Source organism: Manis pentadactyla, chromosome 15 (genome assembly GCF_030020395.1).
Source record: "Manis pentadactyla isolate mManPen7 chromosome 15, mManPen7.hap1, whole genome shotgun sequence".
Lineage (NCBI taxonomy): Eukaryota > Metazoa > Chordata > Mammalia > Pholidota > Manidae > Manis > Manis pentadactyla.
This window is the reverse complement of record NC_080033.1, coordinates 18,944,159-19,011,192: the sequence shown is the minus strand read 5'-3', so window position 1 is coordinate 19,011,192 and position 67,034 is coordinate 18,944,159. Positions and strand designations below refer to the sequence as shown.

Sequence of the window (67,034 nt, the reverse complement as noted above, 5' to 3'; positions counted from 1 at the left end):
CGCTGTCCTCCTAGTGCCCAGCATAGACCTTGACACAGAGTAGTTGCATAGATCCAGCAGCTCAGAGCCCCTCAGCACCAGGGAACTTACCCCAGCTGTGCCCCCTGTCTGTTCCTCCCTGTGATAGTGACCTCTCTGGGCCTCCATTCCCTCCTCTGTAATATGGGCACAACATAGACCATCTCAGAAGACTACCTCTCCAAGGCACACAGGGCGCAGGGAGCTTGGCCCACAGTAATAATAGTGGGTGCCCCACAAGGGTCAGCCAGTATTATTATCAATAGCACCCTGGGGCTTTGTGAAGTCTTTGGAAGAGAGCTGGACACAGTGGTTACCTATGACTCAAGGATCTAGATTTTAGCCATGGCTTCCTGGCTATGTGACCCTGTTCAAGTGACCGCCCTATTCTGGGGCTGTTTCTCTCTATAAAACAGGGCTCACTGCAGCACCACCACACTCCTCCACTCCCCATCACACACACACACACACGGAGCCATGGTATAGGTTTAATGTGCTCATGCAAATGAAAGTATCTGGTGCAGAACTCCAGACAGCAAATGGAAGGTGATTTATGATGTAATTTGTTCAGCCAGCTACAATCTAGAGAGGGGGTTCTTGGCAGGATGTGAGACTTATGGCGTGGGTCTGGCTTCACCTCCAGCCTTACCCCATGCTTACCTCAGCTCTGATGGGACAACTAGGGGCTTCCCTCTGATGTAGGGAGGATGGGGGTAGTGAGCATCAGCCCCAAGGAGCTCCCTGCCCCACCCAAGCTGTCACCAGGTGGGTGCAGCTGGTTTGAAAGGGCTCCCACAACTCTGGGATGGGCCTTATGGCCAGGAGCATTGTGGGGGAGGTGGGGGAGCCCAGAACAGGAAGTTCCCTGGCCACCAAGCCAGACCTCTGTCTCTCTGTCTCTGTCTCTCTCAATCTCTCAGAGTTCAGTGATCTTAACTCTTTAGGTTCCTGAGGGATGAGAGACAGGGACTTGGAAATGCAAGAGGTTTTTTTTAGACATTGGTATTTTTTTTTCACAAATTGCTAAGGTCTGCAACAAAAATGTGAAGCCTGATACCATGTTCTTGCCTTTGTAAATATTTGCTGGTAAGGATGTGGAAAAATACCAAATGAAAAAGCATTGCTATCCAATTAAAAAATTGGGCAAAAAACCTGCACAGACACCTCACCAGAGAAGACATACAAATGACAAATAAGCATTTGAAAAGATGCTCAAATGCAAATTAAAACCATAATGATATACCACTACACACCTATTAGAATGGTCAAAATCTAAAACACTGACAACACCAAATACTGGTCAGGATGTGAAACAACAGGAACTCTCATTCATTGCTGGTGGGAATGAAAAATGGTACTTTCCGTACAACCAGGCAATTGTGCTGCCTGGTATTTACCAAGAGGGGTTGAAAGCTTATATCCACACAAAAAACTGATGTGTAAAACACCTTTATTCAGAATTGCCAAAACTTGGAAATAACCCAAATGTTCTCCAGTACATGAATGGATAAAATAAATGGTGGTACATCCAGACAGTGGAATATTATTCAGCACTAAAATGAAATGAGCTACAGAGAATATGAACAGGCACTTCTCCAAAGAAGAAATTCAGATGGCCAACAGACACAGGAAAAGATGCTCCTCATTGCTAATCATCAGAGAAATGCAAATTAAAACCACAGTGAGATATCACCTCACACCAGTTAGGATGGCCAACGTAGAAAAGACAACAACAAATGCTGGTGAGGATGTGGAGAAAGGGGAACCCTCCTACACTGCTGGTGGGAATGTAAACTAGTTCAACCATTGTGGAAAGCAGTATGGAGGTTCCTCAAAAAACTAAATATAGAAATACCATTTGACCCGGGAATCCCACTCCTAGGAATTTACTCTAAGAATGCAGGATCCCAGTTTCAAAAAGACATATGCACCCCTATGTTTATCGCAGCACTATTTACAATAACCAAGATATGGAAGAAACCTAAGTGTCCATCAGTAGATGAATGGATAAAGAAGATGTGGTACACATACACAGTGGAATATTATTCAGCCATAAGAAGAAAACAAATCCTGCCATTTGCAACAACATGGATGGAGCTGGAGGGTATTATGCTCAGTGAAATAAGCCAGGTAAAGACAACTACCAAATGATTTCACCCATCTGTGGAGCATAAAAACAAAGCAAAAACTAAAGGAACAAAACAGCAGCAGACTCACAGAACACAAGAATGGACTAACAGTTACCAGAGGGAAAGGAACTGGGTACAGTGGGTGGGAAGAGAGGGAGAAGGGGAATAAGGGCATTACGATTAGCACACATAATGTAGGGGGGACACGGGGAAGGCAGTACAGCACAGAGAAGACAAGTAGTGACTCTATAGCATCTTACTACACTGATGGACAGTGACTGTAATGGGTATGTGGTGGGGACTTGGTAGTGGGGGGATTCTAGTAACCACACTGTTGCTCATGTGATTTTATATTAATGAGACCAAAAGAAAAAAAGAAAAAAAGAAATGAGCTATCAAACCATGAAACACGGAGAAACCTGAAATGCATCTGGCTAAGTGAAAGAAGCCAGTGTGAAAAGATGACATGCTGTATGATTCCAACTACACGACATTCTGGAATGGGCAAACTATGGAGACAATAAAAAGATTAGTAGTTGCCAGGGGTTACCAGGGAAAAGGGGATGAATGGCACAGCACAGAGCATTTTTAGGGCACTGATTCTACTCTGTACAGCACTACAAAGATGAATGCCATCATTATTTTTGTCCAAATATGTCACCTATTTTTCTAAACCCATAAAATATACAACACCAAGGATGAACTGTAAAGTAAACCGTGGGCCTTGGGTGAGGATGTGTTAATGTGGGCAAACGGACCACTCTGCTGGGGGATGTCAATAATGGGGAGGCTGTGCCTGCGTGGGGACAGAGGGCATATGAGGACTCCCTGTACTTTCCACTCAATTTTGCTTTGAACCTAAAATCGCCTTAAAAAATAAAGATTTTTTTTTAATGCACTGCTTTCAACCACAGTGGGTTTCAAACTTTCTTGACACTAAGAAAGTCACTCTACATCACAACTCAGGATGATTACATGCAAGAAAGGATGTTTCAATAGCAGGAAAAAGTGGGAGGGCAGTTTACCTTTAGACAATTCCTTCACACAGAATACATTTGACTTGATGGAAACATCAGAGTTTTGCTTTTTAAAAATTCTGCAGCAGACAGATGGAGATTCAGGCATGGATAACAGGCACAGGTAGGGGAAGCTAGTTCTGTGGGATTCATTTCATTCATTCACTCACTCATTTAACAAAGCTACATGGGATGCTGGGGAGCCAATTGTTAGATTTTTCAGGAATTTTAGTTGAAATCACATTGGTGGCTTGAAGTCGGCCATCATGGAAATCAGCAAATGCTATCAATCAAAACCCCCCACTTCATCTTACCCCGTAGCTGGTTGTTAAGCATTCGTGAGCATACTACTCACCAGCAGGACTAAGATCTGGTCCCTGCTCTGACAGAGCTCATGTTCTTAAGGGTAGGCAGGGCATAGTTTGCTGAAATAACCACAAAAGTAAATGTAAACGTGATAACTGCTATGAAGGAAGAGTATAGGAATCCGTGAGGGCACATAGCACTGGGGCTCCAAGAAGGCCTCCCTGGGGATGTGACTTCTGAGCAGAGACTTGAAGGATGTGAGGATTGAACAGGGTAAAGAATGCAGGGAAGAGTATTTCAAGAAGGAATAGCATGTGCCAAGAAGGAGAATGGTGAGTGTGGTCAGTGTAGCTGGAGTAGAGGGTGGAGTGATAGATGGGGATCTGTGGCTGGACAGGCAGGCACCCCGGCCAAGCGTGGCCTTTGGCAGGGTGGGCACTGGGTTTTTGTTCTAAGAGCAAGTCGCACAAGGCTACTCCCATGTTGCATGGGAGACGTTCTTATAAATGCCCTGTTTTACAGTTTCCCCCATCAGATTCTGTGAACTAGATTTATGATATGGATTGTACCTGTGTACAGGGAGGAGAAGTTGTCTTCCTGACATGCCTTTTGTTAATGATGAAGATTTGCATTTAAAAATCAACCCCTGGAAGATCAGACACAATCATGATAAGCAAAATGCAGACCTGGAGCGCTCAGCATTTCGCTGGCACAATGTGGGACTGGTTAAACAGTTTCCATCACTGTTGTCTTTGAGTCTGATGCTGGAACTTGAAATCCGCAGTGCAGGCAATCAGAAAGAGAAGCCGGATGAAAGGTCAGCGAGAGCGAGAATAGCTGGAACACACAGCACAGGCTGGAGTGCCTGAAGACCAACTGAACCCCGTGTCAGTTCTTGTTGCCTCTGATGACCTGGCCCAGGAGCTAGAGAGGCTGAAGGAGGATCCAGGGGAAGGTGGAGCAGGCGAAGACTGAAGAAGGAAGCCAGCAGATCAGAGACAGCTTCTAAACTGCTGCTGCCGCCTGCCCCCAGGTCTCCCTTAAGAATCTCTCCTGTGGCTTAGCCTAGACTTGAAGCACACCAAAGAGGGTATCCGGGGATGTCGTTCAACCTAAGCACGTCAGTACATCACAAAGCCACCGCAGTCCTTTCCTTGTTAACTGGCACATTTACATCTCCAGAAACTATACATCATCTCCAAATAAAGAGAAAAGCAAGCCATTCTTTTATCTACAGTATATATCTACACCAGGTAAAACTCAAAACTTGTTAACCGTGTCCTAAGAAGAGGATACAGTATCTCTTTTTTGTCTTTTATGTTTGGTCTTCTCTTAGCGATTCTACACCTTTGCTATCTTGTTTAAATATGAGAAATGAAGTTGACTAATATTAACACACCTTACATTAGCTAATGAAGGGAAGGAGGGAAAGAAAGTAAAACTATGTGGTTTGTATATATATACGTACACACGCCTTCATATCAAAAAAAAGAAGAAATACTTGTAACTACTACAGTTCTTATTCCTGCACCTGGTCATGTGGTCATGACTAGCATTTATAATGGTATTTATAACTACTTTTCCGGTGACCTATTCCCTATGGTCAAATGTCTGTGTCCCACCCCCCACCCATATTCATTGTTGAAACTCTAATGCCCAGTGATTGGGCCTTTCTGGGATGATTAGTTCATGATGGTGGAACCCTCATGATTGGAATTAGTGCGGTTATAAAAGAGACCCCAAAGAGCTCCTTAGCCCCTTTTGCCAGGTGAGGATAAACAAGCAGCCTGTGACGCAGAACCGGGGCTTCACCTGACTGTACTGGCCCCCTGATCTCAGACTTCCAGCCTCTAGTATTGTGAAAAATAAATTTCTGTTGTTTATAAGCTACCCAGCTATTTTGGCATAGCAGCCTGAATAGACTAAGGTATCATTTGGTGTTCACCTTGTCTGGTCATGGATCTTTGCCTGGTGGCGTGAGCCAAACCTTCACTTCTGAAGGCTCTGGGCCATTAGCAGTCCCGTCTTTAATCACAGGACATGAGATTAATGAGAGATACCCTAGATGATCTTCTGCCTTCCAGATATACTGTTCACTCTCATTGTGTAGTGCCAACCGAGTTTCCCCTTGATAGAATAAACCACCCAGCCAGTACAATGACCCCCTTTTGGCCTGATGATTCAGTGGCATGAAGAGCCAAAAAGTGGCCAGGTGGCAATCTCAGCTTCCAGTTCAATGGAATCATTGTTGTGTCTCCTAGTGGAAGCATTATTTCCTTTGGAACTAAGACCTCCAGACCAGCAAAGCTCCAAGTTGGGGGACAGGCAACAAGAGTTTTGATGGTGCAGCACTAGGAGTATTACTGAAAGGAGCAACTCCCATTACACTCCTTGATTCTTGAGCCCATGAATGCTGCCTAGGGAAAGACAATACCATGTATCAGCCACTGGTCTAGAGCCTATACCACATCCTGAAGGACATTGCTCTAGCCTCACAAGTGTGCCACATAGCCAGCACGGTAACCAAATGGTCAAAAGTCCACTCCAACTTCCAGGTCTGGGTCAGAAGCAGTAAACACATGGCACCCTTTCTTTCCCACTGAATGCAACTATAGAGTCAGAACAGAATGCATGGCCCAGCTATCTGAGGATAATGAAATGTCTTTTGCAGTAGTTGGACTGGGGAAGGACACATGAATTCAATGTACACTGTGAAGAAATAAATTTCTGTTGTTTATAAGCCACCTAGTCTTTGGTATTTTATTATAGCAGTTGCATGGACTAAGAATAGACTAAGACACCATTCCATATTCACTTTGCCCTCAGCAGTCACCTCATCCAGTCATGGATCTTTGGTGAGCTTTGAATCAATGGTGAGTTTACCATGTTATTTTTTTCCTGTATCCCCTGACCAGGACTCAACACAGTCCAGATCCAGAAGTAGTACAGAGAGAAACCTTGGATTTGGAAAACTTTAATTAATTTTATTTATTTTTCTTGCCTAATTTTTCTGGTTAGAACTTCCAGTATTATGTTCTACAGAAGTGGTGAAAGTGATCTTTCCAATGATCTTTGCCTTGTTCCTGATCTCAGTCTTTCACCATTGAGGATGACTTTTGCCCTGGGTTTTTTCTTGTATGGCTTTTATTATGCTGAGGCAATGTCCTTCTATTCCTAGTTTATTGAGTGTTTTTTATCTTGATGTTGAATTTTGTCAATGCTTTCACTGTATCAACTGAGATGATCATGGTGTTTTTTTCCCCTTCATTAATTTCTGTGGTTTGTTACATTGATTGATTTTTGTATGTTGAACTATCTTTACATTCCAGTAATAAATCCCACTTGGTTATAGTCTATAATCCTTTTAATATAATGCTGAATTGGGGCTGCCAGCATTTTGTTGAGGAATTCTGTGTCAATGTATGTAAGGGATATTGGTCTCTAGTTTTCTCTTCTTGTAGTGTTACCAGGTATCAGGTATGCTGGCCTCATGGAATGAGATAGGACATGTTCCCCTTTCTTCAACATTTTTGGAAATTTTTGAGGATTGGTATTAGTTCTTTAAATTTTTGGTAGGTTATACCAGCAAAGCCATCAGGTCCAGGACTTTTCTTTGTTGGGAGATTTTTTATTACTGATTCAATCTCCAAATGGGTGATAGGTCTATTCGTATTTTATATTTATTCATGATTTAGTCTTGTTAGGATTTCTGCTTCAAGGAATTTGTCCATTTCATCTAGGTTATCCAATTTGATAGTACATGATTGTTCCCAGTACTCTTATAATCCTTTTTATTTTCATATAATCAGTAGTAATGTCCCCACGTTCATTTCTGATTTTAGTCTTTTGAGTCTTCTCTCTTTTTTTTAGTCCATCTAGCTAAGGACTGGCAATTTTGTTAAACTCTTCAAAGAAGCAACTTTTGGTTTCTCTATTGTTTTTCTGTTCTCTATTTGGCTAATCTCTTTTCTAATCTTTATTTTTCCTTCCTTCTTTGAGCTCTTGATTTAGTTTGTTCTTCTTTTTCTAGTTCCTTAAGTTGCAAAGTTGGGTTGTTGATTTGTAATCTTTCTTGTTTTTTTAAGATAAGCATTTATAGCTATAGATTTCCCTCTAGCATTGCTTTCAACTGTATCCCATAAGTTCTGGTATGTTGTGTTTTCATTTTTATTCATGTGTAAGTATTTTCTAATTGCCTCATGATTTCTTCTCTGATATGTTTTATTAAGAGTGTGTTTAATTTCCACAATTTTGTGAATTTTTCATTTTGTGTGATACCTATCTTTTAATATTTAATGAGACTAAATTTGTGGCTTTACATATGTCATATCCTGGAAAATGTCCCATACACCCTTGAGAAGGATGTGTATGCTGTTGTTCTTGGTTAGTTTTATATATCTGTCAGACCTAGTTGGCTTATCATGTTTAAGTGCTCTATGCCCTTACTTATCTTTTGTCTGGTTGTTCTGTTCATTATTGAGAGGGGGAGACTTTGATAAATTTCCAGTTATTGTAGAGTGATCTATTTCTGCCTTCAATTCTGTCCATTTTTGCTTCATGTATTTTCATGGTCTATAATCAGGTGTGGAAAGGCTTATAATTATTATATCTTCTCACCATATTATACTTTTTATTAATATATAATTTGCTTGTCTTTTGTAACATTTTTAATTTAAAGGCTATTTAATCTGATATTAGTATAGCCACTTCTGTTCTTTTTAATTACCATTTTAATGGAATTATCTTTTTCCATCCCTTCACTATCAATTTATTAGTGTCTTTGGATCTAAAATGTGCCTGTTATAGACAGTATGTTTTTATCCAGTCTGCCAATCTCTCTCTTTTGATTGGAGAGTTTAATTCATTTACATTAAAGCAATTATTTGTTAAAGGAGGGACATATTTCTGTCATTTTCCTACTTGATTTCCATGTCTTCCAGCTTTTTAGTTTCTCACTTCCTGCATTGCTGTCTTCTTTTGTATTTAGTTGATTTTTTTGTAATGAAATGTTTAAGTTTCTTTCTCTTTTCCTTTTGTGTATATTCTATACTATTTTCTTTGTGTCTACAAGGGGGATTATATTTAACATCCTAAAGTTATAACATTCTAATTTGGGTTTATACAAGCTTAAATTCAATAACAAAAAGAAACCTATGCTCCTTTACAGGTCTGATTGTTGATATCACAAAATTGTATTTTTATACACTGTGTACCCAAAAACAAGTAATAATTTTTTAAATGCATTGTATATAAATTATGTAGAAAACAAATGTGGAGTTACAAACCAAAGTTGCAATAATACCAACTTTTAGACTAATAATTTAAAAATATTAGTCTCTTAGATCATATATGAAACAAGAAGTGCAGTTCAAATCACTATTAAAATAATATTAGCTTTTTAATTGTCCATGTGTAACGTTTGATTTATAATAATTATGTATAGTCTCCATACCCATTCCCGGCACTCATCTCTTAAAAATACTTGGGATTTTCTGTGATGAGAGTGATAAAGATGGCTTTTGCTATGCTAATGAGGTAAATTTTGGAAAAGTTGAGGCTGGTTGCTAGTGGAGCCAACCATGTGATTATAGGATTGAAACTTTCAGTCTTACCATTCACCACCTCTAGGGGAGAGGGGCTGGAAATTGAGTCATAACACCAATGGCTGATGATTTAATCAATCGTGGCTATGTAAGAAAGCCTCCATAGAAACCCAAAAGTATGGAGGTTCATAGAGCTTCTGGGTTTGTGAACACATGGAGATTTGGGGAGTGTGCCACACTTGGAGAGGGCACTGAAGCTCCACAACCTTTCCCCATATCTTTCTTATGCATCTCTTCCATCTGGCCGTTCCTAAACTATATCCTTTTAGAACAAACCAGTAATCTAGTTAGCAAAATGTTCTTTTTAGTTCTAGAAAATTAATCAAACCCAAGGAGGGAGTTGATGGAACCTCCAATTCATAGCCAGTCAGTCAGAAACACAGGTGGCAACCTGGATTTGTGGTTGGTGTCTGAAAGGAGTGGGGCAGTCTTGCAAGATTAAGCCCTTAAACTGTGGAATCTGATGCTATCTTTGAGTAGACAGTGTCAGAATTGTTGAATTGTAGGACACCCAGCTGGTGTGGGTAAAACAATATACATCAGAATTGGGTGCAGAATCTCACAATGTACTTACCTTCATTGAGATCTTTATTTCTTCATATGGCTCCCAGTTACTGTCTAGTATCCTTTCACTATGCTCTACAGGTCCCCTTTTAGCATTTCTTGCAGAGTAGGTCTAATGGTAATGAATTCCCTAAGCTGTTTTTTTAAGCTTGGAATGTCTTAATTTCTCTCTCATTTTTGAAAGACAGTTACTGGATATACAGTTCTTGGCTGACAGGATTTTTCTTTTAGCTCTTTGAATGTATCAACCCGCTGTCTTCCAAGGTTTCTGATGAGAAAATACAGTGATAATCTTATTGAGGATCTCTTGTGTGTGCTGAGTCACTTCTCTCTTGCTGCTTTCAAGATTTTCTTTTTTCCCTTTGGCTTTTGAAAGTTTGATTATAATGTGTTCCAGTGTGGTTCTCTTTGAGTTCATCCTACTTGGAGTTTGTTGTTTGTATTATATATTTATACTTTTAGATGTTTATATTCATGTATTTCATCAAACTTAGGAAGTTTTCAGCTGGTATTTCTTGAAACAGTGTCTCTGAGCCATTCTCTCTCCTCCTCTAGCATTCTCTCAGTGTGTATGTGCACCTGCTTGATGGTGTCCCATAGGCCCCTTAGGCTCTGTTCACTTTTCCTCAATATTTTTTCTTTCTGGTCCTGACTCAATAATTTCCATCATCCTATCTTCAAGTTCACTGATTCTTTCTTCTGTCTGCTCAAATTGGTCATTGAATCCTTCTAGTGAATTTTTCACTTCCACTATCATGTTTTTTAGTTCCAGAATTTCTCTTTGGCTTCTTTTCAGATTTGTTGTCTTTATTGATATTTCCATTTTGTTCATACATCATTTTGTTAACTTCCTCCATATACTCTTTTAATTGCTTATGCTTCCTTAAAACAGTTGTTTTAAGGTCTTTCTCTATTAGATTTGCCCCTTGGCATTTTTCAGGGACAGTTTCTATTGCTTTCATTTTTTTCCTCTGAGTGGGTCATGTTTCCCTGTTTCTTTGTATGCCTTGTGATTTTGTTGTTGAAAACTGGACATTTGAATCTAATAATGTAACTCTGGAAATTAGGTTTCCCTACTCCAAGAGTTTGCTTTTTGTTTTTGTTTTTGTTATTTCATTGTTGTAGGCTGTCCCTGAGCAGAAAATTGGCCTGGGGTATAAATGTAGATCGTTTGAGGTCTTTTCTGAGTTTCTGCTTATCCCTGGGTATTCAAAGTAGAATACGTCAAACAAGTTTCTAGTTTTCTCTGTATACGTAGTTGTTTTTGAATGTCTTAGTCTTTATTATCTGGCTCCTAAAAGAGGGGAAAGAGAAAAATCAAGATGGAAAAACAGGCACTAACCCTTTAAATGCCCTGGAAGACACTTCAGCTACAGGAGATAGGCTTGCCACAATGGGGTGGGAGGGAGGGGATAGGTGCAAAAATGCCTTTCTGCGTCTTTGTCTGCATCTCTGCAATCAGAAGCAGCAATTAGTGATCAGAGCACATATCTTCAATAGTTGAAGGACAAGGTGTTTTTCCCCACCCTCCTCCTGCAGAGTATATGCAAGCTGCTGCAGGAACATGTACACAGCTGCCTGCCACAGGGCTGCTACTGTGCCAAGAGCTGAAATTGACCGAAATTAACCACCATTTACCTTCCAAGCCTTCTCCTGGAAGTTATCAGCATTTAAAAACACCAGAGTTACAAAATAGTTACACCAGACAGATTCTATCTGTACAATGGTTGTCAAAGTGGGGAGACAGATTTCTGACGCTTCCTACTCTGCCACCGTCCCAGAATCTTCCCAGGGTTTCTTTTTGAGGTGATGAAATTTTCTAAACTTGATTGTGGAAAGGGTTCTACATATCTGTGAATATACTAAAAAGCATAGACGTGTACACCCTAAAGATGTGAATTGTATGGTATGTGAATTATGGCACAAAAAAAGCTGTTACAAAAACAAACAAGAAAAGAGAAGGAACAAAATGCTGCCCTTTTATGAGCGAAGCAGTTCAGTGTCATCTACCCGCCCTCATCAAGCTGCTGAGACACCTGCGGAATAGTGCTCTATCAGGGATTCGGTGCTGGTCTCTGATGCTGGCCGACTGGGCACTTATCAGTAGCAGTACTCAGATCAGCCTTGGTGAGCTGACGTTCTTGTTGCTGAGCCCATGTAAACTTCAATCGCTGCCACCTTGGCTACACTGTTAATGAACCAGTTGGGCAATGATAGGAGCAGCTGGGGAAAGTGGCCGACTGATATCCACAGAATGGGTTATCCTATCTTCCTAAAATCTTATTTTCTGAAGTCACTTTTTGATGAGCATTCACATGGGACACACTCATCTTCCCACTGTGGAGAAGTCTATCCATTTACCTCTTCACTAGACCTCCTTGTAGCAGTCTCTGACCATCTAGCCAAGCCATTTTCAACCAGTCTCTCTTTAGCCAAACCATTAGTCACAACCCATGAATTGATGTGGATCCATATTTCTGGACATCTTTCCTTCTAGTCAAAAGTGGGCAACCAGATGCATTGCTCATATTTCTGCCCATTAGGACAATCTCCCTTTCTCCCTGTCCTTCAGGAGTGTCCAAGAATGGTTCTGTAGTAATACATCTGTCCACTTTTGGGTAGTCCTGCAGAACTATAAGTAAACCAGGCCTGAGGGTTTTTTCTTCCTTGGTCAGCTGATTATAGGACATTCCTCATGAGCCACTGGGTGAGGATTGAAAGAGAGAAGGCAGTGAAGCAGGAACCAGGACTCTGGGCATCTGGCCACTTCCTTATGCAAATTACTTGTACCCTAAGACTGCTAAAGCCCAGTCTTGTAGAACATCTACAGATGGCTGCTATGTATTCCTCACTTTATGTCTTCTTGCCAGGCAACACACAGGTAATGATGGGTAGCTCAATTCGCACAGTTTCTTAGTGGTCCGTGGTCAAGAACTTAGTCTCTGCTAAAGCCAAGTAGAAAGCCAAAAAGTGTTTCTCAAAAGCAGAGTAATTATTTTCAGAGAATGACATAACTTTGCTCCAAAATCCTAAAGGCCTACATGTGATTCACCCATAGGGGACTGCCAAGGTCTCCAAATAGCATCCCTATCTCCCACTAACACTTCAAGCACCATCATATCAGCCTGAATCTGTTGCAGAGCTTCCTCTTGTTCTGGGTCCCACTCAAAACTGGTAGCTTTTCAGGTTGCTCAGTAAATGAGTTATAGTAATATTCCCAAATGAGGTATACGTTAACTCCAAAATCCAAAGGGCCTTCCCAGGCATTGTGCCTCTCTTCTAGTGTCAGAACACCAAGTAGAGCAAGTTTTCCTTCACCTAGGAAGGAATATCTAAAAATGCCTCAGATCACTGCACCCCAAGAACTTTCACTGAAATGACAGGCTGAATTTTTGTGGGTGGGATTTATTTCCCACCCTCTGGCAGGCAAATATCTTACCAATGCGTCTGAAATGGTTGCCACTCCTTGCTCATCAGATCCAGTCATAATACTGTCAATGCACTGGATCAGCATGATGTTCAGTGGAAAAAGGAGGTGAGTAAAGTCAATCCAGACCATGCTATGACATAGGCTGGATCACCAATACATCCCTGAGGTGGGATAGTGGAGGTGTATTACTGGCTTTACCACCTGCAAACAAACCTCTTCTGATAGTTCTTACTGACCGGAATAAATACAAAAGCATGTCCAGATCAATAACTGCATACTAGGTCCCAGGAGGTATGTTGATTGCTCCAGCAAAAAACCCGATTTGGAACATCAGGTGCAGTTGGATCACTGCCTGATTAAGTGCATGATGATCCAGTGTCATTCTTCAAGCTCGCTCTGTCGTCTTCACAGGTTAAATAGGCAGGTTGAATGTGGAGGTGGTACGAATCACTGCTCTGGAATCTTTCAAATCTTAATGGGGGCACCAATCACTGCAGTCCCTCCAGGACTGTGGTATTGCTTTCGGTTTAGTATTTTCATAGGTAGACAGTTCTAGTGGCTCCCTCTTGGCTTTTCCTACTATAATATTCCTCACTCCATGGGTCAGGGAACCAGTGTTGGGATTCTTCTAGCTGCTCAAGATGTCTATATGCATTCAGGGTTGAGGAAATGTCCACAGGGTGGATTCAGGGACCCATCAGGCCTTTTATGAAACAGACCTTTCCCAAAACTCCCTTGATCATCTAACCTCCATAATCCTACTCTGACTAGTGAGCCACAATGCTGTTTTGGAATTTGAAGAATTAGAATCAGTTCAGACCCAGGGTCCGGTAAATCTTGGAAAGTCTGATTGTTTCCCTTTACTCGGTGAACAGTGGCCTGGTAAATGGCCACAGATCAGTTTGGAGAAGTCTAGGAGGAAGATTAATAACATACGTTTTTGTAAGTGTTACAGGGTCCTTCCTCCAAGGGACCTGGCCTCTCCGTTAATCAAGGGCTCAGTGTGGGAAGTGACCAAGAAGCCAGGTCCCCTGTTCTGGTCATTCAGGTCAGACTTCCATTCACTAGACCTAGAACTCATCCATTTATTCAGATCAAACAAGGCTTAGTCTGCTCCCCACCTATTTCATTTCTAGGGGTACCATGATAAACCAGTGAATGCCAAAGGCAGACTCTTCTCAGTACTGTTTTGCCTTCACTACCCACTATGGTAACCATGCTGAGCTCTTCTTTGGCATATAAATCCCACCAGCATCCCTGCCACCTCTAGGTCCCATCATGCCTATTGCATTTAGAGATCCCAGTTCAGTGGCAGCATTTTGACTAGAATTTTTGACCTACAAAGAACAGCCACCATCAAACTCTTCAAGAATTTTAGGACTCTCCTCATGAATTTATTTCTGATAGTTACATGATAGCTAATGATAGTGTATCACTGTGTCCCCTTGACCCAGTGTGTGTATAAACAAGTCTTATATAACAAAGCCACTCAGCATCCCCATCTCCCTAAGCCTGTGTGGTCTTTTTTCCAGCTTCATTGAGGTATCATTGACTTCAGGTGTATAATGTGATGTTTCGATACACATGTACATGGTGAATACATGGTGATTACCACATTCAAGCTAATTAATGTTGCCATCACTTCACCTAGAGTTACTATTTTTTTGTGTGTGGTGAGAGCACTTAAGATCTACTTTTTTAGCAAAATTCAGTATTACTGTAATAAATATGGTATTATTAACTATAGTCACCATGCTGTAGAGAGATCTCCAAAACTTAATCATCTTGTATAACTGAAACTGTGTGTCCTTTGACCACCTCCCCATGTTTTACTTAGCATAGTGTCCTCCAGGTCCTAACCCTTTGGTTTCCTTCCTCTGTACCAGTGGTCAGAAAACTACAGCCAGGGGCCAAATCTAGCCCAGAGGCTGTTTTTATATGGCTCATGGGCTAAAAATGGTTTTTACTTTTTTTTTTGATTAAGGTGTTATTGATATACACTCTTATGAAGGTTTCACAAGAAAAACAATGTGGCTATTACATTCACCCTTATTACCAAGTCCCCACCCATACCCCATTGCAGTCACTGTCCATCAGTGTAGTAACATGCCACAGAGTCCCTATTTGTCTTCTCTGAGCTACACTGTCTTCCCCATGACTCCCCACACACCATGTGCACCAATCATGATACCCCACAATCCCCTTCGCCCTCCCTCCCCACCGTCCTCCCCCACCCCTCCCCTTTGGTAACCACTAGTCCCTTCTTGGAGTCTGAGTCTGCTGCTGTTTTGTTCCTTCAGTTTTGCTTTGTTCTTACACTCCACAAATGAGGGAAATCATTTGGTATTTGTCCTTCTCTGTCTGACTTATTTCACTGAGCATAATACCCTCTAGCTCCATCCATGTTGTTGCAAATGGTAGGATTCGTTTCTTTCTTCTGGCTGAATAGTATTCCATTGTGTATATGTACCACCTCTTCTTCATTCATCTACTGATGGACGCTGAGTTTGCTTGCATATCTTGGCTATTGTAAATAGTGCTGCAGTAAACATAGGCGTGCATATGTCTTTTTGAATCTGAGAAGTTGTTTTCTTAGGGTAAATTTCTAGGAGTGGAATTCCTGGGTGAAATGGTATTTCTATTTTTAGTTTTTTGAGAAACCTCCATATTGCTTTTCACAATGATTGAACTAGTTTACATTCCCACCAGCAGCGTAGGAGGGTTCCCCTTCCTCCGCCTCCTCACCAGCATTTGTTGTTCCTAGTCTTTTCTGTGTTGGCCATCCTAACTGGTGTGAGGTGATATCTCATTGTGGTTTGCATTTCCCTAATAATTAGCAGTGTGGAGCATCTTTTCATGTGCCTGTTGGCCATCTGAATTTATTCTTTGGAGAAGTGTCTGTTCATATCCTCTGCCCATTTTTTAATAGGGTTATTTGCTTTTTGGTTGTTGAAGCGTGTGAGTTCTTTATATCTTTTGGATGTTAACCATCCAAAAAAACCTTTACAAATATATTCTCCCATACTGTAGGATGCCTTTTTGTTCTGCTGATGGTGTCCTCACGAATTTGGATATCATCCTTGAGCAGGGGTCATGCTAATCTTCTCTGTATTGTTCCAATTTGAGTATATGTGCTGCTGAAGCGAGCATGGTTTTTACATTTTTAACTGAAATAAGATCAAAATAATAGTACTTGACAATGTATTCAAATTTCAATGTTCATAAATAAACTTTTATTGGAACACAGCCATGCTCATCCATTTAGGAACTGTCTTTGGCAGCTTTTCCACTATAATGGGAGCATTGAATAGTGGCCACTGACACTGCCTTGTAAAACCCAAAGCATAAAAAAAAAAAAAAAAAACCCAAAGCATATACTATCTGGCTTTTTACAGAAAATGTTTTCTGACTCAAGCTCTACAGTACACCAAGGAACTTCTGGTATTTCAACCCAGTATAGGCTACCTTTGGGCACATAAATCAGTCAAACAACCAAGCAAACTGTCAGAACCATTGTCAGCCCTTCAAACTCAAACATGGATTCCACAATCTCTGCTTAGTGGGCCAGTATCAATCGATTTGGCCTGGCCCAACTTCATATTCTTCCACTTTGATTCAATACTGTTAAAACTCATTTCCATCTATATTCCCTAGTTTTCTGTTGATATAAATTTGCAAGCTGAAAGTGGCTATTGTTTTGGTATTATACTGCACCTCCTCATGGGTCATATTTTGTACCTTGCCCTTTGCATTCTGTTGAGACTTGCATCTAGTTATAGATTTTAGAAGTAAGAAGAAGATGAGCTGTAAGGCCATGACTGCGTCCAAGGTCAGGAAAAGCAAGAACAACCTAAGAACAACCTGGAAACACATAGCATAAGCTGGAGTCCATGAGGATGGACTGACCCCTTGTCATTCTTACTGCCTCCGACCTCAGTGGGGTTGGGTGTCCAGCTGAAGCTGGGGCCTCTCACCGTGGGGCTAAGCACGTACTGACCAGGGTTTGGAGAAGCTGAAGGAGGCACCGGCGGAGGTGGTGTGGCTACAGGCCTAGTTGCTGCCTTCCACTAAGGAGGTGAGTCATCAGACAAGTGACAACAGGTGTGAGCCACAGGATGGCTACAGTTCTAACCTCTACCCACAAATCTCCCACGCGACCTGATTCAGATCTTGTGGCCCACCCTAACCAGAAGTACACAGGGAGGAGAATTCTGGGAAATGTAGTTTAACTTAGCCAAGTGGACACATTACAAAACTACCTCCAGCAGGAGCTGGCACTCACTGACTCACCAACCTCCTTAGAAGCAAGCACACCTCACTGAAGCCAGCATTGGAAGTTTCTCCCAACACCCCAAGAAAAGCACAATTTAGCTTTTATGAAGAAAGCAAATTTCTTACAGTTAATGTAATTTGGCCTTAATTCTTCCAGAACAAGAACCTTGTCAGTATTGTACTCAGGAGACTGGCCGCATTACAAGAGCCACTCCATTAGCTCTTGGCAAGAAATCTCTTTCTTGATGTAAGGGGTGGAGGAGCAGGAGATTTCAGTTCGGATAATACACAACAGAGAAAGGTGTCTTACGCCAGAAGGGGTTTGGGTAGCAGATGAGCAGCCTTTGAAAAACAGTGAAGGCACCATTGGAGAGATTTCTAGATGTCTTTTGCAAGTATGATATTTGGTGTTCTGTCCCCTGGAGGTCTCAACAGGCTCCAGTCTTAAGAATTACCTTTTCCTTTCATATTTGAATAAAATAGCTTGAGCCCCATTCCTTGACTTGGGAGAAGCTTAGCATTCTCCTCACCATATCTACAAATTCCTTAAGGCTGTTGCTTTCCCAGATGGTGTTCAGAGTGTCATGGATTCAGCTAAAAGGCTACATTTCTCAGTTTCTTTTTGAAGACAGAAATGGCCAATCAGAAGGAAGTAGAAGTCTCTGAAAGAGTTCTGGAAATTGTTTCTTTTTTTTAATCCTTTTTAAGAGGAGCCAATTCACCAAATGGTACCTTCCCCCCACCCCACCTTTTTTACCCCCCTTTTCTTTTTCTTACAATGTGACAAGATAGCTGAGATTCCTGCAACCATTTTGTGATTTTGAGGATTACAGCTACATGCTAAGGATGGCAGAGCAGTAAGTCAGTAGAACCCCGGTTTTTTATGAACTAAGGAGCCCCTTCCCCTGCCTTGGGCAACACACTTCAGAGTTCTGTTATAGGAGAAATGCATCACCTTGGTCAAGCCACTGTTTTTCTGGCTCATGTCTTTTACAGTTACAGTTTCTGCTTTCAAAATTCTTGCTATGTGAGATGATACACTTCTTGGTGGCGAGCTATACTACTGTTCACCAATATCCAGGTCCTTCCCTATAAGAAGACTAGTTTCCTGCCCTCTTGAACTCAAATGTGGCCATGTGATTTGCTTTGGCCAATGAAATTTGAGCAGAAAGTATATGTGTCCCTCCCTGGCAGAGGCTACAACAACCACCGTGTGTCTCACCTTATTCTCTTTTCTTTCTGTCAGTGATAACCAGAAATGTTTCTGATAATGGCTTCTCCATCAGCTCAGGTCATGTTGTAGCTCCCAACTGACCCATGATGAACACGCAGTGTGATGAGAAACAAACCTTTATTGTAAGCTATGGAGATTTTTAGATTATTACTGTCAATTTTAAGCAAAAATGCGCTGGCTTGATATAGGGAATTAGGGGCTGACAAGCTCTTTGGAAAGGCTAGTATTGTGGGCTCCAGGCTAAGACTTTGCAAATGATTCTCAAAATGTGACCATAAGGAACAACTCACTCCTCCTCCTGCATTTCTACTTTGCACTCAAACATTTCTGATACCAGATGCATGTTTTTTTTTCCCCACCAAACAAGTCCCTGTGACACCAGCTGGGTGTCCTACAGTACAGTTCAACTCTGACACCGACCGGAGTTGGTGCAGACCCCACAGGTTAAGGGCTCAGTCCCACAAGGCTGCCCCCACTTCGGATGCCAGTTGCTAGGAGGTCTCCATGTTCCCCATTACTTCTGTCTGACTTGCTACAATGGAGGTTCCCATGACTGCTCCCCCACCTTGGATTCCGTGATGTGCTGAAATAGCTCATAGAACTCAAATAAACACATTTACCAGTTTATTATACAACAAAGGATATCATAAAGGACACAAATGAACAGGACCATGAAGATATATTCCAGGGTCTGGAAGGGTCCCGAGCTCAGGAGCTTCAGCCCCCGTGGAGCTGGGGTGTGCCGTCCTTCTGGTGTGTGGATGTGGTCACCAACCTGGAAGCTCTCTGAACCCTGTACTTTTTGGGATTTTTATGGAGGCTTCATCATGTAGGCATGATTAACCATTAACTCAATTTCCAGCCCCTCTCTTCTTCCTGAAGAAGGAGGAGTGGGGCTAAGATTTCCGAGCTCCTAATCATAACTGGGTCTTCCCGGTGACCAGCCCCCATCCAGGAGCCTGCCAAGTGGGCCTCATTAGAAGGAAAGACAATCCTATCACCCAGGAAAGTCCAAGGGATTTAGGCTCCGTGTACCAGCAACTGAGGTCAAGGACTAAATATCAGAACAAAAGATGCTCCTAGCAACACTTCCACTCAGGGGAGTACAAGAGTTTTAGGAGCTGTGAGTCAGAAACTGGAAGCAAAACCCAATATACATATTTTCTGTTATTTCACAATGACTGAACCACCTCCCCTGGGAGCTTCTCCCTCCATCCCAATCAGGAGGCCCACTGTACGCAACACCTTCAGAATCCTATAGCTCTCTCTCTGATCCAGGATGTGGGAGTCATCTCCCCCCAAGACATAACTGCTTTTTTTTTGTTTTCAGTTTTGTTGTGCTTTGTGTTTAGGTATAACGTTCATGTAGTAAAGTGCGCAAGGCTTAAGTATCCAGTTCAATCTGTTCTGACCAACATATACATCCATGTAATCTGCACCACCATCGGGGTATAGAATATTTTGATCCTCCATGAAAATTCCCTCAGGCCCGTTCTCAGTCACCCCATCCATTGTAGAGGCAACATAATAGCGGTAGAGGCAACTCCTATGCTGACGTCCTTCACCACCAATTCATTTTGCTCATTCTGCAACTTCACAGAAGTGGAATGGTGCCATCTGCACTCTTTTGTATCTGGCTTCTTTCAGCCAGGACGATGTTTTTGAGTTTTGTCAAAGTGCTGTGTGGACCTGTAGTCCTCCTTGTTATGGCTGAGTAGTATTTCTTTAAACACATATGCCGCAGTTTGTATCCACTCACCTATGCTGCAGGACATTTAGGATGTTTCCAGTTTTTTGCTGTTACGTTCACATACAAGTCTTTGTGGGGACATCTGGGTTCCTTCCTTTTGGAGAGAGATTTAAGAACTGAAGTGCTGGGCCATACCTTAAGTGCACCTTTACCGTTTAAAGAAACTGACAAGTTTTCTAAAATGATTGTATCAATTTACAACCCAATTTACAGCAATGTATGGCGATTCCACTTGCTCCACATCCTCTCCAGCTCTTGGTATTGTTAGTCTTTTTAATTTTAGCCATTCTGTGTGTGGTTGTTTCTGAGTCTGGTTTTCACTTACTGTCCACTCTTAGCTAATGATATTGAGCGTCTTTTCATGCGCTTATTGGCCTTTTAGATATCCTCTTGTGTGTGAGCATAACTGCCTCTGAATGCCCACAGGGCCAGCAGCCGGACACTGGAATGGCATGGACAAAAACTCATCACCTTCACAACCATGCTGGTCAGCAGAAAACAGCTAATTAGGCAGAAAGAAGGTCTCTCGGCCCTCCAAATCTGTTAGGGATCACTAATTAGCAGAGCTGACTCCACATCCAGAAACCCATTTTCAGGGGCATCTGAGAAACATAGCATTAACTTTTTCTCTTCTACCCAACAGGGAGAGTGAATGGGGTCGGGGGATGGACACTGAGTGCCAATCTCCTAATCAGCCCTGCGGTGGGTCAGCACTGCCCTTATTCTGCCCTGGAGGCAGCTGGGTATTCCACTGAGCTGGTGATTCCTCAAGTCCAGGCTGTGCTCCAGCGGTGATCCATGAGATGTTCTTAGGCCCCAAACAGTATTAATCACATGGAGTCACATTACAAGAAAGTAAATCACTTTTTGAATTTTTTTAATCCATCAAATGATACGAGGGAAGAAGGATCTATGTCGTAAAGAATTAACCTTTACTAAACAGAAGTCTAGTTGTGGCCTCACCTCCCAGAAGGTGATCTCTGAGCCCCTGGAGTGTCCTGCCTGAAGAGTGCCTTGTTTACCTGGCGGCCTGGGCCACCCAGATAGTTTCTAACAATGGGACTGATGGTAGGGGCTTTGCACCACAGGTATAGGCTCAACCTCCAGAGGAGACGGTCACCAGGGTGACCACATGGGTGGTGAGTTGTGTCTTTGTGATGAGCTCCAATAAAAGCCCTGGATACCAAAGCTTGTAGGCGCTTCCCTGGTTGGCAGTACTCTGTGTATTATCACACAGTTTTGCTGGAACTCAGCACTGCCCACTCCTTCCCCGGGAGAGAACAACTGGAAGCTTCATGCTTGAAACTCTCTTAGACTCTGCCCCACGGGTCTCTTTCCTTAGCTAATTCCAATCTGCTTCCTTTCATTGTAATAAACCATAACGATGAGTACAACAACTTTCCATGAGTTTCATGAGTTTTTCCAGTGAATTATTATTGAACCCAGAGGTGGTCTTGGTGGTCTGTTCGAACTTGCAGTTGGTGTCAGAAGTGAGGGTGGTCCTGGGCCTCCCCAACTCTGCAGTCTATGGACAATAAGGTCACAATCACACCCCTGACACTGACCGTCTCCTCTGGGGCTCAGAGCCCTTGGCCAGCAGGGCAGTGTGCAGCTAAAATGCAATATATCATTTTCCTTGTTTGTTTTCATTGGATTTATCTTTATAACTATCCTCTATTTATATGAAGCAGTACTGGTTTTCCATATATGAATGTGTCTTTTAAAATAAGTTTATTTAAGTTACAAACGGAGGTGATTTCTTAAAGCGAGTATTAAGACAGGCAGTATGAAAATGTGGCAGAAATTGAAAAGAGGATACATAGCATATTATTTGTGATACACTCTGGTATTTCCTCTTCCATTGTGTTACTTCTTTCTCTTTCCTCTTTATGCTACTCACAGCCCTCTAAACTGATTTTGTAACCCATGAACAGGCTGTGACCTCAAATTTGTTAAACATTGTTATGCAACCACTGTGAAGAGGACCTTGTCTCTTTACTTTGGCATAATGACCCTTAAACCTGGGGAGTGGCCCTTACCCCAAGCCCTGAGCTTCAGAGGGCCTGGTCTGGCCAGATCTCACTGAGCCCTTCTCCAAGGGCTGCAGAACCCAAGGGTCCCCCAGGAAGTGCCTGCCAGAGCCTGTGCCCCTTCTCACCCATGCTCTGGGGCCCTGGGATTCCCTGCCCAACCTGCTCTGAGTCCACTTTAGGGCCGATGTGGCCTTCCTTAAACCAAAAGGCAGTCATTTGTGGGTTGGGGGTATGGATGGAGGTTGGATGTGCAGCCTGGAGTGTCCATACTCATGTGTATGTCAGAGGAACCCTGAATGTGAAGAAAAGAGGGCCACTGGTGCATCCAGGACCTCCATTTGTGCTTGCCCAGTTCCCTGCCATCTGCCAATGCTAGGGACAAGCTGGCACTGGGCACGGGGTTCTGTGCATGGACACGCTGGGGCTTTCACACTGCCTGGGCAGAATCCTGTGCCGATCCTTTCACTGGCCAGAGTCCCTGCCTCCCCAGTCCCACCTCCCTCATCCCAGGACGGCTTGTTTTCTGAATCCCCTGCCCTGTCTTTGGAGTCTGTGACCCTCACGTGGCTTCTCAGGGGTCTGTCCACAGCCCCTGCTGCTTCCTTCCACTCCCGGTCATGAATGATCAGAGACCAGGACAGGGACCACGGTGCTTTACTTGTTGTCTGAACAGATGGATAACTTGGGGGGCAGTGCCTGGGGAGCTGGGCAGCTTTCAGGGAGGGCAGGGCTGGGAGCACAGGGGGCTCGGGCCGTCAGCTCCATCCATGTCTTCCCGCTCAGGCTGAGCTTTATTGACTATCCTGTAGGTTCTGCCGGGGAAACAAGGAGGCCGGGTGCAGTGAGGAGGGTGGGGGCCTGGTCATGGGTGCCCACCAGGCCTTCGGCTACCACTTGTGATGTACTCACCTGTCATAATTCCAGCATAATCGGGGCAACCGACTACACTTGCCACCTGTGGGTGAAGGAAATGGTTCAGTCATGAATGGGAACAATATGGATTATTGTGTGCGCTCTGGGTGCTGAGGACCAGGCCCACCAACCCTGCCCCTTGGAAAGCTCCAAGGCAACTCTGAGCAGGCGATGAGAGGCAGACAGAAGAGCTGACGCAACGGCCCCAAGGAGGAGCTTCCCACGCACACCCATTCTAAGCATGTGTGCTATTCTTCATTCCGCAGATATTTACTGTGCACCTACTATGTGCCAAATACTGATCTAGGCACTGGAAGCACAGCTGGGAACAAGAAGGAGTAAAACCCCTGCCCAGTGGAGCTGACTTTCTAGTGGGGGCCAACAATGAGGGAAGTAACCAAGTCAAGTGTGTTGATCGTGATAAGTCAGATGGGTGCTACAAAGGAAAATAAAGCCAGGAGGCAGAGGGGCCCAGGAGCTAGGCCATCTTCGAGGCAATGACCACAGGGGATTCACTGAAGAGGTGACGTTTGAGCAAAGACCTGAAGGAGGTGGGCAGGAGCCTGTGGACACGTGGAGGTAGGGTGTTCTAGGCAGAGGGAACAGCAGAGCAGAGGCCCTGAGGTAGGAGGTGGACAGATGGGCTTAGGAGATAGCAGCAAGCCAGGGGACTGGAATAAAGTGAGTGAGGGGGAATCGCAGAAGACAAAGGGGACTTCGGTAAAAAGCACTTTGATGCCTCCTTGACTCCTTCCTCTCCTCTCCTGTTCACACTGCCCTAGCCACCCGGCCTCTCCCCAAGGTCACTGCAATATGCTCCGCTCATCCCTGCCATGGAGCTTTGCACTTGCTGCTCCCCATACTGGTTTCTTAATCATCTTTCCCACCACTGGGAATCAGCTCTGATTTTCCTCTTTAGAGGGAGCGTCTCTCCAGTCCCTCTCAGGCTCATCATTCTGCTTAATTTTCCTCCCTGTAATGATCTTTGTACCCACTCTGCTCATTAACGCACTTACCTGTTCATTGTCATCCCCCTAGTTATGTGAGCTCCCCTAGGGTGGGGACCGGGTCATGCCCCAGCATCCCAGCACAGGCTGGGCACAGAGTAGGTGCCCACAAGCATTTGTCACTGGAGCAATTTGCGGCCCCAGAGCTAATGTCCAGGATCTGCCCTCACGCATTGGACCTGCATCCAGTCTTCCCTGATCCTTATGTGCTGTGTGACCTTAGGCAAGCTCAACCCTCGGAGCCTCACTTTTCCCACAGGGGTAAGAATAGGGCCCAGCACAAAGTCAGGATCAATAAATACATGTTGGTTGACCTAGGCAACAGGGCTCGACCCCTAGATTTTGTGAGATTCAGGCACACATTAGCGATCTCTTTTCCTTATTGTCACTATTCTGCCTCCCACCTTAACACAAAAAAGATGCGGCTGTGCCCACCTGCCTGATGAAGAAGTTGGACAAGGGAGGTGATGAAACTTGGCATAGGTCACACAGCTTAACTGAGGGCTGGCGAGTTGGTGCCCCTCATGTTTTATTTAATCTGCAGCCTTTAAAAACTGTTTAAAAATTAGTTTCTCTAGTGACTTTACAGCATCTTACTACGCAGATAGACAGTGACTGTGAAGGGGTATGTGGGGGGGACTTGGTGAAGGGGGGAACGTAGTAAACATAATGTTCTTTCTGTAATTGTAGATTAATGATACCAAAATAAAAAATAAGAAATAAAAAAAAACATGACAAAAAATTAGTTTCTCCGCTTATTCTTCTTCCTTGGCCCCCTTCTCTGTGTGGTGGATCGACAATGAAGCAGTGGCTGCAAACCACGTCCTGGAGCCACAGCAACTGCCAGGGGCCCCTCCCACCTCTTCCCAGACCCTGGACCGACCGTTACCTCCCCTCACCCCTTTGGGCTGGGATGATCACATCTCCCCACTGTTGCTAGTCCTGGGCGGCCACACTACCCCCTTACCCACCACCACTGGGTGAACCCCAGGACAGCCTTCTGGGGGATAAGACCACAGGGGAAGAATGAAGGTGCCCACACAAGCAGAGCTCCCTGCTGCCCTGCAGATGGCCTCAGGCGCATGGATAAATCCAGCTACAACCTGAACCATGCAGCTGAGCTCACCCTACATTTCCAAATGGCAGAACTGAGAGTTAAGTAATTGGTTGTCATTTTAAGCCATTGAAATCAGGGGTGGTTTGTATGGATATGTAAAAACAGATATGCCTCCTTTAAAGCAACCTTGCCCAGGAGCCTTCAAGAACCTCCCCTCCATCAGCGGGAAAGCCAAGGACCCTCCTCCCAGTCTCAGCGCCCCTCCTGCCCAGCCCGTTCTCACTGGTGAGGATGAAGATGCCTGTGATGAACAGCACAGCTGCCACCAACAGCCCCCGCTTCCGGAGAGCATCCTCATCTGCGCAGAGAAAGACGGAGGAATGCGGTGAGGGGGAACATTCACCCTTCCTCCCCACACCCTCCCAGGTGTGACTTACCATAGGAGAAGGGGTTGTCTTCACTCGCACCTGGGGGGACACACAGGGAGCCAGTCAGCATTCAGCACGGGTTAGTGGAGTGAAGCAGTGAATGGCAGAGTAAGGCAGAGAGGACACTCAGAATAAAACCCAAAGTCCTCCTGTGGTCCCCACCACCCCTCTACTTACCTCCTCACTCTCCCCCTCATTCATGTGCTCCAGCCCCACTGGCTGCCCTGCTGGTGGCCAAGCCAACCCCTTCTCACCCCAGGGCCTTTGCACTGGCTGCTTCCTCTGCTTGGAGCACCCTTGCCCAGACACCCACATGGCTCCCCCTCAACTCCTTCCAGTGAAAAAATACTCCCAGTCACTCTCTAACCTGAACGCTGCTGTATTTTTTTTTATAGCAACTTAAAACTACCGGATACATAATTATGATGATTATTTGTCTCTCTCTCTCTCCCCCAATAGAATGTCTGCTGAGAGAAGAGATTTTTGTCTATCTTGTTCACTGCTGTATCCCTGATACCTAGAATAGTGCCTGACACACACAGTAGGTGCTCAATAAATGTTTCTGAATGAATCAATAAATGAATGAATGGACTCTCTGTGTGACGCAGGGCCATATCATTTCCAACCATTTGTTGTGGTCGGATGAGCAGGAGGTGGAAGATAAGACCACAAGGGGAAGAATCAAGGTGTCCCTGGAAACAGAGTTCCACACCTCCCCAAACTGACCTCAGATGCATGAGTACATGTAAGACCAGAAGAACCACCCAGCTGAGCCGAAACTAAACATCCAAACTGCAGATTTGACAGCTAAAAAAATGGTTGTCATTATAAGCTGCTGAGCTTTGGGGTGGCTTGCATGCAGCCTGCATTCATTCATGTATTCAGACATTTATTGCGTGTCTACCCTGTGTCCACCCTCTGCCAGCCCTGAAGTGCTATATTCACCAAACACATGCTTAATGAGGATTGTTCTGCACTGGGCAGTATTCCAGGTGCTAGAAATACAGAGTGAACAGGAAACAGCCTGTTTTCAGCCCAGGAAGAGAATTACTGACCAGTCGGCTTGAGGACAGGGTCCGTCCTGACATCTCTTCTCGAGGTTTGCCTCTTGGAGAGTGTGGTGCCTTTAGTGGGATCGGCAGACAGAGCGGCTAGATGATGGAGGAGGGCAGGAGTGAGCCATAGAGGGAAAGAAGGGGCATCAGGAAATACCCGTATCTGGGAGGAACCGATCGCCCGCGCCCACACATTAGGGGCCAGGCACAGGCTTTCCCCACTCCTGAGGCAGCGAGGAATGGCAAGTATGGCAACACTGAAATAAGCCTGACAATAGAACAGCCCGACCCCTTCCTAGGCCCTCCTAGACCACCTCACAACCCAGGAAGTAAAGGATTACATCTGTTCTAACCAGGCAGGAGGGCCTTCAGGAGACCCTGGCCCAGTTACAGAGCCTGGAGATACTTGTTATGAGATGTTTGAATATCACCTCTGCTCCCAGACCAAAAATACTGGAGTTGTTCCTCTCTTTAAAATATCAATGCCCTAAGACAGGCACAGTCGCTGGGGGGCCATCAGGTGAGAAATTGGGGATCAACAGAGGTGAGGCTTAGAACCCCACCCCCCCTGTTTTGAGAGAAATCTTCTGCATCCGTGGATGTTTTGTTGCCCTTGTCTAGCTTGGATTAATACTTAGTCTATAGGCACACACCTGATCATCTACATTTGCCCTCTTACAGCACTAAACTATGTTTTCTACCTTTATCTTGCATCTACCTACCACTTCAGCATTTTATTAAAAATAATAATAATAATAATAACAATAATAATAAGGGAGAAATGTGGGATTCACATATAAATCAAGTATAAAAATCAAACGAATATTCATATCTGACCTGATTGTTTATAGTTTATAATGCGTGATCAAAACCGAAAGTTTCTGTGATGACTGCCCTTGCACTGTTCACCATGTAAGAACTTACTCACTATGTAAGAATTTGTTCACCATGTAAGAACTTGTTCATTATGCTTCAGAAGATTGGAGACTGTTGAGAACTAGGCTTGGGGTTGATTAATGATTGTGCATTGAGTCCCCTATACAGAATTTTCTTGTTGTTAACAACCATTTGATCAATAAATATGAGAGATGCCTTCTCAAAAAAATAAATAAATAAAATAAAATAAAGTATCGATGCCCCAAAGAAAAGACCTGCCCCTCTGATACTTACAAGTGTCCCCAGTGAAGTGGTCACCTCTGTCTGATGCCCCAATGGGAAGCCAGCAAGCAGAAAAGCTGCCTCATGAACCCCAACTTGCCTAGGCCAATCTCAGCACCTCACTTCCTAACTATAATCTGATAGCCAAGGACTATGAGACGTTCAGGGAAGCCTTGCCCAGAGGAGGTGTGAGTAAGATCAACAGCAGGGACAAAGATGCAGAGACCGCAGCAAATGAAAAGGACAACTAGATGCTGTGTGGTGCTCAGGCATCCTGGCACTAGAGTGCCTGGGCTCACATTCCAATTCTGTCTCTTTGGGCTGTGTGGCCTAGGGCCAGCAGAGAAACCTCTCTGGGCCTCAGTTCCCTTCCCTGTACAATGGGATTATGGGACATTCCCACCACATATAGTGACTGCGAACACTGGATGAGTGAATACGTGAAAGCATAACACAGTGCCTGGCGTGGAGCAGAGTCTCTGCAACAAGTCCCCTTCCCCAAGACACTTGAATTCCATCTGTTGTAAAATTGTTTTGATAGACAGATTCTGTCAAGATGAGATGTTCTACTGCTGTCTCTTGAAAATGTAACAATTATGGAAGTCTACAAGGGAATGACAGGGTCTTAGAGGTGGTGTTCTCATCTGTACACCTGTGCATGCCTCTCAGCCTGGGAGAGGCCCAGGCTACAGTACTTTCCAGTAGGAGCTGCTCCTCAAATATGGATCATCATGCAGTCTTTAGAGGCCACCTGTTGCCTGACTCTTGGCTCAGCCCCCTTGCCCACAGCTCTGGTAACATTAACTACTCACTGGTCCTGAGGGTAGTCACCTCTTCTGAACCTTGGTCTGCACAGTTCAGCAATGGCTGACCCAGTTCTCCATCATCAGGATGGGGGCACAAGACTTAGACCTGAACAATCAATGTGGTCCATTTCCCAGGCTCCCATGGGTCAGACATGGGCATGTGACTCCAACTGGGCCAATGAGAGTCCATTTCAAGGCCTTGGGCTGGAGATAAGGAGCCAAGTGTGCTCCAGCTGCTGAGTTTATGACCTGAACTTAGAACTATGAGACCATCTTTGCCACCAAGAGGGGAAAAGCTGCTAGAGAATGAAGACAGCAGAGCTGAGAGAGGGAGCAAGTCAGTCATGATCACAAGCTTGGGGTCCTTGATCCAACTATGCCTGAAACTGTAGCTCAGGACTTTATGGAACATACATAGCCAATAAATCTTTCTTTTTAAAGATGGGTTTTCTGTATTTCATATGAAAAGGTCCTTCTCTAATTAGAAGACATACACAAAGGAAATGCCCACAGTCACATTTCCTGTCACCAGTTCCTGAAGGAACCTGAACAAAAGAGGGTCCCGAGCATCTCAGGCTTGGAAAACACTGCATACCCAATGCTCCTCTTGGGAATATTTGCTGCAAATAAGCTTTATTAAGACTTCCAAGAAGTCCCACCCTAAAGAAACATGCTTAACTTTAACTCAGAGTTTCCCAAATACCTTTCACAACAAATTTAAAAAAATTTTTTTGAAAATGTATTAACAATTCCCCAAATGGGCACACTGAGAAACATGCTTGGGGAAATGCTGACCCACATGGACGATTAAACAAAACTGTGATGTTGCTAGGCTATCGCAGGCTCTACCTGCCGTGCTGCTCCAGTCCGTCTGTGGATGTGTTGCCAGGTGCATATCTGTTCCCACCGGGTGCTGCGACTGGGTCTCCTTCGCCACCGGGCTCTGTGTTGTTTCTGCTCAGGTCAGAAAAGCAAGGAGGGAGGCTAAGAAACCAGGGACATGCAATCCCTAAACCAGCGAGGGGCCCTCTCTCCATCTCAGGCTGGCAGAAATCAAAGACATTCATGGACCGAGTGTCACTGTAGAAGTGGGAATGGGGGACTTTCTCACATCGCTGGTGGCAGGGCAAACCTGTGCAGCCATTCCCCAAGTGGCTTTCAAAAGAAATTTCAGTGTTTGTGTCCTTTGTTGCAGAGCGATGGCAGGAAAAGCCAGGCTCTAGCACCAGGTTCCTTACTGGACCCCAATCCCCAGTGTCACTTAGTTGCTGTGACACTTTGAGTGAGTTATGCTGAGCCTCTGTTCTCTTATCTGTAAAAAGTGGGGACAATGCTCCTTTCTACCTCGGAAGCTTTGGGTGAGTATTGAATGAGTGAACATGGGTAAAATACTTAGAACCATGACCAATACATAGTAAGTGCTCTAACAGTTTGCTCAAGGAGGAGGGGACAGGTTGCTCAGAGTGGCACTGTGTGTAACAGAAAAGACTGGAAGCAACCAAGATGCTCATCAAGCTGTGTGTAGCTTCCTTAATTATGCACGGGAACCCCGCAAATACCATGCAGCACTGAAGAAGGAGATCAGTGTTTACATAGGAATGTGGGAAAGGCTCCCAAATATATTGCATGGGGGGAGAAAAGTGCAAGTTGCAGACCAATCAGAGAACATCCTTCAGGCCACACAAACATACCTCCCAGTCAGTGCCTTTTCTCCAGGTAACACACATGTGCTACAGTATCATAGGGGAACTACTCCCAGTGCTAACAGTGGGGAGCTCTCGGAGATGGGGGAGAGAACAAGGACAGGGAAAGGACAAAGGGATTTCATCTCACCTACAGTATTTTTTTTTCCAAGGAGAATGTGTATTTATGGACTACTGTATCATTAAACATTAATGGAAAACTTTGGGGAGCACTTTTTGAATATGTTATACCATAAGAAAAACTTAAAAGATGATTTGAAAATTCAAAAAAGGAACAACATAAGAGTCGAAAAGGAGAAATGAAAGGGGTTTGCCCATGCGGAGCTCCTGGGGTGTCTATTCCTTGACCTGAGTGGTGGCTACACAGGGGTTCAATTTAGAGTGATTTGTTAAGTTGTACCTTTATGGTTTTGTACTTTCATATGGATTATTTTTCACAATGTCAAAAGATTTTGTTTTTATGAAGTAGATGGGGTTGACTAGCTGCCCCACAATAAAGTAAACCAGGGGGTTAGGAGTTGGGAGGCTGAAATGGGTAACCAAGGACCCAGGGTGTCAGAGGAAGATGGGGAATGGTGACTTTCCCAGACCCACCTCCCCACCCCCTCCCCCTGCCCCACTCACCACCGGTCTGCAGAGGTGAGGACTGAGGAGTGGACTGGAGTTCTGGGTGGACGGTGTCTTAGTCCGGAAGCAGGGTGAGAAGAGAGAAATGCAGAGAGGGGCCATGGATGAAGGATACAGGGGGATTTCCATAGCAACTCAACTTGATGTAATGGAAATGACTTAATTAAACCAGCCATTTGCTAGCTGCCTAAATGAGATGTCAGTGTTTCCTCTGCCTCAGGCTCTTCTTACTGATACCCCTTCCCCTACTCAGCTGGTTTCTGGTAAGAGTCCCAGGAATTTCCTTTGAGGGACAATCTTTCCCTGACTCCCAGCGGACTGGCACCAGCCCTGTTGGAGGTTACACATGACACCCAGGTCTGATGATCGGCTTTCTATACCCTAACCCTAAACCACATGGCCACATTGATCACCTCAGGGGTGGGCATGTGACCTGAGCCTAGTCAATGACACTCAGTTCTGGGACATTTGCTGGATTGAGGAAGAGAGAACTATTTTTACTCCGGGTTCTTAGCAGATCAGATGGAAGCCCCAGGTCTCTAGGGACCATCTTGGCTATATAAGAAGAGAATCTGCCTGAAAACGAAGCCAACACAGAAAAAAACAAAACAAGAGATAGAGACAGCTTCTTGACAGCACTATTTGAGCACCTATATCAAGCCATGCCTGAAAGTCTATCCCTGGACTTTTTAGTTACACAAATCCAAAACTTCCCATTTGATCCAAGCTTGAGATTTTTGTTGCTGTTGTTATTTGCAATGACAGGATCTTGACAGAACTCACCTGTTGGTCTTTCCTCACCTGATGCTCGAGTCAGGGCATGAATGTTCGCAGTGATTGGGTCTGCTGGAGAACTGAGTGTGGCCCCCTCCAAAATCTGTCCTGGGAAATCAAGGATGAGAAGTCAAGGAAGAGCCTCTGATCCCCCCTCTCTCCCCAGTACTGCTACCCTACACTCCCTTCTAAAACTGCGGTGAGTAGTCCTGGAGGTCTGCTGGTGGCAATAGCAGGCAGATGTTTGATTGACCAGTGTTGTGCTATCAATCCACGACCCTGGAAGTGTTTTTAGAAGTGCTAATGTCCCAGCACCCTTCCTCTAGCTCCCATGTCCTACCCATCCTGGTGCAACGGGAGAGGCAATTTAGCCTAGTGAGCCCAGGTGCTGGCATCAGCCAGGGGCCTTGACCTCAAATTCTTCTCCCAAGTTCCTCACTATGTGACCTAGAGCAAATGAAGTGCTGGCTCTGAGACTCAGCTGCCTCATCTGCAAAGAGGAAATGATGATTGAGTCTACTTTTCAGGGCCACATAGGTGGGATGAAATGGATGGAGGGGGAAGGGTCTCTCTCACTGATTAACATGTAGGTGCTGAATACAGCCACTGCCCCGCCCTGGCCCAGCCCCGAGCCTCTCCAGCCTGTACCTTACTGAGGCTCCTCTCCTGCCTCCCTTCCCCCGCTCCCGGCCCCGCCCCCACCCCCTAGGTCTGCTCTCCACCTGCAATGAGGGAACCTGTGAACCCTTGGTCAGGTCAGGGCCTTGCTGGCTTAGAGCCCCCACTGGCTTCACCTTCTCCAAGGAAAAGCCAAAGTCCTCACTGGGCCCAGAAGTGCCCCCTCCATCTGGTCCTCTGTCATCTCTCTGACCTTCCCCCCTGCCCCTTGTTCTTTTCCACCTAGCTACTTGGCCTGCCTGCCGTTTCTCACACTCCCCAGACAGCATTCAACCCCTGATACCTGATACCTGCTTAGCTCTTCCCTCATCAACGTCAAGTGTCTGCCCCAATGTCATGCACCAGGAGGTCTCCCCTGACCACCCTGTTTAAACAATCCCTGTGACTCTCCTCTATTTTTCTCCGTAGCACATATCACCTTCTAGCATACTGTATAATTTACTGATGGACTGGTTACTGGCTCTTTCCAACTAGAATGAGAGCTCCCATTTTGTGGATCGCTGCTTGCCCAGTGCCTTGAATGAGGTACTTGCTGAATGACTGAAAGCATACACGAAAACTATTTTGTCAAGGAGGAACGGGGCAGCTTCAGTGGAGAGCCTGCTCTGCCTTCTGGGGGACAGACAGGATGCCTGAATCCCAGTCTTTCCACTCATCAGCCCCTCCCTTCACTGAGCCTATTTCCTCATCTGTAAAATGGGCACGACAGTACGGACACTAGAGGAGCTGAAGCTGCAATGCGCTCCCGCACCCAGCACTGGCAAAAGCCCCCCATGGGTACTCCCCTCAAGAAACCCCTCCCAGACAGTGGGGAGACATCTCCCACTCTTGGGCTGGCCCCAACTAACCCCTTTGCCTAATCATGTTTCACCCCGGGATCCAGTGTGCTGCTTTGCTAGGAGCCCAGGGCTCCTGGCTGCCTAGTAGAAAGCTGACACCCATCTCCCCGCCAAATCAAACTCAGTGCGTTCTTCTTGGAGGTGAAATGGAGGAAGCTCAGCAGGACAGGCTCCGGCCAGACTCATTGGAAGTGGCCATGCAGGACTGAGGTGCTCAAGGAGGGCGTAACCCCGGCCTCCTCACCAGGACCCCCACTCCCTAGTGCTGGCTCGGTAGTGAGGGAGGCCACAGGAAGGGCATCCAGACCCACCGGATGCCCACCCAGCAGTGCGCTCAGGCAGGGCTGGGGGTGCTGGGGCCAGGTGGAGAGGAGGGCTGGGCCTTACCTCTGGTGGGGAGAACCAGGCCAATGATGGTGAGGAGACACAGGCGGCCAGAGGGCGACATCTGTGGGGCGAGGTGGAGCTGGGGTCAGCCATGCTGTCGGTGAGGCCGGCCCAGGGCAGCAACCCCAGGCCCCAGGGGGGATCCTGCAGACCCCCTCCTACCCTGAGCAGGCACCTCTGGCTCCAAGGACCCCCTGCCAGGGCTAAGAGCTGGCTGCAGGGGCAGAGGGAGGGTCTCAGGACTGGGGGTCCCCAGCCACCACCCCCTTCTTCCCTTTGCAGGTCCCCAAAGAGAACAGGAAGCATCCGCTCAAACCGGGCTTTCAATAGCAGCCACTGCACAGAGCCACCCTTGACGCAGAGAAGCACTTACCTGCCAGCACTGACCCCACAGGGCACGGAGGAGAGGTCTGGGGCACAAGAGTAGATCGGGGGCCTCGCCCCTCCCCCTGGGGCTGTCCCCAGAGCTGAGGAATCAGCAAGGAGGGGTAAAGAGGAAGAATGAGTAATGTGCTCCTGACCTCTGAGGAAAAAGTGAGTTTGCGTTAGGGGCCTCAGTGCAGAGACAATAGGACAGGATGCCGGCAGATCTGGGAGAGACTAGTCTGAGAGGGATGGAGGCGAGCCGAGGAGACTGAGGCAGGAGGGGGCAAAGCCGAGCCGCCCGGCAGGCAGGCGGAGAGAGGCAGGCGAGCCTGGGAGGCGGAGGGGCTCTGAGAAGCTCAGCCTTTACCCACCTGAGCCGGGCCCCTGGGCAGAGGGGAGGCGGAGGGAGGGGACAGGAGGGACTTACGTCAGAGCTGGGGTCAGAGCTGGGGTCCGAGCCTGCAGCCTCGGGGACGGACGGCGGCGGGGTAGCCGAGTGCAGGCGGAGGGTGTGGCCAGGGGAGCGCTGGCGGGCGGGGACGAGACCGGCTCAGTCATTTCCTCCAGGGTTTCCTGGCCTCAGAGCCCAGGGTGGGAGCAGGAGGGGGAGACGCTGAGGGCCATGGGGGCAGGGGTGAGGGCAGGCAGGGGCCCGGGGGAGGGTGGGTGTGGGGGACCGTTAGGTCCTGGCTGGGTGGGGCTCCTTTGGGGAGGGCGGGTGTGTGTGTACTCGGGGGTCGATGGGGGAAGAGATGGAAGGGCAACTGGGGAGGCGGAGTTGAGGGAGGGGAAGGGAACCTGGAAGGGCCTGGGGCACGGGAGGAGAAGGAGGGGAGGGGCAGGTCAGGGGCGCGGGAGAGAGGTCCCCCAGGCTCAGTTTTGCCCCGACCCCATTTTGTCCCCACAGATGAGAACAACGCAGACAGAACAGGGGGAAAAACCAAATGCACATTTATTAAGCTCAAGACGTAGACACCCAGGGTGCAGGGGAACGGGTCTTCCGCGTGGAGACAGGGAGGTGCAGGAAAGCGTTAAACCGGGATTCTGGGGGGCTGGGGGCGGATCCCCGGACCCCAGGAGCTGGAGGACTGAGTCCCTGGATCTGGGCTGCAGATGGGCTCTTGCGGGGTCGTCATTGCCAAGGCCTGGGGAGGGACAGCGGGGGGCAGCGGCTCCAGCCTCGGGGTGGGTGGGGCGGCTCATTCGGGGGAGCGCTCCCCGGCGCAAGGCTGGGGTCCCCACCGCCTCCACCCGGTCCTCAGGCTCCCGCGCTCAGGCAGGGACAGCAGTGGAGGTGCCCGGGGCCGACTTTACACACCGCCACCTCCAGGGGCTGGGGAGAGAGACAAGGACAGAGTGAGAGAGCCAGGGAGCCTTCAGTCAGCAACCAGAGGGATGGAAGCGGACCCTTCCCGCGGCCAGAGGGCCCTTCCTCCCCTGCGGATGAAGCCAGACCGCAGGGACTGTCACCCTTGAGCTGGCTCCGGGGAGCTGCCTTGCCTCCCCACACCCTGATGTCTCATCCAGATAGAGACTCCTGTGTGGTGTTGGTTCCGCCTCCCTGGACGCTGTCCTGGACAGGAACACACCTGTGACGAGGCTGGAGACCCCTGGTCCAGCCTGGGCTTTTCTGGGATGGTCTCCTGCCAGAAAGGGAGTCTCCATGCCCCTCCTAGGTCCCCAACCTCCTCTCACAGCCCCACCCTTTCCCCACACCTTGTTTCCCCAGCATTTGGACACAACAGGAATTCTGTTTCCCACCCACTTGGGACCATCACTAAACTGAAGTGGGTCAGAATCCTGTACATGTTCTTAGATTGTGCCCCAGGTGCCAGGGCCACCCCCCAACCATCACAAAGTGCCCAGTAATGTTTTTACACCTTGTTAGAAAGAACATGAAATTCCACACCAAATTCCCCCAAAGATTGAGTATTCCAAGGTCCATTTTTAGTTAAAAGAACTTTATAAGAGACAGATTCCTTTTTCTGACTTTTTTTTAAGTCCCCGGTAGCTGAGTTGTTGAGATGCAGTTCCACTAAAAAACAGGTCGAGATATTTTTACGTAATTAAAATTAACACCCCGAGGAGTCACAATCTTCCATCCACAGGCCTGTCCCCTCACGCATCCTGTATCTCTCCTCCTCACACCTCTGTCCCCCTGCATCCACTCTCCCCTCGACATCCTCCGTTGTCCCTACACCCCATTCCCTGTATGCCGCTCAGCCCCCTTTACCACTCAACCCTCTACACCCCATCCCTCCTACACCTCATTCCCTATATGCCCCTCACCCTCTACACGCCTCACTACCCTATATCCCTCACCCCCTCCTACACCACACCCCCTTCCACACCCCTCACCTCTACATCCCTCACTCACTACACCCCTCATCCCTCTACATCTCACCCCCTCTATACTCCTCAACCCTCTATGCCCCTCACCTTCTACACCCCTCTGTACCCCACCCACTCCACACCTCTGACCTCTCCATACCTGTCACCCCTCTACATCCCCTCCCCCACCTCCGCCATCCCCTCTCCCATACTCCCCCAACCCTCTTCACCCTCCAGCCCCTTCCTAGGTCCTCTACCCCCTCCTCCCCGCTCCATCCTCTTCACTCTTTGTCCCTTTCCTATATTTTCTGTCTCTCCGTCCTTACACTCACCTCCCCACATCCTCTTATCCAACATCAATTTTTAAAATCTGTATTCTATGCATCTCTCATTTTCTTATTGTGATACAGTTATTCAGAAACTTTTTCTTCCCTCTTCCCTTCCTCCTTTCCTTTCTTTTTAAAAATCATTTTATCCTAGACCTTTCCAACTGAACATTAAAGTCTGGAAAGCATTCTATCTTGCTGCCTCTTCTAGAGCTCAGCTCTGTCTCCATTCTGACTGCAGAAGTCCTGTCCCTGTGGGCCCCTCTCTTCACAGACTTGCAGCTTTCTGCTCTGGGGAATTAGTTCATCCTAGCTTTTATAGGCATATGTACTTGTTTCTGGGAAGCTTTGTGGACTCTTTAGGATGCTTCACGTCCCACTGACTCTCCATGGTTTAACATTTTTATCTGTGGGGCTTCAGCTCCTGAATTTCCCAGGTCCATCCATTGGTGGCCCCATTCTCAGGGACATGCTGAGCAACTCCCCTTCTGATGCTTCCCCTTTCTCTTTCCTCCTGTCCTCCCATGCCAGAATCACACACTTTCTCACCCTCACCTGAGGAGGGAAGCTCCGACTTACAGGATTTGCATGTTGGGCTGCAGAAGCAAAGATGAGAGAGAGAAGCATAAAGAGGTTCAAAAGGCACAGGCTTGTGGGCAGCATGGCAGGCCCCGGGGCCCTGGGCTCTTCCCACCCCTCTCCCCTCTCCCCTCTGCTGCCAGACCTCTCAGACCTGGAGTCCGCCTTCCTGCACTTCACCTTCTTGCCTGTTAGGAGACAGGTTGACAGAACAAGGGGACAGGGTGTCAGGGTCCGGAAAAAAGCCAGCAGGGGAGCCGTAGGTGTCAGGGGACCAAGAGGTGGCCCTCTGAGGGGCTCTGCAGCCCAGGAAGGGGTCACACTTACTGATGATGATGAGGATGCCCAGCAGGAACAATATGGTAGCCAGAGTCATGCCCACAGTCTGTACAGTGTCATAGTCTGGGGGAGATAATGGGGGACATCGAGGTGAGGGCAGCACCTCAGCCCCCAGAGTCTCAGCCTGGCCTCCAGGCTACCCAGCCAGGGGCCCAGAATTCAGGGATGCTGCCGGCCATGCTGGCAGCAGTCCAGTGGGTGAGTGTGATGATGGAGAGCATGAGCGTGGCATCAGCGGCTCCCCTTGACTGCTTCACCCTCTATCCTTCTCTGGGTTTTTACCCCTAGAGATACATATATATATTATTATTCAATATATATATTGATAGATAATGGTAATATATATTATTATGTCACAATCATATATATTATTCAATATATATATCATAATCATATACAGTATTCAATATATGTTATTCAAATATATGTGTGTAGATATATATATATATATAACCTTCCCCATCCTCTACTGCTATAGATACACTTCTACTGCCCCCTTCCTGGCCCTGTCCACCATTGTCACCCATCTGGACTATTGCAACAAGCAACCTTCTCTGTGGTCTTCCTAACCCCCAGCCACAGGGATCCTGTTAACTGAGTCAGATCAGGGTCCTCCGGAGCTCAGAGCAACCCCCTGGCTTCCATTGCATTCCAGGTAAAAGCCAAAGTCCTGCCCGCACTCCACAAGGCCCCGTATGACCCAGTCCCTGTTCCTTCTCAGACCTCATCCCTCTCCACTCTCCTCATCCACTGCTCCAGGGGCACTGGTCTTCCCCTTGTTCCTGAAGCATGTTCAGGCACGGTTCTGCCACAGGGCCTTCGCACTTGCTGTTCCCACTGCCTGAACTCTTCCTTAAATATTCCTCCCTTACCAACTTCTGGGCTTTATTCAAATGTCAGCGAAAGCTTTCTGGCTGTTTTATTTAGAATTTTTCATCCTCTCAACACTCTCACTCTTTCATTTTCCTTCATAAGAATTATTCTTGTCTAATATGCCACAGTAAATACTTGTTGAATTTGTGGGGCACCCACTCTGTACCGGCAACTGTCCAGACCTCTGCCTTCAGGGAGGTGGTTTTCAGACTGTGATAAAGCACTAAACAAAATAAAACAAAAAAACTGAGTCATGTGACCATGGCTAGCCATGGAAGTAGCTCCTCTTGCTGGGGAGTCAGGAGGGCCTTTCCTAGCAGAGCAATCAGTATTTGATCTGAGGCCTGAAGAATGAGCAGGAGTCTTAGCCAGCTATGTGGAGATCTACAGAAGGACTATTCCTGGTAGAGAGAACAGCAAGTGCAAAGGCCCTGGCATGGGAAAGAACTTGGCATATTGTAGGAACAGTATGAGTGAGCAAGGGAGAAGGCAGGAGAGTATTCAGAGAGGGAACTGAGACAAGGTCTGCTAAGCCTGGGGGTAACTTCTTTGAGCTTCAGCGCTGTGGGGACGATTTAATGACATCATCAAGTAAATCTTACCCACAATCCTCACAGGTGGAAACTATTTCTATTCCTCATTTATAGAAGGGCCCAGAGAAGCAAAGTTGCTTGCTCAAGGTCACACAGCTAGTGAGTGGAAGAGCCAGGATTTAAATCCAGGCAGCCTGACCTCAGAGTCATTTGCTTCTATGATGACCCCAACACACCAGCTCAGAGTCCTGGTGAAGCCTGAAGGGGGTCCAGAGAAGATACCCCCAAATCTGATTCTGCCCTCCATGAGCCCAGCTGATATGAACTGAACCCACATGTACAGTGGCCCAGGATGTATCATGTTGCCATGGCTGAAGCCACTTCAGCAGTGACCATAAGGGACTTGCAGCCACCCCTCCACCCAGCTCCAGGCTGTCCTCATCACAGTATCCACCACTCACCATAGTAAAATGGGTCAGGTTCCTGAGGAACTGTGGGAATGAAGGCAGAGAAAGAGAGAGAGGGAAAAAATATTTCAACACTGGGTTTCTTAACAATTTTGAGTATCCAGATAGGCCACTGGCCCAATGGTTTCTGTATAGAAATCAGATAAAGGGACCCCTTGCTCTGGATGATATAGCCTTATGGCAGGACACAGTCATGAAGAGTGGAATATAGGCTGGGTTCTAGGCCACATTCACTCCATTAGTGGTATCCTCCCTTGTGCAGTGCGCAACCTACTCAACAGTACATGGCAGTCCTGGTCCCAGACCCTGTGGAGGTCTGATATAAGCTACGGATTCATTCTATGGATTCATTTCTGAAAAACACACACACACTCCCATTTCCACAGGATGTTGGAGATTAAGACTCCAATCCCACTGGTGGACTGCTGAATGTATCAGCTTCCCCTGAACACTCCCTAAAACTTCTCAGTTACCTGAGAGCCCCAAAAGGCAGGAACTTTGGCTACTGCTCTCAGCCACTTGCTCCTGCAACTAAATCCAGCACAGGGGAGCTGTTTTATAACATACCCTATACTACATTATATATAATAATATATGCTTTATTATTTATTTCTGGGGCACTATTGATTTTAAGATTCAAAGTTGATTTTGTAATCACTTTCCCAGTGTGTGTGTAGATGTGTGAATATGTATGTAACTCTACCACAAGAAACATGCCCACCCATTAGAAGACTCACCCAATTGCACAAATATTAATGTGTGGATAAAATGTGTAATTGTCCCAAGCCATATTCCTCTCCAGAAAATCTCAGAAGATCCTTCCCATTCAAGAAGCCCACCTGATGGTTCCCTAAGTCCCCTGACAGCTTTTAGTACATTCTGCCTTGTCCAGAGCGGGATTCTGGAGAGAAGGTACCACTAGGAAAGAGGTACCAGGGGTGTCAGGGTGATGCCACATGTTGCCATCAGTGATCTTCCCCCTCCCAGGCTCAGGGAAGGATGGCGGCTGATTTGAGTTTGGGTGGACCATATGACTAATCCCGGCCAATGGACTGTGAATGGGAGTGTCATTGCCGTTTCCAGACGGGAGCCATGTGCCCATGCTCCTTTTTGCCTTTGGCTTGGTGATCTGCATGTTCAACATCATGGCTGCTACAGTTTTCTTTGGTGAATAGAAACCCCTGGTCAATCTGTGATGGGCATATATATGTGTAAGTGAGAACTCAACTTTGGTTATCAGAAGCCACTGAGACTTTTGGTACTATTTGTCACTCTAGCCTAAACTAGCTGATGCAGGTGGTACCTAGGCAAGACCCTAAATAGCGCTGATTCAGATAATTTGTAACTTTGCCCTTCTCAGTCTTTTGTCCAGTCCTCAAAGAGGAAGGCTTAGGTAATTGCTGATGTGTCTGTAACACCTTCCAACCCTTGTTAATCCCCCCCCACCCCTACCCCCGAGAGAAACAGGCCCTGGCTTCAGAGCCTTTAGCAGGCAACATTTTGTGACATTGTTTGGTTTTCTCTACCTATTTATCTAACCAGCAGTCCATAGCAGTGATTCCATGCCGGCCTCTCTTCTAAGCACATCCCAGATGTTAACACACTTAATTTTCACAGCAGCTCTCTGACATAGGTACTAGCTTCATCCTCATTCCATAAAGAGGGGCACTGAGGCCATGAAAAATAAAGTCACTTATTTAAGATCATTTTTATACTTGTTTTCAATTTAAGGGAATAATCCTGATTTTCCCTTTGGAGTTTTGATGCAAAATAAAACTAATTAAGTTTTTTAAAAGTTAATTTATTTAACTTAGTTACTTCCACTTCTGGGAATTTACGTGAAGAAAACAAAATCATTAATTCAAAAAGATACATGCACTCCTATGTTTACCTATTGTTTACAAGAGCCAAGATATGGAAGTAACCTAAGTGTCCTTCTATAGATGAATGGATAAGGAAGATGTGGTGCGTTTATACAATGGACTGTTATTCAGCCATAAAAAAGAATGAAATCTTGCCATTTGTGACAACATGGATGGACCTAGAAGGTATTATGCTAAGTGGAATAAGTTAGAGAAAAACAAGTACCATATATTTTCACTTACATGTGGAATCTGAAAACAAAGAAAGAAAGAAAACAAATAGACTCATGAACACAGAGAACAGACTGGAGGTTTCCATGATAGGGAAGGGGAGTAGAAAAAAAGTAATCCTTTGAAGGAAAAAAATTAAATAAGTATCAGTGGGGAATGTTTGGATAGAGCAAAAATCATGGAGGTGGTACTTAAAAGCATCAATATGAGGAAACATTATTTTAGAATCATCTGTGCTCTGTTTTAGCTCCCCCACCAGATGGGGAGTAAATTTGTTTGACTATCTCTGCTGCTAATCCTTGCATTTATAAAGTCTTTCAAAGAAGTTTTCTGGAATGAATGAATGCACGGAAGCCCCTGCTAGGCTTCAGGAGGCTGCATAAGAGGTGGAGCAGTTGGATCATCCTGCTTCTGCCTCCTGTGTTTCCACACACCGTGCCTCCCCAAACCATCAGAAGCCACTGGGTAAATGCCTGTCCCAGGATCCTCTTGGTTCCTCCCTGGGTGCTCCATGCTCCGTGAAGTTCCTCTTCTGGTCCCTGCTGCCCCAGCAGTCTGGGTCCTCAGGGTGAGGTTGGGCTAGGGGTGGAGCCAGGAGGCAGAAGGAATGTGCAACACTCCTGGCCAGTTGCCAAGGAGACATCAGGAAGGAGGTGGTTGCTATGGCAACTGGAGCATCTTAAGAGGTGAAGAGAGGTGATGGGTCTGGGCTCCCCAGGCTGGGTGGGGTCCAGTGTGGAACTTGTGGGCCAATCTTGACTCCCTTTGCTCCCTTTGTGCCCCCTGTAACTGCCCCTGCAAGGCTAGCTTCCAGCCAAGCTGGCGGTCGTTCTCAGGGATAGGGACCCAGGCCCAGCTGTGCTCCCACATACCCTTTCTGTTTGCCCCCAGCTCTCCCTCCTGCTCTCTGACAGGATGCGGAGAGTCTTCACTACCCTCCCCATTTCTGCCCACCAATCCATTAATTCATTTCCCTAAGCGCTTGCAACACACAACATGCTTTTCCTCCCCTGGAGTTTCCCAAGACCTGTGGTCCCCTCTCATGCTGTGACCCAGCAAAAGGAGGAGGGTGGGGCTGGGCATAGGCGTCGGTCCTCCCACCTCTGCCCGACTGCCATCGATCCTGCTAACCACCATCTCTGCGAAAAGAAGCCCTGGGCTCCCGCCAGGCCTGCTGGCTCAGCCCTGCCCCCTCTCCCTAGGGTGGCTTCCAGCCTCTGCAGCCCCCCCACCCCGCCCTCCTTCAAATTCTGCAGATATGGCTCAGTGCAGCAGCCCCCACCCTCCAGAAAAAGGGGCAGGGAAGGAAATATCAGAGTGGAATTGAGGTACCCTTCACCACCAGGGGCTCCAGCACCGCTGGCCTATCCCCCTGGCCCTGCTTTCAGTGCTGGAAACCTCCCCTTCCCACCTCCCCCCACACCCATTACAGCATTCCTCCCTTTGCTCCTCTGCAGAAGCAGGCTCAAGAAAGGGGCTGTTGGGTGGAATGAGTGTTTAAGTGGGTGCATATCTGGGTTAATGGGTGTGAAATGTGAATCCCTGTGTGGCTGACGGGGGTGGGAAGGGGAATCTGTGTGCACACCCAAGTGCACCTCCCACAGCAGACAACAACCAGATGTTGGCTGGGAAGGAGGTTCCTGAAACCCATTTCTGCCCATGGGGGCTCACTGCAGTGGCTCAGCCCCACCCCGTGGCCCTCCTAGTTCTCTCGCTCCATGGGTCCCTCTCTCTCTCTCTTTCTCCCGTGTCTTTCTCTATGACTCCCTCTCCATAGTTGTCTCAATCCCTCCATCTCTCGGTATTGCTTGTCTCTGATTTGCTCTCTGTCTCTCTGCATCTCTGTTGCTCTCTGTCTCTCCCCTTCACTCGCTCTGAATCTCTCTGAATCTCCAATCTGTCTTCTCTCTGAGTCTCTCTGGGTTTCGAACTCCGGGTCTCCTTGCTCTCTTGGTCTCTATCTCTTTCAGGCTCTCTCTCCAGCGGTCTCTTTCCACAGTCCTTTCTGCCTTCCTTTCTCAGTCTCTCACTTCCTCCAGCTCCCTCACCCTGTCTTTCCCTCTCTCCCTGCTTCCCGCTGAACCTGCCCGTCAGGAATTCCAAAAAGCACCCACCATAGGAGCCAGCACTAGGAAGAAGAGGTACAGAGACCCCTCCTCTTATACACCCCAGGGACCCTGAAATGTATAAGAACCTCTGTGGCCGCAGACCTACCTGCTCCCACCCTCGAAGCCCATCTCTTCGCAGCCACTGCCACTGCTGTGCCTGACCAGTCACCCGGTTGCCATAGCTACCGGTCCGCGCATCCTTTCTCCCCCGACTACCGCTCTCCAACAGCGCTGGTCGCTCACAGGAATGACACCACCGGGAGGGGGTGTCCATGAGGCCCGAAGGGGTTCCAAGGGGGGCACTGCAGGGACCTCCGCTCATGGGAGGAACGGACATCCCCTTCCCCACTCCCCTCCTTTTCCAGCCCTGGAATCTCCCCATATCCTCTCTCCACGCTCTAAGATCTCCGAGCCGACCCCCCACACACAACCTGCGCACCCTCCCCCCAGGCGACGCTCACCCTTTGTGGGGGCCTGGGTTGGGGTCGCCATGCCGGGCCGGAGCAGGGGGCGACTGGATGCTGAGGCGGTGAAGGCGCGGCTGCAGCAGCTGGAAGCGGGACAGACTGAAGTCTAGGGTAGATGGGGGGAGCCCTCGTGTGTGGGGGCCTTAGCCAATGGTGGCCCGGAGAGCCCGCCCCCGTCCAGGCCATCCCCGCCTCCGCCCACTGCCGGCGTCCCCGCCCCTTCTCCCAGGGTGGGGGCGCCCCCTGCCGGGGCCATGGGGGCGCCCAGGCTTTCGCTCAGAGGGACTGCTAGATCCACAAAACGCTGTCAAGAGGGAAAAAGCCGTTTTATTGGAAGTCTGGGCCGCAGAGCGGAGTGTGTGGGACAGGGCTGGGGAGGAGGCAGTCCCGGTGGGCGGTGGGCTCCCGGGTGGTGTGTGGGAGGAGTCAGGAGACGGGGAATCCTGTGGGGTGACAAGGGTGAGAAGCAGGGAAGCCCTCCAGCCCTTGCACCCCCTCCTCCCTCCCTACCCCCAGCTTTGTCAGAGCCGCAGGACCTGGCTGGATTGCATCGCGCCAGGTGTTTCTACCGCCTGCGGGTGGACAGACCTGAGGGGAATACAGAGAGTTCGGGCGTCAGGAGGGGCACTCCAGCTCCTGAGCAGCAGGGAGCAGCAGGGGACTCCCCGCCCTGGGGCTGCAGATCAAGCCCCCCCTTCCTCGCGTCCGGGGCGGACTGGGCCAGGGGTTCTGGGAACCAGCCCTCACCCTCAAACACCCAAAGTCTCCCCAAACTCACGGCGGATGGAGCTGCGGAAAGTTCCCTCCTCTTCATCAGGTTCCCCAGTCCTGGGAAAGGAGAAGCAGAAGAAATGGAGGGTGGAAAAGAGAAGAGGCAGCCGCTTCTGGGAGACTCCCCCCCGCACCCTCCCTTTCTCCTTCTCCTCCGTGCAACCCTTATTTCAGAGACTGGGGTACCAGGGCTGCCGGAAAATCAGGTGCAACCAGGAACGTTTAAGTTGTGCAGCAGGAGGCGCTCCAAGAGGGTGTCAGTGAGTGCCTCCCGGAGTGCCGGGGAAGGGACTGGAAGTTGGTGGGGGAGGAATGGCCAAAGGGGCTTGGCAGACTGCCTGGGTGTGGCCTAGGTGAGAAACCTGAAACCCTCAGCTTCTCGTTCAGTGATCTTGGGCAAGTGACTTTCCCTCCCTATGTCTTGGTTTCCTCATCTGTAAAATGAGGTTAGTAGCAGCACCTCCCTCATAGAAGGGGTTCTGATAATATAGTAACATTATATAAGATGAAACAGTATCTGGCACATAGGACACACCCAATAAATATTAGCTATTATTTATAATAACATCTATAACTGTTTTCACACGAAGGAGGCAGTCATGCGTTGCTTTAAATTTTTATTTAAAGATGAATCAAAGAGCTAGGAACAGGACTCGGAGCTAAACTGGGCCGCCGAGCGAGGTGATCTCATTTCGCCGCGGCTCTTTCACAGCACTTATCACACTTTGTGATTTTGTATCTGTGGGGCTGTTGGAATCCACGGCCACCGCCTGCACTGGGTTAATTCCCTGCTTGCTCCCCAGAGCAGGCTTGGGACTTGGCACGTAGTAGGTGCTTACTTTTTTCTGAAGGGTCTCTGGCTGCGGATCGAGTGGACTTCCCACCTCACCCCCAGCGCCCGTCTAGAGCGGGAGTAGGTGAGCGAAAGCCCTTAGGGGCCTCTTACCTCTGCTGCTGGTTGAATTTGCACCGGCACCTTCTGCCTGTGGCGGGGGTGAAGGACAAGGCTGAGATTCCACTCCAGGCTGGCACCGCGTGGCGCTCTAGCCCGGGCTCTCCCGCGCGAGGGGCGGAGCCTCGCGGTCGGGGCGGGGCCCGAACGGGGGCGGGGCGGGACCTAGGACGCGGATAGGGACCGGGCCGGAGGCGGGGGAGGAAGGACAAGGCGGGGCTGGGGCTGAAACGCAGATGCGGGGGCTACATACTCAGAATGATGAGGATCCCCAGGATGAAGAGGATCCCGGCAATGATGAGGCCCCCTATCCGCAGGGACTTGTAGTCTGTGGGCAGCAGGGAGGAGGGTGAGGGCAGGAGGGAAGCATGGGGAGGTGGAGGCAAACAGGAAGGATGGGGAGGAGAGGAGAAGGGAAATCAGTGAGAGGAGGGCGCAAACGGAGGCGGCGGGTCAGGGAGAGGAGACCAGGGAGCAGGGGAGGGTGACGGACAGGACGAGGGGACAGGCGGCAGCAGAGGGCGGGCCGGAGACACTGAGAGGTGGAGGGAGAGGGAGGATCGGCGGGACAGGCGTCCAGTGGCGAGACACGTACAGAGAGACAGTGAGAAACACGCAAGGGGAGATGAAGACGGAAAGAGTCGGGGACCCACATCAAGGGGGAGAGGAGAATGGCAGATATAAGCCCTGAGAGTCGGAGGGGAAATGAGGACAGCGCAGGCAAACCCAGGCCCTCCGCCCTCCCAGATCCCCAGGACGGATGCCCTCCTCCCTCACCGTAGGTGAATGGGTCATGTTCCTGTGGAGCTTCTGGAAAGAAAGAAATCAGGGGTTGGATGCTCCCTAGGGACCTACGGAGGGACACAAAGAGACCCTTTGGGGCTTTACCTTCCCGGCTGAGAGTCTGGGCAGTCTGCCCACCCTCCCTGGGTCTCAGCTGTCCTCTCTGCGCTGCCCTGGGGGCACAGTGGGCACCCAATTGGCCCAGCTCCTGGTCTCATCTCAGTTTGTCTATGGTTCCATATTTATGGGGAGCAGGCCTCCATCCTGCCCTCCAACTTTTCCTAAATTGAGACATCCTGTGCCCTCTCCCAAATGCCAGCCTGTGACTGGAGCCCATATAAGATCCTCCATTTCCTGGTGCCCCAACTGACCATTTAGGGTAGAGTCTCCAGCATGGTTGTCCTGAAGGGTTTTCCCTCGCCCTGTCTCCCTTGGGGCTGAGGTAAGTAGTGGGCTGCCTCCCCCAGACTCACCTGCTTTGGCCACGATGAGACCCACACAGAGAACCAAGATGTGACCAAGAGATGCCATTGTCCTGGGGAACACCAAGAGTCAAGAAACGGGCACTCTCTTACTTCCACTATTGGGGTCTGAACCCAAGGGGTTAAGTAAGAGGCAGTCCAAGTCCTTAATTCCAAAAAACATCCATCATCCATCTTGGCCACCCTGAGAAACAGGGGCATCCCGTGCGTTTGCTTCACAGGGACACAGCATCACCAAAACAACCCACCACCCAGTGAGGGTCATACGGCAACACAACACAGGAAACGCAAGGGTGAGGCACACGGCCTGTGGGTCTTCTGCAGGCTGGGGCCTCCCCACAACAGGCCCCAGATTCCCCAGACCTACCCTCACAGGAGGAGCAGAAGGCCTTGGCCCCACCCCAGTGGAGAAGCAGACACCCTGTAAGGGACGCAGCAGCCAGGACGCACCAGGGGCCCACCTGCACACCGCGGGCTCGCTGTGTCCCTGCCCTCGGCTGCTGGCCCGCTCTCTGCCTGACCCTGGGTATAAATATCTCCCACTTCACCCTGGAGGAATTTGCCTCTTACAAGCCACCATGGCAACAGCCTTCCTTCCCCCACTCGGGGGTCACGCACAGCCCTGCCGGGTGCAGCTGGGCTACCACATTGCCACGGGCTGCCCCCATGGGAAAGACCACCCTTGTCTCCTAGAAGTGATGAGAACAGGGGAAAACAGCCCCTCCGCCTGCCTCTGGATGACTTCTTTCACAAGCTGACGACACCAGGCGAGTGACATGAGGCCCAGGTCAGTGGAACGGAGACAGAAGGCAGATGCCAGGGTCAGGAACACACACACTCACACTTGAATGTGCAGCGGGGCTGGAACGGAGACAACGCCCACTCCCCAAACTTCTGGATGGAACAGAACGTGGGGCAGAAACAGTCAGACACACATTAGCCCTCATCTGAGCCTCCAGTGCCCCCAAACAGTGACGCAGCCTGAGCTACACATGTGAGTGTCCAAAACTCACACCCAGCCAGGGTGCACACGCAGCAGCAGGAGTTGCAGCCACACTCCCACCCCTGGGGGAACCCCAGTGTCCCAACCACACTCCCTTCCGCCTGGGTCTGGCCTGCCTGGGAAGCCACAGGCTGGCCACTCCTGCTCCCAAAATAGGTGGCCCAGCCAAGTGAGGGCTGAGGCCTGGAGGGGAGGGGCGGGGGACGCTCACCCCAATCAGGCTGTCCCCTGCGGAAAGAAGGCCCCCAAACGTTCGGCTGTGCCCAGGGTGAGCACTTTGGACCCCCTGGCCCAGAGCTGGACGCGCCGCCCTCAGCAGTCTCCCCTCCCAGCCCCACCCCACCCTTGCCCTCCCCAGCCAGCAGCTGTAACTGGAGCCGGGGCTGGAGGGGGGCCAGGGGGCGGCCCCCAGCCCAGACCGCCCTGGCCTGCTAGGTTAACTCTCTCAGCTCAGATGGAGGAGCAGTAGGCAGCCATCGTGGGGGAAAGCTGGGGTGAGGAGGTGCTGGCAGGGAGGACTGGATCACAGACACACTCATGCATGCGCACATGCACGTGATAGCTTCTGAGCTGGGATGGGACAATGGGTGTCAATGATTTTCTGCACTGCCCCCTGGGAATTGGGCCCAGCTGGGGCCTAAGATCACCCAGCCTGAGTGCTTAGGAGCCCACTGCCCCCTGACCCCAGTGTTCTGAGGAGCCCTGGTCAGTACTACTGGGCTGTTCTGGGGGCAGTAGTTTCAGCGTGTGTGTTATACTGTCTGATGGTAAGTGAGGTCCCCCGGGGGTGCACACTACACATACACAAAACCAAGACCCGGATAAACTGGCACAAAATCAGACAAATATATGTTTGTACATAATACAAACACAGAAGCAGACACACACAGAATAACAGAGCCATAGAGAAACCCAAACACACACAATCAGCATTCTTACACAATCTCAGAGATGTGAAGGCCCTCAAGCTGTGTACATATGCACACAGACAAATGGCCATGTTTACAGGGGCACACAGGAGGCAGAAGCACTGTCAAGGACACAGCCATACAACCACCCACTCTTACATATAATCACAAAAACAGATACACACATACCTGTGTTTACACCCTCATGTGTAAGCAAAGGGCATATGGCTGGCCACACAGTCGCTCTCACACAGGCCCAAACACTTGTATTCACATACTAGGAAATAGCACCAAACATGCCTTGATGTCTTTAACCCCAAACCTCCCCTTTTCTGAGCACCTGTGGCTCCAAGATCCCTGGAGGATAGCACACCTCTTGGGCGACCAAACTCACAGGCCCTGGTGACAGAGAAACCTGGGGTCAGGTCTGGGCTCTGCCAATCCTGGTTGTGTGACCTTGAACAGCCCATCTGACTGCTTTGTGCCTCAGTTTCCCATCTGATAAAGTGGAGAAATCAGTAAGGTCGTATGTACAACCCCAGGCCGGGCTTCAAAGTCTCTGAGACTGACAGTATCTTATTACTAGCTCCATTTTAGAGATAAGCAAACCAAGTTATAGCAGAGAGGAGCTATGTCTCCCTTGTTGTTAAAGACGGAAACTGCCCCCACCCGGGAAGAGACCTGGATGACACGGGGCTCTGCAGGACAGTCAGCAGAGATGACCATGCGCACGCTCAGGCCTAGGCATGGCCCTGACACACACATATGTGTGCTTGGGGCCTCAGAGGACCAAGAGGCCTCAAGTTTCCCTCATCCAGCTCTGTCTGAGCCTCTGCCCCTCATGGCCCTGTACCCCAAGTCACCAGCAGCCCCTGGTCAATGATGACCCTGATGGCTATGCAGCAATGGAGAGGGTGATGTAGGAGCAAGGGGGGCAAGCAGGGAGGGGCACCAGGGCAGCTCCAGCCAGCCCTCCACTCCCTTCCCCACAGGGCCAACCGCTCTAGCTGAGTGGCTCAGCCACTCTAGCGGGGTGATGTTGGGCAAATGACTCAACCTCTCTATGGCTCGGTTTCTCCTCAGAGGGTGGCTGGGACAATCACCTGAAATAATCCATGGAAAACATTTGGAAGAAAGCCTGATGCACAATAGGTGACACCAACCACAGAAAAGTCAGCCATTCTCATCAACACTGTAGTCGTCCAGGAGTGAGATCCCCGTGGGGCGGGGCACTCCGTGAGTATGGATTTAGGCCTGCTTGTGTCCCCTCTGTGTCCCTGGCACAAAGTTCTTTATGTTTTCAAAAACCTTGTGAAGAAAACCATCCCCACTGTACAGCTGGGGTGACCAGTACCTGTGGGGCCTTCCTCAAATCACAGAGCTGTGCAGGAGCAAGACAAGCATTTGGGTTGAGTCTCCCCCCATGCCTGCTACCACTGCAGGGTGCCCACCCTGCACTGAACCCCGATCAGGGGGCGTTGCCTCCCTCATCTCACTGAGTGCTCTACACATCTGGGAAGTGGGTGTCACGGCTGCACCATTGACAGATGGGAACACTGAGGATCAGGGAGGTCAAAGAGCAGCCTGGGACACACAGCACTGGACCTGGAACCCAGCTCTGTATGACCCTGCCTGAGTTGGTGCTACTAAGCCCCTTGCCCTCTGAGCCTTCTGGGTGTGTGTGGCAGTGGTGAGAAAGGCTGTTTTCCTCAGCGGCAGAGGAGCGTGGTTAGGTTTAGATCTGTCCAGCATCATGGAACAGACTGTTTAACAGTCTAGTGCCTCGTTTTCCCCATCTGTAAGGTGGGCGTTAGTAATACCACCTACCTCACAGGGTTGTTGTAAGAACTGAGTAAATTCACATAAAGACTGGCACACAGTAAGTGTTCAATGAGTATTATTACTACTATTTCAAGTTTGATAACAAGCATCATTTGCTTCTCTTTTTTGATGGACAGACTCTAATCAAATTGCTAAAAGCTTAGTCCAAATGAAAACAACCAATATCCATGAGTTCTGATCTCCAAGGAAAGTGCAAAATCTCGCAGGGAGGCCCTGGAGCTGACTTCCTGGGCTTGAGTCTGGCTCTGCCCCAGCTGGGTGGCGTACATCTCAAATTGACCTGTGTCCTCAGTATCTCCATCTACAAAAGTCACATAATAGGATCAACTTCAGAGGGCTGCGGTGGGTCAGAATGAGCTGATCGATGAACGTTTAGAACAGGGCCTCGTACGGAAGCAGAGCTGAGGAGGAGGGCGGCATCATCGCCTACATTTTTCCCTTGAGTTGGGTCCCTACCCCCAGAGGGTGGTTAGGGGTTAATGTGGGGCAGGCAAGCAAGGCTGCGGGCTTGGGGCAGGGCAGGTGCCCTGCCGAGTGTGGCCACCAGGGGGAGCAGTTGGCCGGGCGCTGGCCCCTCCGGGCCTCGGTGACAGCCCCGCCACGCCGTCCTGGAGCTGGGCTGGGGGCTGGCTGGGCGTGGCCCCCAGTGGTCTCCTCCCACCCCCCTCCTTCCCGCTGAGCCGTCCGGTCCCCACCCTGGTGGCATCCTCTTCAGACTCCCTGAGTTGGGGGGGTTGGGGAATCTGGGGAGGGGGCTGGCTGGGCGTGGCCACAGCGGCTCCTGCCCCTGCGGCCCCTCCCCTCCCCTGGGGCCGCCCGGTTCCTTCCCGAGGCTGCTCTTCCTACTGCCTCTGACCCCCTCCTCCTTCTCACCCTACTTTGCCGGGGGCACCCGGTGCCCAGCGAGTCCCTTTCCCAAACCTCCTGGGAGAAGGGGCGTGGGAGGAGGGGAAGAAAGTTACAAGGAGCTGCAAAGGGGGTGGTGTGGTAGGAAGAGGAGAAATAAAGACACCAGACAGAGGGACACACACACACACACACACACATGCCAACAGAGACTGAGACAGAGAGACACAGAGACAGAGACTAACTCACTGAGTCAGAAATACAAGAGAGGCACAAAGACAGAAGAGAAATAAACAGAAAATTGGACACCAGAGAGACACAGGAAGGACAGACTGAAAGGGAGACAGAGGGGAGAGAGAAGCCAGGGCAGAGCGTGCCAGCTGGCGGGATGGAGGGTCGCCTGGCCTGGGGGAGGTAGTGGCCCCGGCCTGGGCCGAGCTGTACGGGCAGAGCAAGCTGGGGCCTCGGTGGGGGTGGGGGAATGGGAGGGGCGGCTCTGGTCCTGCTGCTGCTGGCGGGGGCAGGGGCGGGTGTGGCCTGGAGACCCCCAAAGGGGAAGTGTCCTCTGAGCTGCTCCTGCTCCAAAGACACTGCCTTGTGTGAGGGCTCCCTGGACCTGCCTGAGAGCTTCTCCCCATCCCTGCTGTCACTGTGAGTGTCAGGCCTCTGAGGGCCTGAGGGTGGGGCTTGGAGCCCTGGGGCCCCAGGGCTGGGGGACAGGGTGCCAGGTCTCCAAAGAAATAGGAGCCCTCCATGATCTTGGGAGGTGGGCAGCAAAGAATGTCGGGATGCCTGAAAGGGGGCTGCAGGGATTTGGAAGGAATACCAAAGAGCAGGGGTGGTGCTGAGGGCCCAGGAAGAGGGTTAGCCAGGGGTGGGCTGAGGACCACCAGGATCCTTGCCAAGCAAAGCAAGCAAACACCTGTCTCCCCTGGGATGTAGAGTCAGGGTCTGGGGTCTCCACAGACAGGAGGTGGCTCTGGGATGGGATTGGAGCACTGGAGTGGTTTTCTTCTCAACCCCCATCGACATGTCCCCAGCTCAGTTGTTCGGACGGGAGTCACCCAGCTGAAGGCCGGCAGCTTCCAGAGGGTCCCCACGCTACACCTACTGTGAGTAGGGCCCAGCAAAGCCGGCGACGTGCCCAAGGGAGTGGGGGCTCATGCACAGGCACGTGGGGCATGCACATGTATGTGCACGTGTGTGACTGTGAAAGCAGCTGTGTTGCGCACATACTCACATGGTGTGCTTCCACGCCCGCGGGCCAAGGGCGGGAGCCAAGGTTACAAGGTCAGGTGGGGGCAGCAACTCCAGAAACATTTCTTCCTTGCTCCCTCACCAGCCTCTTCACGTCCAACTCCTTCTCCGTGATCGAGGACGACGCCTTTGCTGGCCTGTCCCACCTGCAGTACCTGTAAGTGTGGCCGGGGGTGGGGGAGGAGTGGTGGGGAGGCCTGGGAGAGGAAGACAGGCCCTCCATGGCTCCCAGAGCAAAGGGAGGTAGGGGCTGGTGGCCCTGGAAAGGAAGTGTCTGGTACCCACCAGAGGGGCAAGAAGACTGGCCTCTTGTGGGGGCTCAAGGCGCCTGCTCGGCTGTGGAGTCCCAGCCTGCTCGCCTCACCTCTCTGTGCTTCAAGACCCACAAAGGGCCTGGATATCCCAAGACTGTTTCTTGTCCCACTTCACTTACGGGAACCTGGGGAGAGTGCAAAGAGGCCAGAGAAGGGAAATGTTTCAAATTAACAAAGAGCTCTGAGTTAAGTGGCGGTGGTAGCAATGGTGGTGGAAATGGTACAACAGTTGTGCGTTGGTGGTGACAGTAGGATCGTGTTGTCAGTGGTGTTGATTTGGTGTTGATGGTAATGGTGGTAGCAGTCCTGTTCCTGCTACTCACAGAAGGGGTGGAGTTATTGAAGATGACAGTGTGGGGATGAAGTTGGTACCAATGGTGGACGCATTAGTGTTGGGGTTGTGGGCACTGGTACTTACAGTATTGGTGACGCTGCTGGCTCTGGCCAATGGTAGATGCGGATGCTGGTGTCATATAATGGCCGTGTTGCTGTGACTGGATTTGGCGGCAATGGTGGGGGTGCTGGCGCATGGAAGTTGTGGCAGTAGTGGTACTGGTGCTGGTGAAGACATGAGCACTGGGATTATGCTGGTGGTGTCAGTGTTGGCAACACTAGTGCTTGTCCGATGCTTTGGAAAATGGTGGCCGTGCTGGCGATGATGGTGGCAGTCATTTTGGCACCGATCTTGAAGGCTGTTGTGTTACATGCTTATAGGTGCTGCTGGGGTAAGGTTTGGTGAGGAGGCGTTGGCATTGGTGTTGGTGGGAGTGGGTGGTGACCATGGGGTGGTGTGGGTGACAATGGCAGTTACCGGCACTAGGGATGATGACAGAGGTAGAGGCACAAGTGTTGGTCATAATGGAGGATGGTGAGTATTGGTGGAGATGTTAGTGCTAGTGTTGGCATGGGTGATCGTGGGGACAGTGGTGAGGCTGACGTGACCATAGGGTCGGGTTCCTGGCTCCGGGACTGTAGGCTGCGACCTGGTGAGGAGAGTTCCTGAGAAGGCCTCCCTTGGGATCATGCAAGGTGTGGGGGGTTCTGGCAGCCATGGCTTCCACGGGGTGATCCCCCCAAGCACCGAGGGGCCACAGCAGGAAGCTGACAGCCTCCCCCTCACAGCCCCTTCCCTTCGCAGCTTCATCGAGGACAATGAGATCGGCTCCATCTCTAAGAATGCTCTCAGAGGACTTCGCTCACTCACCCACCTGTGCGTGCCCCTAAGGCTCACCCCCACTGCACCAGCCTGCCCTGACAGGTGCCCCACTGCCCATCACCCAGGGACACAGGTGCTGGCAGCTGCTAACGGTTCCTCCTCTGCTCCCTCCACCAGGAGCCTGGCCAATAACCATCTTGAGACCCTCCCCAGATTCCTGTTCCGAGGCCTGGAGACCCTGACTCATGTGTGAGGCTTAAGGGGACTGGGGGGCAGGTAACTGGGGACCACTTGAGAGGGGAGGGCTATCTGTGCCCACTTTGGTTGGCACAATGAATATGGCAGCAGTGGTTCTTACATATTTGCATACCACCTGTGGGGCCCCATCCTGAATGCTTGCCTGGGGAGGAGACAGGGAGTGTGACCTCTTGGGGGGAATGGAAGCCACATCGAAGCCCCTCCCCGGCTTCTTGTCCCAGGGACCTCCGCGGGAACCCGTTCCAGTGTGACTGCCGTGTCCTCTGGCTGCTGCAGTGGATGCCCACCGTGAACGCCAGCGTGGGGACCGGGGCCTGTGCTGGCCCTGCTGCCCTGGCCCACATGCAGCTCCGCCACCTCGACCCCAAGATGTTCAAGTGCAGAGCCATAGGTGGGGGCTTTCCTGGCAGGGTGGGAGGGACAGCAGGGGCTCCCAGAAGAAGGTGGGAGATCAGGGGAATGGCTGCTGGGCTGTGGCGTCCCCCTCCTTCCCTGCTCTGCCACTGCCTGGCAAGCAGCGTCACCTTCCTGAGCCTCAGGTTCCCCATCTGTAAAACTGAAGTAATAAATGGTGACATAGGATTGCATGAAGATTCAGCAATGCAGCCACACCTGATTTGGCTCAGGGCCTTATAAATATGTTCACTCTCATTGTTGTTATTAATACAAAAATGACCATTTTTAAAACACTTTCTATGATCATTTTGCTAGTCCATAAATATATTTTGGTACCTTTATAGGTACTGGGCAGTGCAGAGAACATAGCAGTGATGAGACAGTCCCAGCGGGCTCAGGGCCAGGATGGGGAAAGCCTACGGAGCTGCAGGAGCCCAGAGCCAGAACAAGGGCCAGACACAGAGGGGGGCCAGGAAGGGCTTCCTGAAGGTGTGGACATCTGAGGTCAAATCTGGAGGCTATTAATGTAATAAGAAGAGTTATTAAGAACTGTCTATATATCTAATAGTTACTAGCTAAGTGCAAGACATATCTTTAGTATGTGGGACTCATAGAACAAGAGCATTTAACTTAGGGGCCACTCTGTGTTCAGTAATTTAACAAACATTCACTGAGATCCACACCACATTCACTGTGGGGACCAAGATAGCCCTGGGCCCTGGCCTCACAGTCCTGGGGGTGGGGAGACAAATATTAAATAAAACATTGCACAAATAGTTGCATGCTACGCATTGTGATAAACATAGAAAGTGATGAGGAAGATTAAGGGGTGGGGAGTCCTACCTCACCTGGGGCATCAAAGAAGTCTTCTCTGAAGAGGTGTCATTAGATCTGGATTCAGCTAAGTGAAGTACAGAGGGAAGGGTGCTCTAGAGAGAGGGATCAGCATGTGCAATGGCCCTGAGGCAGCATAGAGCTTGTCCTGTTTGAGGATCAAAGGCAGGCAGTTCTGACATGGGGAAGTGACTAAAGGAAAGGACACAGATGAGGCTGAAGGTAGCAGAAGCCTTATTGTGCAGGACTTTGAAAGCCACAGAGAGGAGAGTGGACTTTATTGAAGGACATTTCTAAAAGATCCTCTTTTGTGGGGGCATCCTTGGTGGTTTGGCTTATTGCTTCAACCTTGGCACCAAGAAACAGGGCCTGGCATGTACAATGAAATATTATAACCTGGAGCTGACTGCCTGGCTCCACCACCTCCGCACTGGGCAACCTCAGTACCGTGTTACCGTAAAAGCTAAGATGTTACAGCACAAAATACCATGAGTTAAAGAAGACATAGGGTCTGATGTGAGCAGTATAGTCAGGTAGGGCAGGCCCTGGGTGTTGTCTTGGTTTTCATGGTTGGAACCAAGACATGGCACGTCCATCTGCCAGTCCATGGGGAGAAGGGGAAGGAGATCCCATCTAGGCCAAGCCATCTCCATGCAGCAAGGTGAGCGTTATGCCCATCACACTGCTCTTTTCCCATTGGGGACTTGGTCTGGACATGGAGGGGGTGCTGCTGGGGTAATGCAGCCTCTGGCTGGGCAGCTTTGTGCCCGGCTCCAGTCCTATTTCATGAGGGATGGGAAGGATGGATTTTGCTGGACAACTGGCTGCTTATACCTCTTAGCCTTAGTTTCCTCACTGCAAATTGGATATAATAACCTCATAGGGATCTTGCAAAGTTAAATGGGTTAATAAATATTAATATTAACAAATATTCAAACAGTTGTTGTTCCTAAGCAATTATTTGATGATGCCATGCAGCTTAGAAAATAAAGTACTACCATGTTGTTGGGAGTTAATTCATCTATAGACAAAGAGATTCTACTGTCCATCCCTCTGAGGTGGATGCCATGAAGGTCCTCATTTCAGAGGTGTGCAAACTGAGGCTCAGCTATAAGGACCCTTGGGGTCCCCCAGGCCTGCCTGACTCTTTCCTGCTACCCCCAGAGCTGTCCTGGTTCCAGACGGTTGGGGAGTCAGCTCTGGGCGTGGAGACTTTCTCCTACCAAGGAGAGCCTCACATCATCCTGGCTCAGCCCTTTGCAGGCCGCTGCCTGATCCTCGCCTGGGACTACAGCCTGCAGCGTTTCCGGCCTGAGGAAGAGCTGTCAGGTGAGGTCTCCTTGCCTCCTCCCACACGCCCAGTGGCCTGCCCGGCTGGCCTGACCTGCCCTCCTGCTCCCTGACTCCCCCACAGCGCCCTCAGTGGTGTCCTGCAAGCCGCTGGTGCTGGGTCTGCGCTTCTTTGTGCTGGCTGCTCGCCTGTGGGGAGGTTCCCAGCTGTGGGCCCGGCCCAGCCCGGACCTGCGTCTGGCCCCGATGCAGGCTCTGGCCCCGCAGCGACTGCTGCGGCCCAATGACGCCGAGCTCCTGTGGCTGGATGGGCAGCCCTGCTTCGTGGTGGCTGATGCCTCCAAGGCAGGCAGCACCACACTGCTGTGCCGTGACGGGCCAGGCTTTTACCCGCGCCAGAGCCTGCACCCCTGGCACCGGGACACGGATGCCGAGGCGCTCGAGTTGGACGGCCGGCCCCATCTGCTGCTGGCCTCCGCCTCACAGCGGCCGGTGCTCTTCCACTGGTTTGGGGGCCGCTTCGAGAGGCGCACAGACATCCCCGAGGCTGAGGATGTCTATGCCACACGCCACTTCCAGGCTGGTGGGGATGTGTTCCTGTGCCTGACACGCTACATCGGGGACTCCATGGTGAGGCTGGGTCCGGTCAGGTGGGGCAGGCAGTGGAGACTACTCCCAGCCAGGGCTGATTTTTCAGTGCTGACCCCACTTTGCTCACCAAACTCTGACCCAGCCTCAAAGGCTAACCTTCACACTTCAACACCACCTAACATACTGATATTTGATCTCTGATCCTATCCCAGCACTGACTTCAAGACCGCGACCCTTCAAGGCTGGCTGACCCTAAACCGCTCCCATCCCTCAACACTGACACCAGCCCCAAGATTCTGACTCTACCCCCAAACCCTCATTCTATGACTCCAGCACATTCCAGGACTTACATTTGATGACACTCTGAACCCCCAAGGCTGACAGCCCACCCACTCCTGCACTCTCTTTCTTGAGTGAGGTGTGTTAGGGGAAGCACTCTGAGCCTTGACGGCAATGATCTCACTCAGGCCTTCACGGGGTGTCAGTATGGAGAGCTGACTGTAGGCACAGGGAGGAGAGCAGGGAGACCGAGGAGGCTGCTGTGAGTTTGGGGACCTATAGGCCTCTGCTTCCAAGCTGATCCAAGTCCTCTGAAGCCTAGAGGACCATCAGCCCTCATGGACCCCAAGCCCTAAGCAGCAGCCACATTTTGCAGGTCATGCGCTGGGATGGCTCCATGTTCCGGCCGCTGCAGCAACTTCCCTCGCGGGGTGCCCACGTCTTTCAGCCACTGCTTATTGCCAAGGACCAGCTGGCTATCCTGGGCAGCGACTTTGCATTCAGCCAGGTCTTCCATCTTGAGCCTGACAAGGGGCTCCTGGAGCCACTGCAGGAGCTGGGGCCCCCAGCCCTGGTGGCCCCCCGTGCCTTCGCTCACATCACCATGGCGGGCAGACACTTCCTCTTTGCAGCTTGCTTCAAGGGCCCCACACAGATCTACCAGCATCATGAGTTAGACCTAAGTGCCTGAGACGACCGTGGACACAGCTGCTGTGTGGAGTCCTAGTCTTCTGGACATCCCCCTGTCTGGACTCCTGGCCGTACTTGGGTGAAGTCTGCTCCTGGGAGATACTGACCACAGGCCAAGTTTAAGGCAAGAGCTGCACTTTCAGTCTTAAGCAACATCTTTGCTGGGGGGCAGATACCTGCCCACCAAGGGTGACTTAGGGGCTCAGGCTAGGGCACTAAAGGGAGCCGGAATACAGAAGTCATAGTGGGGGCAATGTGCAGAGCTCCATGAGGTCTGGAAGCACCCCTCTCAACCCAGTCCCACCCCTCCTGCTCCCTGTGAAGTACAGAAGAGACAGCTTCCTTCTTCCCTCTAAACTCAATTCCACCAATCGCTTTTTGTACCCTCCTCCATGACGTCACCAGTCGCTGGGCGGTGTGCCCTGCAGGGCTTACTAACTTCCTTTGCTGCTTGGACTAGTGCCTGTTGCCAAGGGGGAAGCCTAGCGTGCCATCCGTTTTGCGCGTGCGCGGGGGAAGGAAAAGCAGAACCTTTTTGCAGGGACCCTCCCCAGTGAGTGACAGGAGCAAGGACGGAAAGTGTATGAGCTCAATAAACGTGCTGTGCACTCGCCCCACTCGTTGTTGTGGGGTCATTGGTAAAGGGTGTCCCCTGAGTGGCTTGGGGGAGGGGAGCAGTGATGTCCCAGAAGCAGTACAGTGGAGGGGACAGGTTCCAGAGTGCATTTTGGCTGCCCCTGGTGAGCTTTGGCGAAGTCTCTAAGGACAGTGAACTCATGATTATGGGACTTCATGGGATGTTTGAGGGATATAAGGGCATTACTAGGGGACAGGTCACAGGTTTATTGTGGGTGTCTTGAGGTCATGCCTTAGGGCACTGTAAGAGGTATTTTGGGGTATTTTGAAGGGTTTCAGGAATTTTATGGTTTGGCTCTTGGGGACCTAGTGTAGAACTAAGGGAGTTTGGGGCTCCTCAGAGGTTTTCACACCGTATGACCATTTTCTATTAAGGAGTATCCTGGGAAATTATTTAAAGGTCTCACAGGGACATTTGGGTATTAGAAAGATCTTCCTAATAAGGTGGAGTCTCAGGGGTGAGTGGAGGGTCGTAGGGGTCTTACTATTAAAATCATAAGCTATCTGGGTACTCATGTCATGGTAGGATGATCCCACACCCCAGTTTTCCTGGGATAGTCCCAGTGTCTACCCGAGTGTCCAGCATTCCATCTGGTTAGAGCTCACTTTCGGTCTCAAAAGGGCCCCCCATTTGGCTACTAGAAAATTTTGAATTGTGCATGTGGCTCTCATGGCCATAGAGGCTGGAAGTGGACCCCATGCCATTCACCAGGTATGATAGGCCTTTGGGCTTTTCCTAGCAAGGGATTCAGCTACCAGCATCTGTGCCAGCCCCCGGTGTGTGTCCGCCTTCTCCTGGCTCCCCAAAGCCCACCCCAGCACACACAGAGGGCATCTTGAGGCTACTTGGGTAGGAGGCAAGATCATTTTAGATTGAAAGTGGAACAAAAAGATGCCTCCCGTGAGAGCCGTGGCAAAGCCCTGGCAAGGCAGGCTGAGGAGAGGAGGGGGAATTCCATCTTGGAGTCCAGGGTCCTTTGCAGAGACAGGGCTTGGAGAAAGAGAGAGGCCCTCTGTGCCCTTCCGCCTGATCTGTCCTCAGCAGTTATGGGCAGAGCCTGGGAGAGGTGATGGGGTCAGCCATGAGAGAGGGCCAAATTCTTTCTCCCCAGAGCATGTTTGCACGCACACTTGTGTGCACACACATACACCTTACATTCTGTGTTCCCCTCAGCCCCGACCCATCCTTGTATTACCTGGAGTGATGAGAGGTGGCGAATCCCCTGGCCGGTGGCTAGGGAAAGAAAAGTGATGAGACCAGGGTCCACCCCATTTGTCCTTTGCCTCAGGCCACTTGCTCATACACAGCTTCCTGATAATTTTTTTCCATCATTGGGTTGGACCAACCCAGGGAACAAAGGTTTTCAGAATCTGGGGCCCTCTGAGGATTATTGGCTCTGAAGAATAAACCAGGGAAACCTTAGTGGCTAACTGGTTCACCCCTGAAAGGTGTCTGCCTAGCATGAGACAGGCATGCTGGAAACCTGTCTTACCTGGGCTTCTGGCCGAACTTGCATTTGCATTTCCCACCTGTCCAGGGGAAGGGGGATGGTTGGAGGAAGGAACCCACAGCCCTGCCCTGCGCATGCCCCCGCCAGCCCCTCCACTTACTCATGAGGACGATGATGCCGAAGGTGCAGAGAACTGCTGCACAGATAAGCCCCCCGACCCGGAGGCTGTGCCAGTCTAGGAGAAACCCAGAGGGGCCCTCAGTGCCCACTTGCATCCTCCCCATCCAAACCCCAACCACTCAGCGAATAGGCATTGGGTACCTGTGATATAGCAGTGGAGAAAACAGACAGACCCCTAGCCCTCCTGTGCTCACATTCTGGTTCACACATGAGCAAACGACAAGAGGTTTCACGGAGGGTCAGGTGCAGATAAGCGGTCTGAAGACAAATAAGCAGGACCAATGGACAGAAAGTCAGAGGGTGGCTCTTTTAGGGAGAGTAGTCAGGGAAGGCCTCTTGGAGGGGCCACATTTGAGCAGAGACCTGAGAGGTGAGGGAGGGAGCCATGGGGCTATCTGGAAGGAAGCATTCCAGGCAGAGGGATCGGAAGGTACTGATTCCAGAGGCTTGGAGTGTGTCTGCTGTGTCTCTGCACAGCAGGGAGGCCAGCAGGCCGGAGCAGAACTAGTGAGGAGGAGTGGGAAGAGTGGGGACAGAGGAGCGACGGGAGCAGATCGCGTGGCCGCAGAGCACTTGGGCCAAATAGCTCACCTCCTCAAGGCATCTTCTCAAGTCAGGCCTTCTCTAGCGGCTGATTTGAACCATAACAGCAGCGTTGTGTGAACTGTCCTGCCTCCCTGTGTGTGTCTGACTACCTTGCCGGAAGAGAACCTACCCGAGGACCAGGCTGGCACTCGTTCCCTTATCCACTGTGTCCACTGTGCAGTGTCCCGTCCTAGACCCTTCCTGTCCTCACCCTGTTTCACCCGCATCAGACCCTCACCTCACCCTGTGTGGGGCACTTGGCACAAAATAAGATGAGAGGGCAGGGTAGGGGTGGGGGAGGGAGTGATGCGAGCTCTCACCATAGTAGAAGGGACTGTTTTTATCTGCAAGGAAAGAAAAATGAACATGAAGCCAGGGCATGAATCCAGCTGGGAGGCAGGGGTCCTGGGGAAGAATCTGGGGGTGGGCTCGGGAAGGAGTCCAGCCTAACTCACCTTCTGGGTCATTGGCATCCAGGGCAGGCAGGCCTGCGGGGAGAAGCATGGAAGGGGAGGAGATGGTGATGCTGGCGGGCCACAGAGCCTCAGGGGCTGCGGCTGGGGTCCCCCACGGGACAGTTCCCCACCTCCCAGGGGCACAGCCTTCCAGCCCCAAGCTAGCTGTCTCTGCATGTCCTATCTCAGAGATGTGGACTCCCCAACTCAGCCCCACACCTGCAAGCCACGCAGCATTTTGCCTCCTGAAATAGGTTTAGATCGGTGGCTTTTGGCCGCCCTTGGGCCTAATGGTTCCAGACCCCTGGCTAATCCGCACCTCCTGCAGAAACAAAGCAGTGTTCTTGTCAAGATGACAGACAGCATCAGCTCCTTGGTCACTCTCAGAGCTCGTGTCCTGATTCTGCCACATCCACGCCTACCCCCACACCCCCTTCCTGGTGTTTGCTCACCATCCCCTTTAAAGCAACTTACTAATTAATTATAAACTTAATACACTTTATTTAAAAATGGAACTTTACATTCCTGGATGGAATACCAATCAAGGCCAATGTAACAGATACAAACGAATACAATGAAAGCAAAGGACTTGCATTAAATTCTGGTTCAAAGCAGTGGGCTGCCTTGGCCCGGGATCTAATCTCGGTTTGTCCTTTGTTAAAGGGAGATTGATCGTTTTTAATGATAATGAAAGCACGAACACCTGGTGCTTACGCGGTACCAGGCACTGTTCTAAGTGCTTTTCAGATACTAACTTGTTTAAGCCTCACAACAAGTAGACTCTCTGTAAGTAGATGCTATTATTGTCCTCATTTTTACAGATGGGGAAACTGAGGCACAAAGGGTTTTGGTAACTTGCTGCATAATCACTTAGCACCTGAGTCTTCTCAGTGTCATGGTGGAGACACCAAGGTGGTGACTTTATAGCTGTATGAACTGCTGCTGGAAGAGGTGTGTCCCTTGAAATCACCAGTGGGACACTTCTTACCCTCAAGGAGATGCTATCCTGAGAGGCACCACCCCGGAGGGGAGACAGAAAGTAAGAGAGAGAGGCGGGCAGGGCTTGGCCACTGTTCAGTGGAGGGGGTTCAGGGGAGAGGCAGTCCAGGAGGCGGACACTCACTTGCCAGGAAGACGAGCAGGCTCAGGACCACCTCTTGCATGTTGGATCGCTGGCCTGGGACTGGGGGTGGGGGGAGTCAGCTTTAGTAGGGATGCAGGCCAAGTGCCTCTGGTTCCCAATGCCCTCCTACTGTGCTTCCCACCCAGGGTACACTGCTTGCCCCGGGGCAGAAGGCTGGAGGAACTCACTGGGCTGAGAAGGAGGAGTGCGGGGTGCAGCGGGGGCTGGGTGAGAAACTCAGGCCTGATGTGGGAGCAGTGTACTCACCACGGGCAGGGGCACCACTAGAGGCTCTAAGGGAATTGCCCTGGCCACCAAATGAGAGAGGCATGGCCTGCTGTTGTCCCCATCATACTGATGGGGAAACCAAGGCTCTGAGAGGTGAACGTGGGTGCCCAGGGTCACCTTGCCAGGAAGCAGGATTTGAAACAAGCCTGGCTCTGCAGAGTTGCTGCTGACACAGGCCTCTCAGGGCCTCAGGGTGTTTTGGGAAGTGGGGTGTTGGGAGCCAGGTGGCAGGAGGCCCGGGCTCCTGGGAGTGTCTCCCAAAGACAGCTCGCGGAGCCTGCCTGCCCTGCCCAGACCTCACAGACCTTGGGCTGGGCCGGGGCAGGGGACCGAGCTGCTCCTCAGGTGCTCGGGGCAGGCCGCGGGGAAGACAGACCTGGAGGCTGGGATGGGGGAGCAGGGCCACACCTGGAAGAAGGCTCAGCCTGGCTGCAGCCCCAGCCCCATGCTCCGTCCCTCCTGCCCTCCATTTCTGCCCCTTCACCCATCCACCCCAGTCTCTGGTCCTGCCTCCCCCCAGGCCCAGCCGCTGCCCCTACCCCAACCCTTGCCAAGCTCCTCCTGGCAGCAAACACTTCCTCTCTCCCGGGTAGGCCCGCCTAGCATGAAGCGCACTTCTCATTCCCTTCCTGGTCGGGTGTGCGTCCACCCTGCCGCCAGCCTGTGTGCCTGCCATAAGCTCCCAGTCTCTGTGTGCCCCCCTGCCCCTGTCCCACCACCATACGCACTCCTTGTCAACATCTTGATAGCAAGAGCTAACATTTGCTGGGATCCACCCTGTGCTGGGCACTGGGTGCTGGGCACTGCCACATGACCTTGCTGTGTTCTCACTCCTTTAATCCTCAACCCGGAGTGACTGGTTATATCCTCCATTACACCAACAGCAAAACACACAGCCTCCCTCAGCCTGGTAAAAAGCCATCTGACGTTCCCAGCTGTGTCCCCGCGGAGGTGCCCGTCCACAGCCGGAGACAGTGCCCTGGTCCTCCATGTAACCCCCGCCCCATTTCTGTTTCCTGCACATTCGCAGACTCCTCCACCTTCCTGTGCCCACCCCAGGTCCTGGGCATCTTCTTGGCTCCCTCATTAAGCCCACATGCTGAACTCATAATTTTAGTTTGAAGCATTCATTTCATGCAGGAACAGGGCCTGTAGCTTTGGGGAGCATTACTAAGGTATTTAAGACCCTTAAAATTGGGATAGAGCTGGTGTGGGTGTGTGGGCAGGACAGCCCCGTGGTTCTGGGCATAGGTCTGTAGAACGACCACCCATTGTCTAAAGCTACCCTGTGAGGCTGTCACCCTGCGATGCTACTAATACTAGTAGTAAGAACTAGATAGTATTGCATGTTTCCCCCGTGCCAGCACTGTGTTCATCTCCTTGCGCTCACTCGTACCTTTGCAGCTTGATGAAGTTGGCACTATGATGATCCCACGTTGCTGTCGCAACCCTGTAACCCCTGTGAACTCAGTCCAATGCCCTATACCATCCCCTGGGACCCACAGTTTCAGCTCTTAAGCCTCTTTCATGGGCTCCTCCAAACCCGGTGGCCAGTGAGGGCTCCCTGACTCCCCATCCTCAGCATCCCAGCACAGGGGAGACTGATGGGGGGTCTCAGCGGTGCTGTAGCCCCTGCACCACGGACTGGCTGCTGCAAGCCCGGGGCCCTGGCTCTGCCTTCACTTTCCCCATCAGGTGGTTGTTGGGGCTGCTCTGGAGCTGACTGCAGCTGGTGTGAAAGCTTGGGAGGAAGATGGCTCTGCCCACCGCATTGGCTCTTTCCTGGCCCCGGGGGTCCCAACACCAGTGCAAGGACTGCTTTCCCATCCGTTGCTCCATGAGAGTGGCTGGGCCCTTCAGCCGTGTGCAGAATGATTCCCCACACCCCGAAATCTCCTATCCAATTCCCCTTTTATACCTTCCAGGGAACCACCACCCACTTTTCCCAGAGGTCTCTAGGACCCACGTATCCCCAATCCCTAGACACCCCAAGTCCACCCAGTCACCTGCCATTCACTCTGATGCCCCCAAGCCAGCCCTGGCCCACCTAGATACCCCAACCCACCCAGGTACCCCTCTCTACCCTGTCTCCCCAGAAAACCCCAGTCCAGATGCTTCTGGTCCACTCAGACACCTCGGATCTACCCAGACACCCCAATCCCACTTGTGGGCCTTACCCTTACCCAGCCAGCTCACCCAGCCCCCCGAGGGAATGATGGGGGTAGGACCACGTTAGAGGAGGACACTTTCTCTCATCTACCTCCCTTGAGGGGAAGTTTCTAGGGTCTTTTACCGAGAGCAGTGAGGGGAGGAGAAGGGATAGTTTGGGGACTGGGTCAAGTTGGAGGGAGGGGGCCCTGGCCGCTCACCTGTGTGGCTCCCCAGGTTGTGTGGAGGTTCCGGGAGAGAGTGGGGCTGCCAAGCCCAAGTCCTGCCTTTATCTGCAGCTGCCACGCCCTAAGCAAACCCGGGCAGGTAGAGAACAATTCAGACTCCCTAAAGCTCAGGAGCTACTCACCCCATTCCTGCTCTTAAAGAGACAGCCCCCCTCCCTCCTCAGTGACAGGAGAGATCCCTGGCCACTCAAAGGTTAAGGCAGCCTCAGGTGAGGCAGAAGGAGAATAGGATGGGATGGAACTCTGCCCCTCACATCGGGGGAGGGCGCTCTCTCCAGTCTCCTGCCCCTCAGAAAAGGACCTGCAAGGGGGAAGGTTGGGGGCTTCAACAGCAGAGCTTACGTCTGGTGGGGGGTGGGAAGTGATGGCTTGGTGTCATAACCTAATTTCTTTTACTTCAGTCCTGTGTTGTGCCTGGAGGAGGGATTGTGGAGATTATGGGAGATCTGAAGTCCCCTTCCAGGCCACTTGTCGCTGTTGACACAGTTTGAGGGTGAGCAGAAGATACTGATATGACAAGGTCATGAGGGGGCGTGGGGGGTGCCGGGGAGTAGGGGTGGGGGCTGCGTCTGCCGGACCTTAGACTATACCCTCTCCCCCATCGAGCTCTAGGGAGGCGAGAAACTGATTCCTAAGCACCGGACAGACCTTCCTAGCCCGGCGCCTTCCCAGGGGGGCTGGATGCCTGGGTCCAGGCAGTGGGTGTTGGCACAGGGGCTGCCTCCCCGTCCGGATGAGGCCTCTGTGCAAGGCTCCCTTCCCCTCCCTCCTCCCTCTCCTGTTCCTCCTCCTCACTGCATTCCTTCTGGCTAGGGTCTGCGCAGGCCCCCACATCATCCTGGTTGGGGTGCCCCCTCCCCCCAATTCCGTCTTTTTAGACAGAGGGACTTTTGTCTGGGGGCTGGATGAAGAACAAGGCGCCTTTGAGTGGCTGGCGGAGGATTGGGGTCACGGGGAGGCGCAGGGCCAGGAAAGGGGTGGCTCTGCCCTGGCCACCAGC

The 67,034-nt window shown here is 50.1% G+C and overlaps 5 protein-coding genes, 1 long non-coding RNA gene and 1 other non-coding gene across 29 annotated transcripts; 1 reads left to right on the top strand and 6 right to left on the bottom strand.

Moving 5' to 3' along the window:
• Positions 1-16,109: 16,109 nt before the first annotated feature.
• Positions 16,110-16,216, bottom strand: LOC118934025 (U6 spliceosomal RNA). The gene has a single exon (XR_005033309.2). It is a non-coding gene; the product is annotated as a U6 spliceosomal RNA (small nuclear RNA).
• A 2,965-nt stretch (positions 16,217-19,181) lies between these two features.
• FXYD5 (FXYD domain containing ion transport regulator 5) lies at positions 19,182-34,682 on the bottom strand. 10 transcript variants are annotated; one of them, XM_036929034.2, is made up of 12 exons: positions 34,580-34,678; positions 34,160-34,253; positions 33,787-33,847; positions 31,892-31,990; positions 31,106-31,162; positions 29,628-29,732; positions 26,815-26,910; positions 25,769-25,798; positions 25,615-25,689; positions 23,265-23,310; positions 20,332-20,416; positions 19,182-19,531 (listed from the first exon to the last, which is right to left on the bottom strand). In XM_036929034.2, exons 3-11 carry the CDS (start codon positions 33,845-33,847, stop codon positions 20,332-20,334), a joined length of 654 nt encoding a protein of 217 aa, XP_036784929.2. In that variant the 5' UTR covers positions 34,160-34,253; positions 34,580-34,678; the 3' UTR covers positions 19,182-19,531. The 10 variants fall into 10 exon arrangements, with proteins under 10 accessions (XP_036784929.2, XP_057348890.1, XP_036784930.2 ...); XM_057492907.1 differs by having other exon boundaries at positions 19,182-19,370; XM_036929035.2 differs by having other exon boundaries at positions 19,182-19,365.
• A 328-nt stretch (positions 34,683-35,010) lies between these two features.
• FXYD7 (FXYD domain containing ion transport regulator 7) lies at positions 35,011-44,458 on the bottom strand. 8 transcript variants are annotated; one of them, XM_057493425.1, is made up of 7 exons: positions 44,263-44,422; positions 39,595-39,624; positions 37,716-37,790; positions 37,534-37,576; positions 37,365-37,405; positions 35,742-35,795; positions 35,083-35,485 (listed from the first exon to the last, which is right to left on the bottom strand). In XM_057493425.1, the coding sequence occupies exons 1-7, from the start codon at positions 44,291-44,293 to the stop codon at positions 35,463-35,465; spliced, it is 297 nt and encodes a 98-aa protein (XP_057349408.1). In that variant the 5' UTR covers positions 44,294-44,422; the 3' UTR covers positions 35,083-35,462. The 8 variants fall into 8 exon arrangements, with proteins under 8 accessions (XP_057349404.1, XP_057349405.1, XP_057349407.1 ...); XM_057493426.1 differs by having other exon boundaries at positions 37,543-37,576; XM_057493421.1 differs by lacking the exon at positions 35,742-35,795 and having other exon boundaries at positions 35,011-35,297; positions 37,389-37,405.
• A 117-nt stretch (positions 44,459-44,575) lies between these two features.
• FXYD1 (FXYD domain containing ion transport regulator 1) lies at positions 44,576-48,624 on the bottom strand. Its single transcript, XM_036928950.2, has 8 exons — positions 48,471-48,624; positions 48,099-48,150; positions 47,248-47,309; positions 46,769-46,801; positions 46,245-46,319; positions 45,986-46,022; positions 45,047-45,096; positions 44,576-44,856 (listed from the first exon to the last, which is right to left on the bottom strand). The coding sequence occupies exons 3-8, from the start codon at positions 47,303-47,305 to the stop codon at positions 44,834-44,836; spliced, it is 276 nt and encodes a 91-aa protein (XP_036784845.1). The 5' UTR covers positions 47,306-47,309; positions 48,099-48,150; positions 48,471-48,624; the 3' UTR covers positions 44,576-44,833.
• Positions 47,727-59,441, top strand: LGI4 (leucine rich repeat LGI family member 4). Of its 3 annotated transcripts, none has more exons than XM_036928937.2 (9): positions 47,727-48,043; positions 52,896-52,967; positions 53,198-53,269; positions 54,565-54,636; positions 54,760-54,831; positions 55,062-55,231; positions 57,235-57,399; positions 57,485-57,990; positions 58,607-59,441. In XM_036928937.2, exons 1-9 carry the CDS (start codon positions 48,033-48,035, stop codon positions 58,919-58,921), a joined length of 1,455 nt encoding a protein of 484 aa, XP_036784832.2. In that variant the 5' UTR covers positions 47,727-48,032; the 3' UTR covers positions 58,922-59,441. The 3 variants fall into 3 exon arrangements, with proteins under 3 accessions (XP_036784832.2, XP_036784830.2, XP_036784828.2); XM_036928935.2 differs by lacking the exon at positions 47,727-48,043 and adding an exon at positions 51,869-52,269; XM_036928933.2 differs by lacking the exon at positions 47,727-48,043 and adding an exon at positions 52,337-52,506.
• Positions 51,048-54,638, bottom strand: LOC118933958 (uncharacterized). Of its 2 annotated transcripts, XR_008994183.1 has the most exons (4): positions 53,845-54,637; positions 53,398-53,551; positions 53,096-53,267; positions 51,048-51,310 (listed from the first exon to the last, which is right to left on the bottom strand). It is a non-coding gene; the product is annotated as an uncharacterized LOC118933958 (long non-coding RNA). The 2 variants fall into 2 exon arrangements; XR_008994182.1 differs by having other exon boundaries at positions 53,398-54,638.
• Positions 59,442-60,407: 966 nt separating the features above from the next.
• Positions 60,408-66,093, bottom strand: FXYD3 (FXYD domain containing ion transport regulator 3). Of its 4 annotated transcripts, none has more exons than XM_036928931.2 (8): positions 66,008-66,091; positions 63,351-63,404; positions 62,228-62,260; positions 62,093-62,116; positions 61,168-61,242; positions 61,050-61,086; positions 60,753-60,790; positions 60,408-60,614 (listed from the first exon to the last, which is right to left on the bottom strand). In XM_036928931.2, the coding sequence occupies exons 2-8, from the start codon at positions 63,388-63,390 to the stop codon at positions 60,595-60,597; spliced, it is 267 nt and encodes an 88-aa protein (XP_036784826.2). In that variant the 5' UTR covers positions 63,391-63,404; positions 66,008-66,091; the 3' UTR covers positions 60,408-60,594. The 4 variants fall into 4 exon arrangements, with proteins under 4 accessions (XP_036784826.2, XP_057349411.1, XP_036784825.2 ...); XM_057493428.1 differs by having other exon boundaries at positions 63,351-63,410; positions 66,008-66,049; XM_036928930.2 differs by having other exon boundaries at positions 61,050-61,242; positions 66,008-66,093.
• Positions 66,094-67,034: the final 941 nt, after the last annotated feature.

What these genes read in the sequence shown, in the direction of transcription:
- FXYD5 (XM_057492910.1), bottom strand. Translation starts at nt 33,847, where the DNA reads ATGTCGCCCTCTGGCCGCCTGTGTCTCCTCACCATCATTGGCCTGGTT. An exon ending in AGGTGAGGAAAGACCAACAG is followed by an intron (nt 31,163 to 31,891) that starts GTGAGTTCTGTC and finishes TTCCGGACTAAG; the next exon opens with ACACCGTCCACCCAGAACTC. An exon ending in AGGCATCTTCATCCTCACCA is followed by an intron (nt 23,311 to 25,614) that starts GTGAGAACGGGC and finishes CTTCACCCACAG; the next exon opens with GTGGCAAGTGTAGTCGGTTG.
- FXYD7 (XM_057493421.1), bottom strand. Translation starts at nt 44,293, where the DNA reads ATGGCGACCCCAACCCAGGCCCCCACAAAGG. An exon ending in AACCCAGGCCCCCACAAAGG is followed by an intron (nt 39,625 to 44,262) that starts GTGAGCGTCGCC and finishes TCATTCCCACAG; the next exon opens with TTCCTCAGGAACCTGACCCA. An exon ending in GGGCATCCTCATCATCATCA is followed by an intron (nt 37,577 to 37,715) that starts GTAAGTGTGACC and finishes GTCTCCTAACAG; the next exon opens with GCAAGAAGGTGAAGTGCAGG.
- FXYD1 (XM_036928950.2), bottom strand. Translation starts at nt 47,305, where the DNA reads ATGGCATCTCTTGGTCACATCTTGGTTCTCTGTGTGGGTCTCATCGTG. An exon ending in TCTCATCGTGGCCAAAGCAG is followed by an intron (nt 46,802 to 47,247) that starts GTGAGTCTGGGG and finishes CTTTCTTTCCAG; the next exon opens with AAGCTCCACAGGAACATGAC. An exon ending in ACATGACCCATTCACCTACG is followed by an intron (nt 46,320 to 46,768) that starts GTGAGGGAGGAG and finishes TGCTGCCCACAG; the next exon opens with ACTACAAGTCCCTGCGGATA.
- LGI4 (XM_036928933.2), top strand. Translation starts at nt 52,337, where the DNA reads ATGGGAGGGGCGGCTCTGGTCCTGCTGCTGCTGGCGGGGGCAGGGGCG. An exon ending in CTGTCCCACCTGCAGTACCT is followed by an intron (nt 53,270 to 54,564) that starts GTAAGTGTGGCC and finishes TTCCCTTCGCAG; the next exon opens with CTTCATCGAGGACAATGAGA. An exon ending in GTTCAAGTGCAGAGCCATAG is followed by an intron (nt 55,232 to 57,234) that starts GTGGGGGCTTTC and finishes TGCTACCCCCAG; the next exon opens with AGCTGTCCTGGTTCCAGACG.
- FXYD3 (XM_036928930.2), bottom strand. Translation starts at nt 63,390, where the DNA reads ATGCAAGAGGTGGTCCTGAGCCTGCTCGTCTTCCTGGCAA. An exon ending in GGATGCCAATGACCCAGAAG is followed by an intron (nt 62,117 to 62,227) that starts GTGAGTTAGGCT and finishes CTTTCCTTGCAG; the next exon opens with ATAAAAACAGTCCCTTCTAC. An exon ending in AAACAGTCCCTTCTACTATG is followed by an intron (nt 61,243 to 62,092) that starts GTGAGAGCTCGC and finishes GGTTTCTCCTAG; the next exon opens with ACTGGCACAGCCTCCGGGTC.